This window comes from Protomyctophum parallelum (genome assembly GCF_964188405.1).
Source record: "Protomyctophum parallelum genome assembly, chromosome: 1".
NCBI classification, from domain to species: domain Eukaryota; kingdom Metazoa; phylum Chordata; class Actinopteri; order Myctophiformes; family Myctophidae; genus Protomyctophum; species Protomyctophum parallelum.
The window spans coordinates 88,460,649-88,532,737 of NC_139697.1; the positions used below are offsets into that span (position 1 = coordinate 88,460,649).

General features: G+C 41.5%; 2 protein-coding genes across 2 annotated transcripts in view; one reads left to right on the forward strand and one right to left on the reverse strand.

Annotated features, from left to right (window-relative positions):
* Positions 1-8,269, reverse strand: part of brwd3 (bromodomain and WD repeat domain containing 3) — a 21,975-nt gene extending 13,706 nt beyond the window's left edge. Inside the window, exons 1-13 of the mRNA XM_083778732.1 lie at positions 8,063-8,269; positions 7,835-7,893; positions 7,693-7,722; positions 7,453-7,512; positions 6,265-6,415; positions 5,985-6,083; positions 5,708-5,868; positions 5,390-5,611; positions 3,411-3,511; positions 3,217-3,287; positions 545-645; positions 412-452; positions 191-295 (exon numbers count right to left, since the gene is read on the reverse strand). Coding sequence (XP_083634858.1) covers positions 191-295; positions 412-452; positions 545-645; positions 3,217-3,287; positions 3,411-3,511; positions 5,390-5,611; positions 5,708-5,868; positions 5,985-6,083; positions 6,265-6,415; positions 7,453-7,512; positions 7,693-7,722; positions 7,835-7,893; positions 8,063-8,096 — 1,235 coding nt within the window. The 5' untranslated portion in view covers positions 8,097-8,269. The remainder of the gene's footprint in view (positions 1-190; positions 296-411; positions 453-544; positions 646-3,216; positions 3,288-3,410; positions 3,512-5,389; positions 5,612-5,707; positions 5,869-5,984; positions 6,084-6,264; positions 6,416-7,452; positions 7,513-7,692; positions 7,723-7,834; positions 7,894-8,062) is intronic.
* Positions 8,270-24,351: 16,082 nt separating this feature from the next.
* npas2 (neuronal PAS domain protein 2) lies at positions 24,352-54,369 on the forward strand. Its single transcript, XM_083773352.1, has 21 exons — positions 24,352-24,610; positions 32,726-32,912; positions 34,615-34,671; positions 34,888-35,042; positions 37,663-37,754; positions 37,912-38,001; positions 38,366-38,486; positions 39,675-39,788; positions 40,906-41,024; positions 41,137-41,219; positions 43,308-43,414; positions 43,866-44,013; positions 44,546-44,627; positions 44,818-44,944; positions 46,219-46,310; positions 47,038-47,241; positions 47,777-47,995; positions 49,147-49,337; positions 51,681-51,767; positions 52,553-52,763; positions 53,197-54,369. The coding sequence occupies exons 2-21, from the start codon at positions 32,857-32,859 to the stop codon at positions 53,395-53,397; spliced, it is 2,556 nt and encodes an 851-aa protein (XP_083629478.1). The 5' UTR covers positions 24,352-24,610; positions 32,726-32,856; the 3' UTR covers positions 53,398-54,369.
* The last annotated feature ends 17,720 nt before the right edge of the window (positions 54,370-72,089 follow it).

Here is a 72,089-nt window from a genome sequence, read left to right on the forward strand (position 1 = left end):
TGGACAAAAGTGGTTATGTTGCCTTTTCATGCACATAGCAGCATGAGCTCTATTTTTGAGGGACAGACAAACCTTGTTGGCTTGGCTGTAAAAAAACAACAACAACAACTGTGTAATGCAGGCAAAAATGGAAAGCCAAATATCTGACATGGTAGAATTACATAGCAATTATCTGAAACACTTAACTTACCCTGGCAGCTTGGTAGCAATGTCTAACGTGATGCTCTTCCATTCTTGTTGCTGGTATTGCCAGATCTTGGCGGTGCCATCACGACTGCCACTCACAAACTTTAGGCTAAGGACAAACAAACACACAAAAAGAAACATTCACACATATTTGTTAGAATTCAAGAACAACAAACAACATGAGGGTTGATACCTTCAGATATTCAGTACAGTACACACACTCACCTGTCGCTGTTATTGCAAAACTGGACAACGACAACTTTATCCTAGAAAAAGACATGACAAAAATGAGTACTATGAATTTTAAAACTAGCATACCATTCAGCTTGCGTTAACCGCTTTTAATAAATTTTCTCACCGTGTGCGCATCCATCTCAGAGAGCTTCATGGGAGCTTCACCACCAAGGTAGTACACCCTGATCACATGATCTGTGCCACCAGTAGCTAGGAACATCCCTCCTGTGAACATTGACCATAAAAGTCATTACACAGCAGTCTACACCTGATCATGGCTTTAGGCAACTTTCCCTAAGATCAGTATCATGCAGGGGCGTCACTACCGTGACGCAGACAACGCGATTGCGTGGGGGCCCATGACGCCTGAGGGCACACCCAGGTCGGGAGAAAAAAAAGAAAGAGGTGGCAAATTTAAAAAATAAAAATAAACGAGGCGGCCGGGCCCCTTAACAATATATTGTTAACTGAGGTTGATTTTACGTCACAAACCATTGTAGAAAAATACAATCACGACTTAACCTGTGAATTCCCCATTCAACTTGTATCATTCCGTGAGTGCCTGAGAGACAGCATTAGTTAACGTGAAGACCATCCGAGAGCTCACAAAACTGCTTATTGTGGAGAACAGCAGCATTAGTGCTAGTTTTGGCGAAGTCTGCACTGTATTGCTGTTTTTCCTAACCACAGTGGCATCAGCCGAACGGTCATTCTCAAAATTAAAGCTGATCAAAAGTTATTTGAGGAGTAGGCTACAATGGGACAGGGTCGGCTCAGTGGACTTGCCACTCTGTCCATCGAGAATACCCGTGCACGCCAGCTGGATGTGAAGGACCTGATAGATGATTTTGCAGAGAGAAAATCCGGAAGGTTCACCTATAAGGTAAGCAGAGCGCAGAGGCAGAGCCTTTTTATTTAATTACATAATTGCTGTCTAATTTTCGTGGTGCGCCGTCACCATATTTTTATAGCTCAACTTCACCTCTTTTTTTACTCTCTTTTTTTCTCCTCTCAACCCGCTGTCCAAGGTGGCCTGCTGCCTGTGGGTGGTCTTCAAACGAAGCTTTTCATATGGAGATATGGAGATTTCATATGGACATGGTTGTGTTGGAAATGGAATGTTGCTGCATTTTACATGGAGGACTTGAGCATAATTAATTGACTTGTGCATGGGCGCATACAGCGCGCTGCTGCGCAACTAACTATCAATTCTGCCCATCAGCTCATTTATTGTGGTCAAAACAGCTTTGAGAAACAAAATGAATAGTTTAAAATAAAATGCCAGTGTTTTACAGTACTTGATTATTGCCGCTTTTTAGTTTTCCGTGCTGTGCAACATGGCCTTATAGATTGACAGCGCATTGTTTTGGCTGTTTTCTTAGTTTCTTTTCATAATTGGCTAAACAGAAAAGAGACCGAATTTGATATATAATGCCACTTGCCACAGCTTGAATCTATTCATTTTAGAGTAGTGTTTGGTCTGATACAAAACCGTTGTTTTAAACATGGTTAATTTGTTTCTATATAGCGGCTTGGTGTGGGGGGGGGGCACTCTTGACCATCCTGCGTCAGGGCCTGTTGCTGCGTAGTGACGCCACTGGTATCATGAACATACATCATAGAGTTATGAAAGGATAGATGGCGGACTGCCCCGCCCCCTGCTGTTCATTTCAATGGAAGTTGCTCAGTGGCGTTTTGAAGCACCCGGAAGAACAGTCTACTTCCGCATTTGGACACCAAAGGTTGGTGTCCAAGCCTTCACCACTACGTCTACGTCTCGCAGCTTCAACATTGGCAAGCCTTTCTGGGGGCTTGACATACATAGCACAACTTCCTCTGCCATGTCTAGTTGTCTACTTTTTCCAATTTCTTACAAGGATTCAAAGGTCTACAATGTGCGGGTAAAGCAGGACTTTGGATTATTACAATTATTATAAAAGTCCTTTGTGTTAGAAAGCCATGGCAAGATCCAATCATTGCTAAATTCAACTGTGTGTTATTACCAAGGGTGTCAAACTCATTCTAAGACACGAGCCATGTAAAATAGACTAAGGACATTTTTAGGGCACAAGATCCCTCCTGGGCAAAATGTGGCAGCAGGATGGACCTGTTGTGCAAGTGTGAAAGCTCACGTGTGCGTGCAGCAGCTGCTTTCGTATTTTTAAGGGGGGGAGGGGGGAAGTGTCATAGTATCTTGTTTACAACTGAAACGTACTTCCTGTGCACTAACTTCCTCTTCAAAATAAGAGCCACACATTAGTCAACACTAGTTTTATTTCTAAGTCTACTTACAGGACATTAACATCACATTTGAGTTCCTTTTGAATGCCTGTCAGATTTCTCTACATAACTGTCTCAGCTGTTGGTGCGCAAATGCACCTAGCATGTCTTTGATCTAACGCGCAGAAGACATTTTGACGACGTATGCGCACTGGCGCACCGGTTGTGTGCCCCCCTGATTATTAATAACATCTAAACACAACATGAACATAGTACTCTTATTATGCATAACATATCGCATTCAAGGTTAAGTTAAGATTTCGAGTGCCAACCCTAGCGAGCGAAGGTTCGAACCCTGAATGTTCGGGGACAGTGCACACACGCCCGCACACGCCCGCACGCCCGCCCGCCCGTACACGCACACGCACACACGCACACACACACACACACACACACACACACACACACACACTTAAGCTAATGAATGGATTCCACCAGTTTGACACTGCAGCTTAAATCATACATCTGGAATGAAATAAAATATATGCATATAAATTCAAGTGCTTGACCACCTACCACTACTGAAGGATGACGTGGACACCTGTACACCTGGACGTGAACGCTCCACAAACTTGAATGGTTGATCGCTGAGGAGAAACGGAACATTGTGGAAACACGGACTTGCTTTGAAAGATCTTCAGCTGAACCACAGGTAAAAACAGCAATAACTGTACTCTAGAACAGTGGTCAATGGTCACAAGAGTTCTTACTTAAATTTCATGCTGATCGAATGCCACTGCCAGAAGCACACCATGCCATCTGCACCAGTGGAGGCAAGGTACCGTGTCGTCCCCTTAACCGCTGGGCAGAACTATGGGCAGAGAACCAGTAACTGAGGGTCAGTGCAAAGATTTACATTGGCTTCATTAGCAAACATACCTTATTTTAAGGTATTTATATATATATATATATATATATATATATACGCCACGGCTCTATCCTGATTTTTGTGCCTTGCCATTAGTACCTGGAGCAAGGTACTAGTACGTTTTAGGTACATTTTTGTGACGTCGCACCCAAAGTTCCATGCGAGCCAAGCGTGGCTAAGCTGATACCAAGACGTGAAACTCTGCCGATTGGTCAGAGAATCTTCACTAGCCATGAACAGACATAACAGTATTGGAGGAGGAGTCCATAGACGGACTCCTCCTCCTCCAATACTGTTATGTTATTGTTTTATATTTGCATGTTGGATCTTCTGTCTGTGAGGATGTGTAATTGCTGGTGCGTTAGAAATCGATGAGATCAAACTGCATTGTTTGTGTTATAAAAGGAGGTTCTGAGGCTGGGTGTAGAAATGTTAATGAGTGGACACTTCTCTTTTTGTATCTACATGCACTTGTAAATATAGCATCTAGCAGTAGGGGTGAATCATGCCGCTGGAACATTTTCTTGCATTTATTTCATTCTAAGGGCTGTATTTTGCGTGTCTTACGTAACAGGTCTTATTACTTAATTTAAGACCTGGAGGCGTGGTCAATGCTCTTTGGCCACTCAGAATAGCCAAATGGCATTGATCACGCCTCCAGGTCTTAAGTTAAGTAATAAGACCAGGTACTTAACCCATTCTGACCTGAGATCAGATTCTAAAAATTTCTTCTACATCCTGACAGTTTTCATTCTGACCTGAGATCAGATTCTAAAAATGTCTTCTATTTTAGTCGCTCTTCGATTTTTCAAAAATAGCAGACCTACAAGCTCGTATGAGCTTGTAGATCTGCTATTTTTAAATAGCTAAAGCATAACGTAATGCTAACACCAAAATGGGTTGCCGCCTAAAATGGGTTAAGACACGCAAAATACAGCCCTAAGTCTCTTTTGTGTTGCACTGTGTTAACTTAGAATTATACTATTTCTTAATTATTAAAACATGTTTAAACTAGCTGTAAATTAGAGCAACATCGTGGCCTATTTCTTGCCTTCTTGTTAGCAGAAATAAGCTGCCTAGGTTAAAACGGAGATCATGTCCAGGTAGCATAAGTATTAACTGAGCATTGTTTAGACATGGGTACTAGAAGGGGGGCAGTACAGTCCGAGTACAGTGGGAAAACAAAGAAAACCAAGTAGAGCCGAAGCAAGCCAGGACTACTTATGGAAAAAGGGCCAAAATATCCCCCCCCCCCCCCCCCCCCCCCCAATGTCACACACACACACCAGAGTTGATCTCAAACTGATCTCAAGCCTCTCCCTGGCCAGGGGAAAGGAACTGGTTGGAATAACGTGTTCCTTCCACAAGCTACGTCCAACCAGGGAAACTCCCCCCTGTCAGGTGTAAACTGTAAAGAAGCAACTTGGACACTCAGGCATGAAGGAAGCATGAGTTCAAGTCCGTTGCTCTCCCCTTGTTCCCCATATATGGGGACTAGGTTGGTGGAGGGTGTGTAGAGCCAAGGATCACATTAGATGATTGACACAGGGGTGAAAATGGGTTACAAAATCGTGGGATAAAAAAGATATACATTTTTTTTTAAATGATGATAAAAAAAATGATAAAAAAGCTATCACATGTAGCTATTTTTATTCCACTTTTGGATTGAGGAATTTAAGACCTAGACAAAATATTTGTGATCCCAGATGCCCAGTGCAAAAAAGTTCTGTCCACAATGTGTCATATGTTGGGAAATGGGAACCCTTCATAGACCTCACAGAATGAGCATAACCTTAAAACATAGCACGAATACAATCTGACCTGTATAGAAGTGATGGAGGCAGCATGGCTCTGCAGGACAGTGATGGGAGCACAGGTTCGCAAGCACCACAGTCTGATGACCTTGTCACAGCTGGCCGAGGCAATGAGAGTGTTCTCATGGTTCACAGCCATGTCAGAGATCTCAGCAGCATGGCCACGCAGTGTGGACAGGAGACGGCCATCGTCTGTAGCCCAGATTTTCACCAGGCAGTCATCAGATCCCTGATTAAAAAGAAACAGCAGCCATGACAAAGTTAAAACAATAAAAAAGAAACTTGATTATAATTTGATCAGATGACAAAGAAATCTTGTACCCACTGTAAATATTCGCCGGCCAGTACGGTCAAATGCTACACAGTAGACCGAAGAAAGGTGACCCAGGATACGTTTGTGTATCTTCATACATTGGTAGGTGGAAGACGGCAGGATGTGGTCGAATCTGGCCATGCCTGTGGCCTGGCGAGCACCCATGGTGGACACTAGATAAATAAAATATTAAAAAAAACAGCAATTGATAAGAGGCCAGAGATTGTTTTACTGGCTTAAGTACTTTCCATCATGGCATTAACTGTAAATTAAAACACGCTTCACATACCGACACTGGGAGGGTTTCCATGGCTGACTGGTGGTTCTGGCGGTCGCCCTCGGTGGAGTGCAGCAATAGCTGAGCCGGTACATACTTTATGGCTACAACCTACAGTACAATAGGTGGCAGATCAATAGACATACAGTTGGCTACTTTGGAGACAAACTAATTTAGAATTGCTTTCCAACCAAGCACTATTGTTTTTCTAAAAAGAAGAATAAACTGTGCCGTTAAGTTTATTGTGCGTTTAAGTTCAATACAGAAAGAACAGGACTTCAAAATCACACACTTTTGGTGGTACGAAGCAAGGATTGTTTTCCCAAACCCAGGAGGGTCTGGACGCCAGGGACGCTAGGTGGGATCTCCTTCTCTATAAGCGGACCAATCTGCTGACAGATACGCAGCAGGTAGTCGGCAGGAATGTGCTGGTTCACAATCACCTAGAAAGATCAGAGAAACGGCTATCATATCTGAAAACGCCTGCATACCAGATAAATTAGTTTAAGACAACATAATCAATGATGCACAATAACATCCAGTAAGTCGAAATCTGCATAATAAGGCTAAGCCTGCCCCTGAAACAACTCTTCTAATGAGGCCAACGCCTGAAAATGGACAATACCAGTGTAATATAAAATAAAAACCCTGAAGAAGGCCGTGCTGGCCGCTACGCTTTTTTTATTTACATGAACTAGCCACTAAAATAAATTCTTTCAAAATAAATCACCAGAAGATGATTTCCCTAGTTGCAAGTTTCCAGTCGCCCACCAAAGAGCACCTTTGACACACTTTTTTTTACTTCCGAGCAGCCAGACCTTTTCCTTTTAAATATAATAGTATTCTACTTATTTTACTACCAATAAGTAAATAAGTTTACACATGTAAATTTGGGCACAAACGGCCATATGGGCGAAGATTTCAAAAGAATCTTAAAACACTGTTTTGTCATTTTGTGGATATTTTTGTGTTCCATAATAGCCATATTTCTAATTTGCATAATTGCATTTGCTGAAATATTAAACAAAGAGCATGGTAATAGCTTATATACAAGCATTCTCTTTCACAAACATGCACGCGCCATGGCACGCTCACGCACACATACTAATCGGGGCTCAGGGCCAATCAAAGGCCTCCCCTTCCAATTCTTCCGCTTTCTACAACGGTAACTGCGATTTGATTGGCTCTAACGTGAAGACTGACAGCCTCTGTGTCCTTCTGCAGCAGCCTACTTTTAGCATTAGCCTTTAGACCCTCCCCTGAGAACGCCACACAATAGATAAGCCTGGATAAAATTATTATCTATAGGCCTACACTTTTAGAAAAGCTTAAATGACAGATAAACACAATTACACGGCTGCACTACTACATCAGTCTAAATAGTGAGTAATGTTGATTAAAAAAAATAAAAAATAAAATAAAAGCCCAAGCCTCATTTTTTATAAATATGATCAACTTAATTCTGCAAATGTACACTCACCCAGTCTTCGAAGTTCCTTTTGTATATCTTCCCGTCCCAACTCCATCGTTTAGGAATCAACTAAAATTAGAAACGCGCTGTTAAAAAAAAAACTGGATACAATGTTGCAACGGTGCTCAGCAGCTCCTCTGCTGAGCGCATTGCTAATAATCCAAACAGTACAATGTGACCAAAAAGCAGCTGGGCAGGAGTACGGAAACACACATGAGAATAAAAACAGAAAGGGCAGCTTTAACTTACCTCGTACTCTTCCAGTTCTTCCACTAGAATCTATGAAACAGTCGGTGGTAGCGTTAGTCATTAGCACTATAAAGCTACACGTTCAAGACAAGGTTTACGATTAATCTATGCGAGTTGTAATTTTTTCTATTCATAGATTTACCTGTGCTGATTTTTTGCACGGTCCAGACTGCAGAAATCTGGCAATGAGGTAATACAACTCTGAAATGGGAAAGAGGGTGCATTTAGGCACTAAGGTTATTTGTCAGCCATGCTAGCTAGCATTCGGGTGCAATGGTTAAGCTGGCTAACTGATATATATATATATATATAATATATATATTACAACACACCATATTTTGAATTAGAGAAGTTGGGGCCCGATACTCACCAGCTTCGATTTGCGAACACTGTTCGTTTGCCATCACTTGATAAGAAAGACGACATTAGATTAACTGGTGTTTTAGCTCGCTAGCCAGCATTAGCTATGGCTGGTTTAGCAAACAAGCTAGTGAATGGCCTCCTCCTTTCTCAAGTTCTCCCTGTGACCACCTGGTGCTTTGTGCTAGCGCCCTCCAGCGAAACAATGCCATTCTCGAAGCAATCATGGAATGCTAGTAGTGTGGGTGAATAATAATACGAATGCATACATTTTATTTGTATTTATGTTTTTATTTTTATTTTTCTATGCTACATGCAGGGTCCAATTATAACTTCTGCTACTTATTAGGAATATAGGATTGTGTATGTTTGTCCTTGCTTGAGCTTTTAGGTTTGTAGTACAAAAGCAAGCTCAAGTCTGGACTCTGGAGACTGGAGTGGACAATGCATGGCTTGGTTCGACCTGGGACATGAGCTGAGGCTTAAATGACATTCATCAGATCTGCATTCTGCTCAGTAGTTGGAAGGGTGCACCCCCCCACCCCATTTTCCCTCACTGTATATTGTATCTTTTCCCTTTTTTGCTTCCCATATGATGAATTCCTGTTCTGTTCTTTAGCTACATAGAAATGTCTATTTGTATGTCTCTAAATGTTTGTATGTCTTTAAATGTTTTGATGAATTGAACAATGTGGACCCTGTTGTAAACAAGTGTAATGCTTAATTGGGTCGTCCACTCACAGTTGACAGTCTTTGTATTGAGTTTGTGCTTAAAATGTACTGTAAATTCTACAAACTGTTAATAAATATTTCAATCAATCAATCAATCAATGTCGAAAAGAACAGCTCAGCTCGGCGAATGTCTTTAGGGAAGTGTTTTTGAAATAGTAAACACAAATCACAAAATCATAAATGACTGGTTTAATGTCATTCTTTAAAATTATTATTTTTAATGCAATTTGTATGTAGCATAATTATGTATATGCATCTCTGCTTTTGACATACGTCAAAGAATATACATTGCAGGGCTGAGTGAGACTTAAAATTTGGCCTATTGTGTGTGTGCGTGTGTGTGTGTGTGTGTTTGATTTATTTATTAACAGTGCAGAATTACAGTACATTTCAAGTACAACTCAATACAAAAACTGTTGAGTGGACGGCACCACACTAAATGTTTTGATGAATTGAACATGGTGGACCCTGTTGTAAACAAGTGTAATGCTTAATTGGGTCGTCCACTCACAGTTAACAGTCTTTGTATTGAGTTTGTGCTTGAAATGTACTGTAATTCTGCAAACTGTTAATAAATATTTCAATCAATCAAAAACCATAAACTAAGCATTACACTTGTTTACAATAGGGCCCACCATTTTCAGTGTGTGTGTGTGTGTGTGTGTGTGTGTGTGTGTGTGTGTGTGTGTGTGTGTGTGTGTGTGTGTGTGTGTGTGTGTGTGTGTGTGTGTGTAACGCTGGCCTACTTGAAGTGCCTAAAGGTATGTGCACAAAAAAGTACGGTGAGGCAGCTTTTTGCTTCTATGGCCCAACAGCCTGGAATAAACTTCCATTCGAGCTCAGACACGCACCCTCTGTAGACATTTTTAAATCTCAACTCAAGACTCACCTCTTCACCCTTGCTTTTAGTTGAGTTTTATTTATTTTATGTGTTTTTATTTATTTTATGTTCTTATATTCGGTTTTGTTCTCTGCTATTGTTCTATCATTTTAACTACTTGTGTTTTATTGTATTTTATTTTTGTGTCCTGCCCTGTGAAGCACTTTGAGCTGCATTTTAAGTTTATTATTATATTATGTATATATGTATGTGTATGTGTGTATATATATATATATACACACACACACACACACACACACACACAAATTTGTATTTAGATAGATGTATATATATATAAATTTGTAGTATTTAGATAGATGTATATATATAAATTTGTAGTATTTAGATAGATGTATATATATAAATTTGTATTTAGATAGATGTATATATATATACATTTGTAGTATTTAGATAGATGTATATATATACATTTGTATTTAGATAGATGTAGCATAATAGTAGAGAGAGATATTCATATATAGTTTATTCTGGGAATCGTCAGATGGACACAGACAAAAGTCATACAGTATATGTATGTATTCTTGCTGATCGCACTGACGGGAAATGCTGCCACTTGACAACTTTATTTCCATTTTCACTTCGAAATATGTCTATACTTTCCAAGTTTCCTTAGTTAAAAAGCAATTGCATTCAGCATAAACATAGGCGTATTTTTGACCACTAGATGGCACACTATGCACTATTGACTAAATATAGATTAATTTGACCAATGAGGATTGTTAATGAACAGACAACTTGAGACAGTTAATTAACTGGGCACTGTTGAACGTGTCCTTACATTTTTCACATTTATCAACACTGAAGTGAAATACAACTGTTACAATAGATTTAAATCAATCTTTATTTAGGCTAATTATCTGAAAAGACGAGGTTGAGCCACGGTTTCAGTTGTACCGAGATGAGATTGGAGAAAACACACATTTTCTTTTTACAATTTTCATAATACTGTGAATGAAAGTCGCCAAAAGTGATTGGCCGGAATGACATTTGTGATAATTTGACCTGGCCTGAGCACGGAATGTGATGTATGGTGATAAGAACTGTGAATGAAAGGATCATATATTACACCTCACTTTTATATTTACACTGATTGCATATTTGTTCAGACTTGCTTTTTTATTTTTGATCCCCTCCTATGCCCAGCTTTTGGTGACTGTGTAAACACAAACATTGAAGCCAAAAGTGAGGACAGAAAAGTGAAGTCGCCAAAAGTGATTGGCCGGAATGACATTTGTGATAATTTGACCTGGCCTGAGCACGGAATGTGGAGAAACAAAAGTTCCTGGTTTCTTAAATGTTTTGAATGCCCATTTCTGTTTAATATCATACTACAATATGTTCAGAAGCTTATGTGATTGTGAGTTATCTAAATTTAAATAGTTTAACGATGGATGGTGGATGCTGTATGCAGGGCAGTGTACTGCTTATATCATGTCTTAGAAAATCAATGCTTGAAATTCAATTCCATAGAATGACATCTCATCTGGGTCTTATTTGGTTTGAAATGCTTGAAATTCAATTCCATAGAATGACATCTCATCTGGGTCTTATTTGGTTTCCTTTCTTAACTGATGGGTCAAAGTACTGGAAAAAAAAACATGATACTGTCTATATTTCAGTCCCAGTTTCCAGCAATGGAAATCCTGAGAGCATGTCTGAGTCTTGACAGACTGAATGTAAAGCCAGCAGTCGTCAAACTGTTGTTTCATGGAAGGAGACATTTGGGTAAAAAAAGAAATGCAAATGTTCTCTGATTCATTCTTATTCCACTAAAAACGTGCAAAGAAAATGACAATAACATCCAGCCCAGCCCAATGTTCAACATCCACTTCTACCCTAAAGGCACTACTACTACAACATGATAAAGTAAAAGAATATGTTAAAATATCAACAATAACACATTGATGACTGGAGTATCTGGAACTCGGTGTACTACTTATTATTGAAGATGCGTTTACTGTGATTACAGTGTGTGGAAATAGAAGAGGCAACATGTGGCATTGTGGTAAACTGATAGGCCATCATGTCTGAAACAGACTCAGCAGGGCACTGCTGACAACCATGTGGTTGCATTTGGGTTGCATAACTGTCCTAATAGAGTGACAGATTCGCGTTTACATGAAGTTGGAAAATTATATTTTCATTATATATTAACTTTTATCCCCTAAAAGTGATTTTAAATCTAGATATATCTGAAGCAATTTTAAAGGTCAAACCGTGTGTGCGTGCGTGCGACTGTATGTCTGCGTGTGTGTATTTCTCCCCCTCTTATGAGTCAGCTTTATGGATGAGTCATGGAAAGGTGAATGGAATTGGCCACGTAATACAATTTATTTCCCATATTTCATTGTCCCATGAATCCGTCCCAAATAATGCTCAGTGCTGTAGAAGCACTATCACTATAGTGAGATGAGTATTAATAAGGAAGTGCATGCATTGATTGATGCAACCTTCGTGGCCTAGCTGGCACATTAGCTGTTAGTTGTTTTCTGAGTTATGGTTCACCCCTCTGTCACACACGCACGCGCACACACACACACACACACACACACACACACACACACTCTCTCTCTCTCTCTCGCACTCTCTCACTCACTCACTCACTCACTCTCCCCTCAATGGACATAAAAATGAAATGAAATTGTCTTGATGGGGATGTTTGTTTCTATGTACATTAACAATACAATTACTTTTATTTTGTCTAGAAACAAGTATAGACTGTGTGTATGATTTGACCTTTTGTCTAACTTGACATTTATTAAAATGCCAAACCAATGGGTCAGATCAGCCTATATCTCTTGCTCAATGGCTTGTGTAACTGGCCCGAGCCAAAACAAGTACAGTCGAACAATTCTATAATGCCAATCCTCTTGTTTTCCAGCAGCTGCAAATCCAGCAAGCTATAAAGGAGTATCCACTGAGCTATACAGAGAGCAGGCCCACTGACAGTGACAGGCCCCCTACATCAAGCATGATCAGTGTTATGCCACCTCCGCTGACTGCTGTAGTGAGTGCTGCAGGGGTTTCGAGCAACCACCCACCATGAAGCATTGATGGATGCATATTATGCCATCTAGACTAGAGGAGGTGCTAAGCTACCCGAGTACAATGGAAAGGGAACTCCATATGTCCACCATGTCCAAGTTCAGATGGTGTTAATATTGTGCTATAGCATTAGCGGTACAAGCACAGCTATTGATTGAGCTCTCCTCTCCGCTTTCTGCCAGGACGAGGAGAGAAGTATACAGCTTAGGGGCTGATGAAATTTGTTTACTGCTCAATGCAGTTATCCTGCTTTCTCATCTACTGTCCATGCAGGAGGAGTTGGCCCTGCAAGGCTTTATGCTATATAATCTGATCCTTCAGGTGCATATTCGCCTCTTCAATGTCCTACAAGAAGCAGAACCGGCCGTGCTTTCTTTCAACTGCTCATGCCCACGCATGCAGAGCCCCCAAGACCTTCTTCATTGCTGCAAAACTACAGAAGGGCAGAACAGTGAGAGAATGGCCGTCCCATCTCTCCTCCCTTCCCATTGAACATCAACTCAGTTGGCTATAGGCTAAACCGAGGGGCTATATCTAGACTGTGAGCTGAATGACACAAAGTGACAAGACCATCACCACCGCACCAACACCATCAACATCAAGGACTGGCCAGCTCCCGGAACCTAGGAAAGATGAAAGTTTCCTGGGCCTGGCGTGAAAACGCTTCAGGGATAAAATTTCAATTGTGCCATTGGGCCATCTTCATGGAAAAGTCAATGGCCTGTCCCAACGAAACTGGGAGCAGGTTGAGGTGCCATTATTGTCAATACCTGGAGGAACGAAGCATAGCAGCACAGACTGTAAGATGGGAAACATAATAACTACAGCTCCCGAATCCATAGACTCACACAGCTGCTGTGAGAGCAGGACAGAGTGATGTGGTCCTCAACTGGGTCTGGAATTGGGTCAAAGCCAGCCAAGGCCCCACCACGGTATTGCCTTTGGATGGAAAAAGTATGGTGTGCCTGGGCTGGTTCTTCTGCGGTGCATCCAGCTTAAATTCCCATTAACAATGAAGCAATAGACAATTAGAGCGAATAGACATGTTAAAAAATTGATATCTTGTTGCGACCACAGGTCGCGTTTACAATGGAATCGTGTCAGTCGGTCAGTTACTATCCCTGATGTCATCAACAATATTAGGCCCATGGACTTTTTAAAGAAAAGTGGAAATCGTCATTATCAGTTGTATTCAAATATAGTAAGATGCATCAAGAGAGATGCTAACAAGAAGATCCTACAGGATCACTTACTTTACAAAGATAAAGATGTGATTGTAGAAGGGATTGAGGATATCAAAGAGGAAGAGACAAATCCATATATGTACGATGATAAGAGCGAGAGCGCCCCTCACTTGTGAGCGCCCCTCACTTCACATGGGTGTGAAGTGAATTTTGTTATTATTAAATGGCTTTGGTAGGCTGTAAGAACCTTTTACTGCAATAAAGTGCATGTCTTCCTGTGATTTGTTTTTATTTATTTTTACTGTTTATACTGGATACTTGTCTATATTGCCTATAAGTTAATTTGTTTATTTGTTATAGGATCCCCATAAGCTGTGCCCTATAAAGCACAAAACAATATAATTTTCCATGATGTGCTTATTGTGCTATTATTACTGTAAACTAAAATGTCAACACGACTGACATTCTGAGTCTGACAATGCAAATTTACAGGTCCAGTGGGCGGGGCGCTCCCTCTTAGCACAATCAGGGGTCCTGTCATAACACTACCCAAGTTACGACACAACATGGTCGTCTACCGCTTTCAACTGAGTTTAAACTATAATTGTGCTTTGAAGTGCGAGTGAGGTGTGCGGCTTGGACAATGGTCATTGGTCATCATCTCAAAAACCACATATCGGCTGCTATACCTAGTTTGGAGTTCAACTCTGGAGGTTAAAGGGTGTTATTCCATGGAAATATTGTCTACCTACTGAAGGAATTTAATTCGTGCTTTCAATAAGGTAAGTGTGTAGCTTTGCAGTGTTTAATGTTGCAACAGGTGCGTCGCTCAAAAACGGGCATATTCGTATTTCGTAGCATACTGTACCATAGCAGAAATTATGAATAATGGTGATAAATAACTTGTGAAATGTTTGATATGCCTACATTAAAAGTGAAAGGCCATAGCCGGTGTACTGGCGTATAATAACCTAGATTAGCATGCATGTTCATTTGAAGGTGGAATGTCACTTTAGCAGTTAGATCGACAAGTGGCGTGGATCTGTGTCACAGGCACATGCAGCACTGAGCGCTGTCACTGCTGGTCAATCAATGCATGTGGGCATGATAGGGGCCGGGCATCACATAGATAGATGTCATGTCATGTCATATTTTTCAAGTGTTTTAGGCTATAGTCGATGGTAGTCATGCAGTGATTAATCAGTAATGCCAGAATGAGTGTGTAGTGTGTGTGTGTGTGTGTGTGTGTGTGTGTGTGTGTGTGTGTGTGTGTGTGTGTGTGTGTGTGTGTGTGTGTGTGTGTGTGTGTGTGTGTGTGTGTGTGTGTGTGTGTGTACATGTGTGTGTGTGTGTGTGTGTGTGTGTGTGTGTGTGTGTGTGTGTGTGTAGTTATATATAGTAGGCCTGGCTATTATACGTTAGTATTGTGTCAATAAGGCGCACAAGGCAGTGAGGGGCACTGGATGAGAAAGCTGTTTTTAGCTTGGGAAGTGTTTTGCACGAATCATTCTAGTATAGCCCTTTTCTATATTCTTTATTCATGTTCCATTCATGCTTATCCACAAACATCATTCATTTATGAGGTCCACTCCACAGCTAATGCTTGTCTATAGGCAAACTGTATAGACAATTAAGTGTGACAAGATTTACATCCCATTACTTGGTGAACTGGAGTGTTTATGTGCGTGTTATAACATATATTTGTGTCTGTGTCTCCCTTATGGCCCGTGTTGCCTGTCATTCACTCTTTTGGTCTATTTGTTCCCACTGTCAGGAGTAGAATGTGGAACCAGTAATCAGTGTTGGTTAAGGTTATGCCCAATGGGTAGGCCTATATAGGCAAATAGGCTTTAGGCTTTGTTTTTTAACCATGCACCCTCCAGTTTATTACTGACTGGTGTCCGTTCTCTCTTTTACGATTTAAAGCGTTTTTGCCATTTCTTTTGCTTAAAATATGCTGGGTTAGGTAACTGATGACACATAGCCTGTAGTCTCTGTCTTACAGAGCATGCTGTAAGGAAAGTAGGTTACTAGGCCATGTCCTGCAAGCTTAAACTGAACGCTAGTCTGAATATTGCCAGAGCTGCTTAGTGTGACTGTGCATGCACAAATGGTGTAGTCCTGTGCAGCTGTGAAGGGGCCTTTTCTGTCCTCTGTCCCTTTAAGAAAATAGAGCAGTGCTCCGCATTGAATGAACGTTGTATGTTCAACTTGTGTTGATTCATCCCTATCACATAAAAAATGAGTGAAATTATTTAAGTGGTAGTTGAACTCTGAGGGTGTAAAAACCAATCAATTTACACCCAGAGTCACTCCAGATTTTGCTGTCGGACCTGTCCATCCCAAGATGATGTATAAGATAACTTATTCTATGCATCCTAATTATAATTACTTTGGACATGAATGGACAGACCATATATAGCTGGGATCTCCTTAGAAATTGTGATAAATCTTTGGCTGGTGAATGTGGTGATAATTAAAGATTTTTTGATACGTTGTTACAATACTTTATGTTATAAATTAGAATTGTCAATAATGTTATACCTAATCCTATATTCCTCTGTCGATTGACCTGTAAAGAAATCAGTTTAATTAATTTAAGCTAGTTCGTTTTTTATTGTTTTATTATTATTATTATTATTATTATTATTATTATTATTATTTCTTTTTTATCTCTCACACATAACAACAATAATGATTCATTGAGAGAGAGAGAGATTGTTGTTGAAAATCAGTTATTTTTGGCAAGCGACTATAGTCATATACCAACAAATTATTAAAGACACTGTATGACCTTATAGTGTCCAACTAACAATAACACTTACTTAGTGTACATGTATTTCTCTCGTGAGCGTTTAGCTTATATTTCTGTAATTGACCCTAGCAGCGCTACAGAACCTGTTGCTTTTGGTAAGGAGATCCATCAACACCTATATGTTACCAAAGTGTTTGTTTCCGGCCTGGCATAATAACTTCTCTGATGCTTCCATGCCTGTAATTGTTGGGAGGAAATCGTAGGAGTAGCTTTTTGTAAGGTCTCTTGCATGATGGCCAAATGTGCAGCGGGACATGATCAAATCGAATCGTACAACACATTGTTCAAACTTTGCAGCTTTAATAGCTCACAGATCTGTTCTATACTGTAGCACTGTATACTTTTGCCCCCGTGCTGCACATTCCTTGTACTTGATGATGACTTCTTTGCCCAGTGGAACTATGTTGCACATGACTCTTGGGAGTATGTCTGGTATTCATGTCACCCTCTTTAACCTTCTAACTGTGACAGACAAAATGTTCAGCTCTGGTTATATAATATAACTGCCTCTACAGACGTCAATGGCCTCGCTGCACTGATGTCGCCGATCTCGCAGTGAACAGCACTGCTCCTTTGTAGTCACCAGCAGCGTCGGTCATGGATGTACTGGGGAATGATTAAGATGTTTAATTGCCTTTGTGAACGTTCCTTCTTCTAGTTCTAACTGGGATATACTTCATGTTGAGTGCGTTAACGTGTCACTTCGATTTTTCATTCACGGCATCAAAAGGAAAGGACAATTCTTGAGAAGTATTGTGTATTTGTATGACCACAGTCTTGTGAGTGGTTTTCAGTGCTATACTCATTCTGTTCAAGTGTCAGGTGAAAATAATTAATAACATGTCTTCTCTCTATTTTGATATTTCTATTTCTTTCCAAGTCCTATCTCTATACATACATCTGATCTATAATCCTCACGGTTCAGCCTTTATCTGTGTATCCCAAGACAAAAGGTCACTGTCAAGGATTGGGTGTGGCTACTGGCTAACTCAGACTCAGAGGAGGAACATTTGGTTTCACAATCTGTGTGAACCCAGCCCCTGTATGAATGACCTACATGTTCTTTTGTTCAGGGTGTTGGCTGCACATCTATTACTTTGTTTATACTTAACTGTACATTGTGTGTACATTGTGTGTCACATCTGAAATAAAAAGGACAATTCATCCCCAAAAGAATTCCCCATAGAGTATTATAGACCAATGTTAACATAAGAGAAAGACCCCAATCTGTGATCCGTGGGAACAGGTAACTGCACCGATTTCATGCCAGCCTCTTCTATACTAAACCGTTAAAATCATTATAAGCTTGTATCCTGATTAGGAGCATATAATAATATCATAATAATATAACTCACTTGAATACTGAGGCATGTGCACCACCGTTTCCATTTTGTGTGTGTGTGTGTGTGTGTGTGTGTGTGTGTGTGTGTGTGTGTGTGTGTGTGTGTGTGTGTGTGTGTGTGTGTGTGTGTGTGTGTGTGTGTGTGTGTGTGTGTGTGTGAGTGTGACATTTGACGATTCATCATAGACTACTACAGTCTTTGCTAATATTTTAAGGTTATGGGAGATATTCATTTATGTTCAGAAACCTCAGACAATGAATCCCATGCACATTAGGGCTCAATTTAACTTTTAAATTGAGTGAATTGTTTCTGTAAACTCAAGTCAAGTGCAGTATAGCTATACTATGGGTTGTAGTGTGCTGATACTTATGGGCATTTGAATAGTTGATACAGATGATACGATGCTTTCCAGCACCAAATGTCTCTTCAGGGCATTGTAACAGTAAACAGGATCTTTCTCTAGCCAAGAATTCAATTAACGGTGTAACCCATTCTCTGAGCTTATGTGTAAAGAGAGAGAGAGAGAGAGAGAGAGAGAGAGCTGTCTTGCCCTTTCCACTCATGCCCTAGAATTGTGACCCATATTTGCTCACACACTGCCTTAGGTAATTATAATGTAGGCAGCAAGGATTGCATATTTTTGTAGGTAGCAGCAGGCAGAGACCTGTAATGATTTAATAATGTGAAATAATATATATGTGGCTATATTTATATATATATGATAAGCATGATTGAGTCTACATTAGAAAGTAGATCGAATTCCTTGAGATAGGTTTGTTTCAAACGGAGTAGGGCATTATTGAAAAAAATCACACCTGTGTGAAGTGAGTGTTGCAACTCTGTGTGGGGGTTCCCGGGGGGGGGGTTCCCACAGGGGGGGGGGTTCCCACAGGAACGCACCCAGGGTGCCGGCCTGGTTCCGGCGAGCCGCCCCACGTCCGAAACGGTATAGAGAAATTACAGAGTTACCATGTGGGGGTCCCCAGGGGTGGGTGGGGGGGGGGGTTCCAGACCCCCAGGAACGCGCCCATGGGGCCCGGCCGGTTCCGGCGTGCCGCCCTGCGTCCGAAACGGTTGAGAAATGACAGAGTTACCGTGTGGTGGTCCCTCTACTACTGTACCCTCTACTGTACTGTACTGTACTGTCACTGTACTGTACTGGCACACCCGAAATCATCATATATACAGTTAATACGTGCGTGTGTGTTTGTATGTGTGTTGCGCACAGGTGGTGAAAAACAACCATGCTGTTTTCGTGCTCATACCCACCCAGACACCCACCCAGCCAGCTACCCACACACATAGCTCCGTAAGGGAGTGGTTGCACCACTCAAAAATCTCACTGGTGTGAAGTGAGCGGTGCTTTTATCACATATATCATCACATTACGTGCTCAGCCAATCAGCTGAGCACATTCCGTGCTCACACGGACAGACAGACAAACACATACACACAAATAGTTGCGAGACCGGTACAGTACTTTTGAATGAAAGTGTCCATTAAAATAGCAACTCAAGTTTGTGGTTGAATTGAAACAATTTAAAATTCAAACAAAAATATGAAACTACAAAGTAAAACGAACTAACAAAGTATGTACATACTAGTTGGAACAGGTTTGAGCTCATCATACACTAGTACAAAAAAGCATAAATGTTTTTTAAAAGCTTTACCGCCACTTTGTAGAAATAACGTATGTTTTTATAGTGTACAAATGGAGAATAAATGTTAAAATGCATTGTTAGAAGACTGTCCAGAGGGGGCGCCCGCTGGCCAGGCGGTCCAGGCACATTCCACAAAAACAAAAAAAAGTAGACTGTCCAGTGGGGGGTGCAATGTTGTTTTGCTGAGTGCATTGGGTTCATTGGTTGCTGCCTGGGGCAGAGGGCTTGTGTTGAGTTGTTTTTTTCTTTTTTGCCAGATCCATCATTTGTGGGAAAAGGACAGGTATACCATGTTGATTTGATCTCCATTGGCCAATATTTCTGTTGTTCTTCAAATGTTTTGTTGCTGTTGTTGCTTTTGTTGTTTTGTTCCAGTTCCCATGAGATTGCAATTTATCTCCTAAAGAGGGAGCCTTGGCAAAGATAGCAACAAATGACAGTGTTGCAACAAACATTAAAAGCAGCAATAGTAAACATACAATAGAAACTCACAGAATCTACAGTGCCTAAAAGAGAAATAAAGAAAACTGAATCTAGCCAAGGAAGCAATTACAAATTCCAATTGGATTTGCCACCAAATAAATCCTTTATTACATTTGTGAAAGACCTAATCGGTATCAAGCTCATAGCTGCAGATCTGCCTGCAGGAAGTTCCAGACTGCAGAGGCAGGCTGCAAAGATCTGTTTGCCGAGTTCAGTATATGAACCAGACTTTACGAGGGTGTCATTTGAACACAAACAATACTTAGGCCCTACTTGGTTTTGGTGAGATGTTTTCTCAAAGGGAAACAGATCAAGGCCAATGAAGGTCACCCAACTCAGAGTCCGGCATATTAGGGTGCAATGGTGAGTGAGAGCTTTGCTGTCTGTGATCAACCTCAGAACACTGTTGCACGCTGCACACACTATGCCGTATCTAGTCAGTGCCAACTGCAAGTATTTGCCAGAGCCATGCATGTATAGGCTACAGCAGATCATCAAAGCACAGCGAGGAACATAGCCTCAACCAGTTTATAACCATTATTAATCCTGGGTAGGTTACAGCAATGCCCTGCCTCATACCCACATTCACCCCTGGCAGCTGCCCAGTACAACCACGAATGGAGCAGTTGGGGCTTAACTGCTTTGCTCAGGGCATTTAACAGTGGATATTGAAGGAGGGATGAGTATTGCACAATCACATCAACACCCAGGTTGTTCTTGCCGGGCCACACACAAACTTTGAAATCAAGTCAAAGCCTTACAATACTTTGTTGCACAGTCTTGCACCCTGAAAATAGCCAATCTACAAGCTCAGATTGTGTTGCGCAACCTGCTCGGCAAGGTGAGCTTGTAGATCACATATTGCTGCATGACACCGGTGGGGGTAACTAAGTATAAATTATGCTTTACATCATCTTTATAATTACAATTACAGTTCTTGACTCAGTGCCCCAAAAAAAAAAATCATTAGCACATCATGATCTCTTCTTTAAGCCAGCTTACAAAATACAGTACGTTTTAGAAATGCACACAGGACAGTTCGAGCTAAGTTTTGAGATAAGTGTATGTTTGATGCTCCCTTGCTTTGAGTTGTCTTGATGGACATTGACCTGCTTGGATTATAGAATGAAGATAACTAGATGCATCTAGTTATGCATCTCCAGCACACAATGTTACCATGGTAACCCAGAGAGAACAGCAGTACCTCAGTCTAATTAATGACAGTCAGTGCTTCAGAGGAGGACCACAGTGACATCACCAACACCAGCATCAAGAGGCGAGATGGCTTAATGCCTCAATGATATAGATATGCTGTAATATCTTGTTTTTCACTGACCCAGCACCTGGCTAGAAGATATGTATTGAATGTAGGAGACCATTTATTATGTATTGAGGGCTGTTCATAAACAGTAAATGTCATCCCATTATCTAATAGACTGACCTACATAAAAGACGGGAACTAATCTCTATGTAGGCGGATGGTGAATAATGCAGTAAAATGTGGGAGATCTTTGATGAAGCTTCACACTTGTTGGCTGCTGCCTGAGCAATACTTATTTCCGGAGTAATCCAGCATTGTCATCCTGGTATTGTTCAGTTTCTTACACAATACAACCCTGAGTGTTCTGAAAGTGTACAAATGCAAGATTCTGCTTCGTCCGCCATAGGTGGTCTGTTGTTGTCGTATAATGTATGATTGGATGTTCTTTTTCTCCCCTTAATCAAAACTATCTGTATATATCTGAGTCTGTATAATTTATACTGTATGGGGCACAAATGGAGGCATGCCCATATATGGCCATATACTGATGACAATCATGACAGCAGCGATATCCTATATATGGATAAAAAAAGGACAATTTCTTTCTTGGCCTCATGAACAAGAAATTAGGTGCTATTCGGTTCAGTGTTTTGCGAGATTACCCATGGACAGACACGGACGGACGGATAGACGGGCGGACGGACGGACAGACAGACATATCACAATAAAGTAGTTTAGCTGACTGTAATGTATGTACCGTATATAATTTATGTTTGATTGTATGTCTTCTATGGACACCCACACACCCCATGGTCAGATTGGGCTGAATTGCTGAAACTTTCCATAGCTTTAAGCCTTAATTAAGGTCATCTTAATGGTCTTTTGGGAACCATTGTATACTTAAAATTTACACTGGAAGTAAATGGTGAGTCAAATATGGAGCCCAAATACAGTGGCACTGCACCATCATCCTTCACGCTTTGGCCTATAGAGGCACATGCATAAAGTGAATGGCAAATCGAGTGGCAAAATGAGCGACAAAGTGAGTTTAATGATGTTTATCGTCGATTAATGCAATCAAATACGCTTTCTGTTTGGATGTATGGGCTGTCTCAGTAGGCGTTCCTGCATAACTTCCGGGTTTGATGGTGATGTCACGCATATCCTCTATATATAACTCTTAAACGTGGCTTGTATAATTTAACTTTTTTGGGCCGCATGCCCATTTCTGCCAAACTAGATTTTCTGCCATTCAGCATTTCCCCCCCCCCCCACGTCGGTTCCTGACAGCTGCAATCCACAACTTACACAGCCCTATAGGCCAGTGGTTCCCCAAGTGGGGTCCGGGGACCCCCAGGGGTCCCTGAGGGAGTTCCAGGGGGTCCCCAGCTAAATGATAGTTTGGAACCAAATGGACCATTACATTATAGGTCTGTTAACTCTAAGAGTGTACGAATGGAACCGTTCCATTTGTACACTCTCAGAGTTAAATTAACAGTGATTGTACAATATAAATTGGGGTCCCATGAGGTAGCATCAAATGGGGGTCCGTAGCCTAATGCATATCAAACTGAGGGTCCTTGAAATTAAAATGGTTGAGAATCACAGAGCCGTAGAAATCTTCTCTTATGGTGGTCCCTGACGTTATCTCTTCAAATGGGGGTCCGCGGGCTAATTAGTGTCAGTTTGGAAATTACTGCTAGTATAGGCCACCTATAGCCGGGCGGAGATATGCACACCACAGAGCACCCCTTCCTAGTTCAATAGCCTGCCCAGAGTGCAATGCAGATGTCCTGCCAAAGTGTCGATCATTTTCATTATGTCCACCTGTTGTGTTTGTTTTCACGTGTGTGTGTGTGTGTGTGTGTGTGTGTGTGTGTGTGTGTGTGTGTGTGTGTGTGTGTGTGTGTGTGTGTGTGTGTGTGTGTGTGTGTGTGTGTGTGTGTGTGTGTGTGTGTGCGTGCGTGCGTGTGATTGTACTGTACTTTGTTGATAGATGAGTTGTAAAAGGGGAAGTCTTTAATCATCATTCATTCATATTGGGAAATGAGTCTTCCCAAGGTTTATTTATTGTTGAATGATTTGAATGATTGCTATATTGTAAGGTTCAGCGTTGTTTTCTGTCTGCCTGCGTAAAACCATGGACATTTGACAAAACATTTGGAGATAGTGAATTATGATAGGCATATTAAATGAGTTTTATTGGCTATATATAGTTGTGGCAAAGTTATGCAAACCCACACCCATAAATGTAGTAGTAATTAAAGTAGGCTACCTACAACTATATACAACACATTTTGTTTGCTGACTGTCACTGACTCACTGCCCTATAGATCGATTGGTCAAATTGTTTCTTTTATCTCGCCTACATCCACACTTGGCCTCTTCTTACCATGTGGAGCTCCGGGTAAAGATTAACGTTGAACTTGAGAGAGGAGCGCACTTAACTCAGACTGTGTCTGTGATCCAATCGCAAACACGAAACACTTATTTTTTTCTACTTCTTTTTTGTAGGCTACAATGAATCAATTAAGCGCCTCGGTATAAATAACAGCCGTGTCAGACTCAGAAGTGATTGCACGTGTGTTACAATGTAAAAATCTGTTTCCCCCGTCAGTATAGTGTCCATTTAAGTCTGAGTGAGAGTGTAACGGAAATGGTCCATTTGGTTACATTTGTATTACTCCCCGACGGACCCCGAGGTACCACAGCATTCTACTGTGCTGGGCTGCTGAGTTTCAGCAGTGTGATTATGATGATGTCGTTAGCTGAGTATTGAGCTACCAGCTGACCTACTTTCTCCCAGTGCTGTTTACAAGCGGCTGCCAGCGGACTGGAGGATGTTGAAGTGCAGGGTTTGGAAAAAGACGGACGGCGCTCAGAAACCAGGAAGGATTGCGAATGGAATTCGGGCATATGCTGATTAATCATAAGGGTATAGACTTCTTTGACTGCTGCTTTTGCGATTAACCACATTAAATAAGGTTATGCAATTGAACGTTTTCTGACGTCTAGCTGTGTGGTGATGATCGTGCGTAGTTGCACAAGAACAGCTATGCCGTAGTTACTATGAGTAAGGTTTACCAAAGTGAACTATATGGATCTCTATTTCCTCTGAAGACTCGTTTTCAAGGTAGCTATATGTGATATTTAATTTTAGATTGTTTTATTTCATTGCAATATGTTTTTATTCCACTATAAGAGGCTGTCACACACGTTGTCATGATGTTCCCTGGCACCGGTTTTGAATTTTTATAACATCAAAGTTCATGTGCAGTCTTTTTTTCCTCAAATGACACTGGAGGGTGGTCTATCTCTATCTCATGATTAGCCTACAACACACATACACAGTTAATAATTTTCTAGAGGAACACTGAGTATGTATGCAGTAGACTGTTGGTTCAACTACTATATTTGAGACTGCTTCACAGCAGAGCCATTTAAATATTCTCTCTCTGATTTAATTATACATTATGCAAGTGTATATTGTAGAATTACAAAATATAGGTTGTAATAATCCAATTTCATTTATTGACTTCCTCAGGTCATTATTAGTTATTCAAATGTAAAATAAATGCATCTTTAAATTATCATTAGGCTGCACAGAAGGCTTTTTCATGGCTATTCCATTACCATATGGTTTCAAATACATCTTGGGTGACTTGTGTTGTTTTGAACTCTGTGGACAGATTCTGTAGGACTGAGGTTGCTTGAGTTTAACCAGTGTCACTGCATGTGGACGTTGTGTGCTATATGCATGTTGAAGGTAAAGGTCATTGAGTGCATTTGAGTGCATTGGTGGTGGGCCCTGCACCCACCCCTCCCCTACATTATTGTTTTCCTTTAGGAGGTCTAAGGAATGGAAGTGTTGTGACGTTTCCTTATCACTTGAGGCTAACCCTGCCTCTCAATGTACAACACAAGAAGTCAAAACATTGAAGTGAACAGACTATCCATTTTCAAATAGGAAGAGCTGCATGCTCACAGAACTACTCAACAAAACTAGAGCCGACATGGGTTTAGAATGCATTTTGAAGAAATGGAGCGGTTGTTTTTTTATCATATGGGAGTGGGATACAGTGTGAGGATATACACTGTGAGTGAGGTTGAAAGCTGGCTTATAGGCCAGGTGTTACTCACGTCTATTAGTGATTGGTGTCAAACAGACTTCCAAAACTATTCCATGATATAATAATATATATCATCATAGTTAAAGGAGAATAAGCCCTTTCAGACCATGGTGTTTGAAATGGTGACATATACTGTTGTTGCTGCCATCACAAAATGGTGGCTTGAGTTTATATACATTTGGTATACAGCATCTCAAATGAGAAGTTAGAACAAGCCGATGTATTACATGTATATGACTTGTATAGAGCTTATATTTCAATGTTTGACCATGAAAAGGCTATCATCTGGGAAAACTGTGAGTTGGCAGTGGAGATCTTTCTGCTCAATACATTTGTTTCTCCGTGTACATTTCACTTGCACACGTTTTTTAATGTCGATGCTTGAAGACATTTCAGTAGACACAAAATTTACCCAGGTCCAGGATTGTTTGTTTCGAGACTTGAGCTGTCACTACAGCACGAGATACAAGTAGAGGTTTTTCAGGCACGGCGTCTGTAGTTATAGTTTGCAAAGCAGACGAGAACAGTCGCTATACTCTGACAATAGTCTCAGATTAGCTAGTAGTTTGTCAAAAAGATCTGAACACTTTGTCGATTACTCTGGTAATATACCAACCAGAGTGATTGATCAGCCCGATCTCAACCCCAAACACTGTGAAATAACACTGGGATTGGCATTTCTGGGTTCATAGTAGTGTAACACTGCACCATATTCCAAAATGATGATCAGGAAGGAGTAGGGTAGATTGCAGCAACAGTATAGTGTTTGCCCTCAGAACTGAAACAAAACGTATGCCGTTGCTAGCAAGCATAAGGTTTCAATTCTTCTATTAAACTCTACTGTATTACCCTGTAACGGCTTATTTCCTGAGGGTTTATGTACACCATGAGAAACCCGGAGCAGGAGTGTATGCATCTCCCTCTCTTTTTACAGTAGACTTACAGTACATTCCGGGTTTGGTCATAAACGTGAACTTGTGTAGTGTATTTACTCCTCTGTCATGAGTTCAGGTGACCAATTTAAGACTTGAACCCCTCAGGGCATCTGTAACCAAAGCCTTGTGCTTTGTAGTGGTAAACTTAGCAAGGTGTGGTTTAACCTCGATGCATTCAGTGAATGTGGGTTTGTTTGTGAGGCTGAATATCACAGCGTCGTTCGGAATAAGGCTGTAAAGTGTTAATTCAGCAGGTGCCCCGCATCAGCATCCCAATCCTAACTCAGAAACAAAGATAATTATAACATTTTGAGGAAAGGTTTGCTTCTGCACATGCAGAGTAGGGACACGCCCACTTTGGTTCCCACTTCAGGGCAAGAAGTATTTTTTTTTATTCCAGTGATCTGAACCAATTAATTTGGTTCAAAATTAGTCTGGAAGAAAGAACGGAACCAGTTCAACCCCAGTGGAAAGAAAAGGGGCTACTCAATCCCCAATATTTGATCATTCTCAATATTCTCTGTAAAATAGGAAAAACAAACTTGATAAAGGGAAACATTTTGTTGCCAACACACCCGCTTCCATGCATGGACACGCACGCACGCACGCACGCACGCACGCACGCACGCACGCACACACACACACACACACACACACACACACACACACACACACACACACTGGTGTCAGGGTTTCATCATTTAATCATTGCAACATTTGCATTTGTTTTGCTGAATCTAGCATGCAGAACATACTGTAAAGGTAGCTTCATAAATATCTTGGATGCTTTCTAGGATGAGGATATTATACAAATCAAAGCTGTCACATGTACATTTACGTAATACAACTTGAGGAATTCCTGATGTTATTTCAGCTGATGTTCATTAGTGACTGATTGTAGACATAAGCAGTCTTCTAGTGTCTACTCTAATCTAGTGAATTATCCAACTGTGTTAGGCATTTATAAACATAGCTGTATAGGGCTAGGAAACCAAATCTACTCTTTGAGAGAAAACTTCAAATGAGTTAACAGTATACTCATATTTATCACAAATTCATTCTTAAATTATAGCTGGCATTCCCTGAATAATTTGGTCTATGTACTACCAGTAAGACGCCTAAGGCGAGGTCGCGCTGAAACAACGGAGCTTCTTAATACGGCACAGTTGAGAAGCAGGAGTTAAACTATTAATATGGTGTCAGTGAGGTCAGATGTAGAGTTGCTGGCCGGCTCCATATATGCAGATCTAGTATGTCAAACCATGTATGGCTATCCAGGGTTTGATGAGATCAGTGTCGTGATCTTCATATATGGAGATCCAGGTGATGATAGTAAGCTCCACATATGGAGATTCATGTGTTGTACCAACTTGGTTAATTTGTGTGACTCGCGTCGCGGCAACCACACTGGTTATCATGAGACTGTCACAATATGGCTATATATTGACATTCCTGCATGGACTTAAAGGACAACTTTAGTTTTTTTCAACCAAGGTTCATGTTTTAGGTTGTTATTAGAGAAACTAAAAGGTGAATTTTCTTTCATTTTCTGCTTTCTTTCGTTTTAGGTTTTTTTTAGGTTTTAGCTGTTTTTGACAGGGGGGCGGGGGCATTCGAGCATTGGGCTAAATATGTATTTTTTTACAGAATTGTATGGTGATTTATTATTTTATTATTTCTATAGTCCTACTAGACCCCAAGAAATTACATTTGGCCACAAAAGATCACAGGATCTATTGAATGTGACAAACTGACATATTGAGCCTATACACACAGTATAAGCCTTCCCCCAGTAGGCTACCTTCATATTCAGTAGATCCTGTGATCTTCTGTGGCCAGATGTAATTTCCTGGGGTTTATTAGGACTATAGTAAATAATAAAAAAATAAATCACCATAACATTTTGTAAAAAAATACATATTTAGCCCCATGCTCGAATGCCCCCGCCCCCCTGTCAAAAAGAGCTAAAATCCCTAAAACGTAAGAAAGCAGCAAATGAAAAAAAAAAATTAACACTCATCTTTTACTTTCTCTAATAACAACCTAAAACATGAACCTTGGTTGAAAAAAACTAAAAGGGATCTATATGGGCATTCCCAGCCGATGCCCTAATTATTAGGGCATCGCCTGGGAATGCCCATTGGCGGCGGCGGCGGCGGTGGCTCAGGGGTAGAGTGCCTGGATGGTAACCATAAGGTTGCCAGTTCGAACCCGGGCTCCCCCAGAGTTACTGTCGAAGTGTCCTTGAGCAAGACACTGAACCCCAAATTGCTCCCGATGTGCTAGTTGGTGCCTTGCATGGTTTCCGCTGCCATCGGTGTATGAATGGGTGAATGTAATGCACAATCTCTGTAAAGCGCCTTGGATAAAGGCGCTATATAAATGCACCATTTACCATTTACCATTTACCATATAGATCCCTGAGAATTGTATTAGGGCCTAATACAATTCCTGTTATTCCCATATATGGAGATACATGATGTCATCAATATTAAGCCATATTTCATATAAATTCTCCTTTCATTGTCAATGGCTTAATGTGAGACGTGACGGGACGAAAAGCTGTATATAGGAGTAGCTAGCGCCCCTCGAAAAAAGACCAAAAGAAAAAGGGGAAAAAAGGTCACAGGTCATATTCCCATATGTGGCAACACAAACATTAAATGCCATTGACAATGAAAGGAACATTTATGTCATATGTGGACGAGCAAATCGGCTAACCAATCACATAAAATCAGTTGTAATCTTACATGGTCATATGAAAAGATGAGTTTTTTTAATGAATAATAATAATAATAATAATAAACTGTGTTCACATACCGGTATATGGATTGTTTTTTTTCACGTTTTCGGGCCAGGTAGGGCGTAAAATGGTGCTAATTAGTAAGGCCAGGCGGGGCCTCGGGCCACCCCACTTAGGGCCCAGGTAGGGCTGGGCCCCCATTGAGAACTCTGTTTTTTGCCTGCACTGGTGCGTGACCATACAACACAACAGCACGTTGGACCCATTGTCAGAATACCCGTCCGTCCGTCCGTCCGTATGTCTGCGTCCCTTTTATGCCCAGATGGGTACAGTCTGTCTGTCTGTCTGTCTGTCTGTCTGTCCCTTTTATTGGCATAATGGACATATAACTTCCGTGTCAGGCATGCCCAAATATGGAGTCTATGATGCCATTATCATGATGTCATATTTAGTACACCAGGGTACTCCATATATGGGGATTGCAAGTTTATCAATATTGTTTCTTTTGTACTCATACTCGTCTGTTTGTGTCAGTTTTGGGTCGTCCAGGCAAGAAGTCGGTCGGTCAGACGGTTCTTGAGAGGAGGGTCTGGTTAACTTAAGAGACATGACAGGGGTCTGTCTGTCTGCTTAAGTCAGAGACATGACAGGGGACTGTCTGCTTAAGTCAGAGACATGACAGGGGTCTGTCTGTCTGCTTAAGTCAGAGACATGACAGGGGACTGTCTGCTTAAGTCAGAGACATTACAGGGGTCTGTCTGTCTGCTTAAATCAGAGACATGACAGGGGTCTGTCTGCTTAAGTCAGAGACATTACAGGGGTCTGTCTGCTTAAGTCAGAGACATGACAGGGGTCTGTCTGCTTAAGTCAGAGACATGACAGGGGTCTGTCTGTCTGCTTAAGTCAGAGACATGACAGGGGTCTGTCTGTCTGCTTAAGTCAGAGACATGACAGGGGTCTGTCTGTCTGCTTAAGTCAGAGACATGACAGGGGACTGTCTGCTTAAGTCAGAGACATTACAGGGGTCTGTCTGTCTGCTTAAGTCAGAGACATTACAGGGGTCTGTCTGTCTGCTTAAGTCAGAGACATGACAGGGGTCTGTCTGTCTGCTTAAGTCAGAGACATGACAGGGGTCTGTCTGTCTGCTTAAGTCAGAGACATGACAGGGGACTGTCTGCTTAAGTCAGAGACATGACAGGGGTCTGTCTGTCTGCTTAAGTCAGAGACATGACAGGGGTCTGTCTGTCTGCTTAAGTCAGAGACATGACAGAGGTCTGTCTGTCTGCTTAAGTCAGAGACATGACAGGGGTCTGTCTGCTTAAGTCAGACATGACAGGGGTCTGTCTGTCTGCTTAAGTCAGAGACATGACAGGGGTCTGTCTGTCTGCTTAAGTCAGAGACATGACAGGGGTCTGTCTGCTTAAGTCAGAGACATGACAGGGGTCTGTCTGCTTAAGTCAGAGACATGACAGGGGTCTGTCTGTCTGCTTAAGTCAGAGACATGACAGGGGTCTGTCTGCTTAAGTCAGAGACATGACAGGGGTCTGTCTGTCTGCTTAAGTCAGAGACATGACAGAGGTCTGTCTGTCTGCTTAAGTCAGAGACATGACAGGGGTCTGTCTGCTTAAGTCAGACATGACAGGGGTCTGTCTGTCTGCTTAAGTCAGAGACATGACAGGGGTCTGTCTGCTTAAGTCAGAGACATGACAGGGGTCTGTCTGTCTGCTTAAGTCAGAGACATGACAGGGGTCTGTCTGTCTGCTTAAGTCAGAGACATGACAGGGGGACTGACTGTCTGTCTGCTTAACTCAGGTCTTCATCACTCACAGGACAAAGGTTTGTGCTGCACTGGACCACAAGCCAGCCCAAAATGTCACATTTCTAGCTTTCTGCATCGTATTCATTTTAACACGGACCAATTTCTGGATGCAATATGTTGTTAAATATGGATGTCAGCCTAGTTTGTATAATTATCTAAGTCTAATCTCTCCTAAAAAACACTCCTGGGCTATATATGCAAAGTGTGGGCTACATCATAACATTAAGCTGCAGGCATTTCATTTCCAATTTCTAACTGGATTGTTTTTTCTTTTTTTAGCATCTTGCAAATTTAACTTGTAGGACTTTAAGATTTTTCTTCTGGCATTTCAGTTATGAGTTAGGACGGTGGGAATCGTTTTCTTTATCCACAGTGAGCAGCTTACCTTACCTTGCCTCATTGCTGCTTGTGTTTTTCTTTCTCTATAGTATTCATTATCTTGTGCAAGAAGAAAACATGTGATTGTTTATTTGAATACTCTTCTTCTTCTTGTCATACTACTTTGGTTTGTATAGACCAGAAGAGTAGAGGATAAGCACTCTCAGAAATATGAATAATGGCCACCAGCTGCCAACGGAGGAGTAAATGATATAGAGCACAAGATATTTCCACACTCTCACAGCAGTTTTAATCAGGATCAAGAGGAAAAAAGTGGTGCATGTCATGTTTCCCTGCACTGTGTCAATGGAAACATAAACAGCTCTGGGATGATGATGGCTTATGAAATGCTTTCCACGTAATGGTTGAAAATGTACTAATAACACTGCAGTATTTACAGTATATGATTATAAGCATACGCATGCTCGTCATGGAGATGTACAGTATTGACTTGCAACTTAACTCTATGAAAGTTAAATAAAAACTGATTTTACTGTGCATCATCACTTAGAAATCCCTCTGAAAAAGGATACAGCAGATTAGCCTAAATATGTCTTCATATAATTAAGCTTTACTCCTTGAATTGTAGCCTACTTTCAGACATTGTTTTGATAATGTCTGGCTTTGAACAGCTTTCATTTGTTTACATAGTTGGCCTAGGGCAGGCTACAGACAGACGGTGAGTTTGATTTGCAACAGATATAGACTGTTATATTTCCCAGTGGTGTTTTCTGATGCTGCATGTTGTTAAACTTCCTTTATTCTGGAGGATGTGAAAGAGGTGGGCTCGTTTAGTGTCTTTGTTATGCTGCGTTATCAAAAGAGGTAGATTGCCTCAAGCATTTTTCTAGGTCAAGACGAGCGCCTCTCGTGCGGAGCATTTCTTTAGTATTGAAGTGTCGTATTATATATAAGATAGTTTATGCACTTTGTGTTGCTCTGTAATATAGCGTGATGTCAGGATCAATGCCTTGACATTAGCATCTTTTATCTTCTAATGTTTTCTAATGTTTTCACACTGATGGGACAGTTATCCTGTGTTGACAAAGAGGCCTTTGACGTTTAATATCATACCTGCAATACAACAGACCTCTTCTTTGAATCACTGTGACAGCACGTCAACATGTGTACAGAAGCATATAATTGTTCTTTCTCAGTTCCCTTGACTTGACTTTGACTTTGACTTTGTGTGATGCCTAAATCTGGAGATACAGTTTGGAATTAATTGTGCTTTTTTCCACAGGTCTTGGGGTTTGTTTGGAGTGGAGAGAAGCTGTTGATCGTCAGTAGTTGTATCCAAGGCGTTGAGGCACCATCAGCGCGGATGGGATTTACACGACTCCAGAAAGGGCCTGGCTGGGAAAGGGAGCGATAATGGACAACATTTCCGACTTTGGTGGCCCTTGTCCGTCCAGCCGGGGGGAATGGGAGTGAGTGCCCCCTTCATATCACTTCATACATTGACGTTTCCCTTTCTATCACATACTGTAGTTAGTTGCTAAGTTGTGTAAATAGTTACACAACATGTGAATGAAACGCAGTTCATATAACCAGTCTAAATGTTATACGCCGTCGCCTACACACATGATGACATTGTGATTAATCTTGAAATTTGATCAAATTAATATTTAATTCTTGTATTAATCCACTATCTGACATGAAGTAGCTACAGTGTATAAATATTATAGTAGCTGCAGTGTGGCCTAATATAATTATGTCCATAAGATGTGTCAGTTTTTAGATCTAATCTTGCCCTCCCATAATGTGGAAAGCCATAGAAGTGTCAAATCTTCTGTCATTTCACAGAGAAGAGTGTGTGGCATCTCAATGCCTATATTTAGGCCAGGTGCTGGATGTCAGGCATCAAGGCAAACATCAAGGAAGAGAAAGAACATCCGCACACTAGTTTGTAGAGCTCAGAGACTTTATTTAGAGGCAACAAATTGCAACGTTCCAACCTACTATATGTCTTCATCAGGCAATATCTGATATTTGCCTGATGAAGACCTAGTTTAGGTCGGAACGTTGCAATTCCTTGGAGCTCTACAAACTAGTGTGTGGATGTTCTTTCTCTTCCTTGATATCTTCTGTCATATCCATTAATTCACAGTGGTCATTCTATGCAGAACAGTGGTTTTCAACCAGTGGTCCAGGGACTACCAGTGGTCCTTGAATGGGTTCCAGCCAGGTGGTCCCCAGCTAAATGATGGAGAGTTCGTAAACCAAATGGACCCTTTTTAGATCTCTATAAACTCTATAAAACTCTTCAATTCCAAATTTGCTAGTTAGATGGCATTATTTACTGGATCTATTCTTTATGCACATTATCTGCGCCTATGTTGCAAGGTTCAAAGGTCTTAGTGTTTTGTGCTAGGCGCACAATGAATTAGACAAATCTTAGTGTCTATTCCCATTTGTCTTAAGAGCCAGTTGCACCTGCATCGCTATTTAAATAACAGAGAACCGAACCGTTTTCTGAGGAAATGGATGTGCTCGTGAAGTGTGCAACCATTTACCGGAGCAGAATAATGTGATATAATGATGTCAGGAGATGGGGAAAATGTTCTGCTTACCTAATATCAATTGGAACCGTCTATGCTGCTGCTGGAATTTTTTTGGAGCATGAAACTACAAGTAGAATCACATCTTTCTCCTGTAAATGTCTCCTCACTTTAATAGTCACTTATGTCCAAGAGTTATCTGTTATACTGTATATTTCGACTTAATAATCACATGTTTATCCTGCTTAGTTAGGTTCTTTATTGAGCCACCTATTTAATTAAGCGTGACAGGAATGCTGCGGCAAAGTGCTTGAGAAAAGGTTTCATCTTCTGTTTTAGACCACAAAAACGACAGTGCTTTCCAGCATGGCAAATTGTCTGGTGCCAATGGGCATTTGCCCGATGCAATATGTGCATAATCTGGCCTAGATCATCATTTTTCAACCTCAAAACTGAATCTCTCAGTAATGACATATGATCATCAATGATGAACATGAGTAATGTGTTGAATTCTGATGGATTTTGAATGCAATGAGTGCGTGGACATTGCAAACCCTAGTCAATTCATTACAACACAACATGTTTGCTCCTCCTTGACATTAACATTTTACTTCTAAATCTCTATCTACAGCACCGGCAGCTGTGTGGACGATTTATTGGATGACGATGAGAAAGACAGGGCAAAAAGGTACTGCGCTCTCTCTCTCTCTCTCTCTCTCTCTCTCTCTCGCTCTCTCTCTCTGTGTGTGCGTGCGTGCGTGCGTGCGTGCATGTGTGCGTGTGTGCGTGCATGTTTCTGTGTAAGATTGTACATTGTTATATAACAATATTATTTTAACAGGCTTTAACAGGAATATTGTTTATATTGTCACTGATTCTCTAATTATTTTGATGACTTGTTAAGGGCATCCCGTAACAAATCGGAGAAGAAAAGAAGAGACCAGTTCAATGTGCTCATCAAGGAGCTCTGCACCATGCTGCAAGGCCAAGGACATCCACGCAAGATGGACAAGTCCACCATACTGCAGAGAACGATTGATTTCTTGCAGAAACAGAAAGGTAGGTCTAATTTACGATGCCCTGTTTAGTCAGCCATTGTTTTGCAACTGTATCTGGTGATTACAAAGAAAGCAAACCACATGGGTATTTCTGTACATATTCCTACACTGTGCCGATCCCAGCTGCTGCTGTTGTGACGATGAGGTTCAATGAAGTTGGTGATGGCTAGTCCACACTCTTGCATTGCAGTGCTAAATGTTCGTGCTAAATCTAGCATGTTATACCTTACCACAAGAAGGAAAGAACATGCATCTTTCACTATTAACTATTACATGTATTTGTTTGTTTGTGCTATGTTCTAGCAATCTAGCTATCTATCTACCATGTGTCCAATTGCCTACACATAAACATTTTGCCTAAAAACCGGTGTAATTGTTCAGTATACATTGTATTTGTTCTCTGCCTCATGTTTTTCTCTGTAGTGCACTACTGTAGTGCACTACTGTAGTGCTGTGACGCATATTACATCACCGATCAGCGCGACTCGCACATGCACCCTTGCACACTTAAATAGCCTACAAAATGCTTGGAAACAATCATAGACATGCTAAATCAGCAATCCTTTAAGCGTACCGTACGATGCCAATTTTGGTAACCTGCTCTATATATAGTGAATGCCCCACGTGGCACAGTTAAACACACCTAGAGATACACTGAAATAGCCTACAAGCTTGGAAACAATCCTAGACATGCTAATCAGCAATCCTTTAAGCTTACGATGCCACTTTTGGTTACCTGCTCTATATATACTGTAAAGGAGTCAAGGACCCACGTGTGACAGCTAAACACACCTAGAGATACACTGAAATAGCCTACAAAATGCTTGGGAAACAGCATCTCACAGTATGAGTTTCTTGTGTGTTATTATGGGTTATCATTGAACATGAAGAAAGTCTGGCTATATGTATATACTGTAAGAAACAAAAATTAAATACCTGTAACAGCCAATATAATATTTTCTGTATATAGTGTTATACATTTAGCATTGCAGCATGTAAGGACCTATATGCAGGAGCCATTGAAGGGCAGAGACAGTACGTGTGTATGCACGTGCATGTGTGCGTGCGTGTGTGTTTGATTGATTGATTGAAATATTTATTAACAGTTTGTAGAATTTACAGTACATTTTAAGCACAAACTCAATACAAAGACTGTCAACTGTGAGTGGACGACCCAATTAAGCATTACACTTGTTTACAACAGGGTCCACATTGTTCAATTCATCAAAACATTTAAAGACATACAAACATTTAGAGACATACAAATAGACATTTCTATGTAGCTAAATTCATCATGTGTGCGCGACCGTGCATGTGTTTGTGTGAGGTTAACATATAGGGACAGAAAATCCTCACTGTCAAGGAAGTCAGCATGTGGGATGATATCAGCTTGTACACAGCTTGTACAGCATGGAAACATCATATAATGTATCTGACGGTGTGTCTTCACTTATTGGCCATTTACCGGTAAGTGACAGAGAAGCAGCACTGATATCGCAACTAAAAGATAATACCATAAAGAGCCAGCAGTACAAAACTTCCATTTATTATAATTGGTCATTTCTTCGGAGAGCGTGCATGAAACCAACACGTGTTCAAGAATTTCACCGGACCTCGCCTGCTCGCTTCTCCGCCCCTCAACTTCTCCGCGCGTCCCAATTTCCAAATAATCGCCCACCTCTCTTTGAAAATGAATTGCTTAAGTGCGTTAACCACTCCCATCTGAAACTGCCTTAACAGCGCAAGAAGCAGCAGACAAGGGTTGGACTGACTTTGTGAGGCACCCATTCCCAGTTCCCACGGAGCCCAAGGAAGACTTGGGTCATCAAAAATTCAAAATGTTTAAGTAATTTAGGTTCCACTGAATAACTCAAATTTCTGCCTATTACTAAACATTCTGGGACGACATGTCAAGTGAACAGTGTTGTGTTGTTTATAGCCTACAACTACAAACCTTTGATGTCACACACAAAACGCGAACATCGAGTTATGCTACACACACACAGAGAGAGAATAACATGTATTGGACTCAGGCAATTTATTGTGGGATATGAGGGAATAACTGACAACATTGTTTATACCGCTCTGTGTAGCTTTGTTTTGATCATCCTATTATAATTAAGGAGAATCCGTCACACTCTCCGGTCACACTCTCTGTTCTGCATTTATCTCCTCACTTCCTTGCGCATTTGATCTCAAAGTGCACACGGCATTGCCTATTAGCATTAGTAAACATCAATTTCTCAATGGTAACTTCATGTCTGATCATGATGTACCGTGCATGTTAAAATCATGTGCACTAGGTGCCCACTGGACCTGTATCCATCTGAGGGTACAGGGGCTTCAATACTTTCATGGAGGAAGGGACCAAACGCTTTTTTTCTAGTGTCTTACAATAGATAAGTTTTGTCCAGGTTTGACCTTTTCTTTTGAAAGTGGTTACCAATGGTTACAGGCAGCCATACTGGACAAAAAAAAAAAAAAACTACAAAAACGTTGTGTGCAAGGCCTTTATTATGCGATGTTAACTGGATAATACAGTGCCCAGGTAGCTGCAATATACTACCCAAGTTTCTGTCAATGTTGAACATTCAGGTCTATTATTTCTCATCTTTTTTCAGATATCACTGCACAGAATGAATCCTGTGACATACAACAGGACTGGAAGCCTTCATTCCTCAGTAATGAGGAATTCACCCAGTTAATGATGGAGGTAAAGTCAAAAACTATAGTGTGTCGAGAATAGATTGTACAGCACAAGCTGAAATAATAATAATTATTGATTTCAGTGCAATCAATAAGACTTTTTTTTACAGAAAGGAATACATGTAGTCAATAAAAGTTATAATGCTTTTCTATTCTTCCAACAGGCTCTGGATGGTTTCCTTGTTGCATTAACGACAGATGGAAACATCATATATGTATCTGACAGTGTGTCTTCACTTATTGGCCATTTACCGGTAAGTGACAGAGAAGCAGCACTGATATGTGGGGGGGGGGGGGGGAGGATTTATGTGAATAATTGCTTTGAAATTACTATGTTGTAAAGAAAAATCAATAAACGTATGTTTAAAAGATAATACCATAAAGAGCCAGCTGTACAAAACTTCCATTTATTATAATTGGTCAATTGTGTTGTTACACTAGCTACACTTACACTAGCTGTGTAATGGGTTTCTTTCACCTATAATGGAGACCTTTTCTCACGAATATAACACCACTGGATTACCTTTTATGATGCTTTGCTACAGACCAAGTGGGTGCAAAATCTAGAATAACTCAAATGCCACAAATGATAATCATAAATCTACCCTTTTGTATCAGTCAGATATGGTGGATCAAAACATCTTGAACTTCCTCCCTGAGCGGGAACACGGGGAGGTGTACAAGCTGCTGTCGTCCCACATGCTGATGAATGACCCCATTGCTGCTGACTTCCTTGACAGTGAGGATCTTCTGTCCCTATATGTTTACCTCGCACAAACACATGCACGCACGCACACATGCACGTGCGCGCGCAAGCATACGCACGCATACACGCGTGCTGTCTGCCCTTCAGTGGCTCCTGCTATAACACACTATATACAGCAAATATTATATTTGCTGCTAAAGGTGTTTTATTTTTGTTTCTTGGGAGACATTCTTCATGTTCAATGATAATGCCTAATCTACAACCCATTAATAACACACGAGAAACTCATTCTGTGAGATGCTGTTTCCCAAGCATTTTGTAGGCTATTTCAGTGTATCTCTAGGTGTGTTTAGCTGTTGCACGTGGGTCCTTTATTTACAGTATACGTATAGAGCCGGTTACCAAAATTGGCATCGTAAGCTTAAAGGATTGCTGATTAGCATGTCTATGATTGTTTCCAAGCAGTTTGTAGGCTATTTCGGTGTATCTCTAGGTGTGTTTAACTGTGACACGTGAGATCTTTACAGTGTATATATAGAGCAGGTAACCAAAATTGGCATCGTAAGCTTATAGGATTGCTGATTAGCATGTCTAAGATTAGCCTTTTAGCTAATAATAGTAGCTAGCCCCAGTTTCTTATTTAAGACCTTTAATCACTGTTATGTTAACAAAGTAATCTAGAGCAATGCGGTATCTCGGTCTCAAGACACTGACCTTAATCCTGTGCTGCAGTCGTGCTGTTCTGAGAAAACGTGACGGGGAAACAGCTGCTTTCTCAGACTGTGTTTAGAACTCAAAATACAAAACAAGTTGTTATGGAGCCATGTCTGGAATAATCATCAACTGCAACTGGCTACATTTCATTATAAGCATATGTCTCACACAATTTCTGCATCGATCTGTCTGGAATTTCTTTTGAGTGAAAATGAATGTCTGACCCTGACTCATTGTGCTCATCGTATTTCTCAACATTCTCAGATTCTTGGCTATTCTCAGAACAGTTATAATGCTATGAACTGAACTTTCAGACATTACTTGCACTGAAATCAAGAGACCCTCATACAGTACAAAACTATTTTGAAAAGAGCATATCTTGTTATTTGTAGATATATACTGAAAGTAAACTTGGCAAACTTTAGCTTTTTCCTAATCTGTACATTTCTCGGAATAAAGCCCACTATCTCGTGACTTGCCAACTGACTGCTATCTGCTCTTTTTCAGGTGATTCACATGTTGAGTTTTGCTGTCATCTAGCCAGAAGTAACATTGACCCAAAGGAACCACCAATATATGAGTATGTGAAGTTTGTCGGAGATTTCAAGTTTCATAACAATGGTAAATATACACATTTTCTTCCTCAGTGTTTGATAGATGTAAAATAATTAAGTTTAAAATAATCTAAGCGTGCCGCTTAGATGGCCAAGGCACGAAATTATGTTTGGGGAGCCAGTGTGGTCATCGAAGGTCATCACTACACGCAAGCATGTAGTGTGTGGTGTGCGGCTTAGTTGGCAAGGGCAGGGGCTGCCAATAGAGGTGCTGGCGTGATCACATAAGGTCATCACCACACACAAGAACGTAGTGTGCAGCTTAGATGGCCAGGGGCACAAATGACATTTGGGGGTGCCGGCGTGATCATCTTCTAAGGTCATCACCACACACAAGTGTGTAGTGTGTGGCTTAGAATAGATGGCCAAGAGCACGGGACATGGATGGGCAGTGTGATTAAATTGGCTTAGTCAAGGCACGAGCCTGTGGAGATCTGTAGAAAACCAGTCTGGAACCTGTAGAGAAGATAGTGGTAGAAGAGAAGGGAGGGTTACTGGAAACTATGCATGCCGTCATTTTTAAACTTGCGTTTTAAATACCCCAGTGATTGGTGTGGGAGAAGTGGTCAGCTTGATTGAAGGTTGGTGAGTGGTTGGCACGGTTGGCACAGGGTGGAGTTGGTTGTCTTCTGATTAGTTGAACCTCCCGGAACTCAGTTGTTCCAACTCCATGTGTGGTACGAAGGGACGCTCTGTGATCTCGTGTGTCTGCTATTTTTGCGTTTTCTGGAAAAACCTTGAGGTTGACGAAATGACGAAAATGTTACTCAGGTAGCCTATTTAGCTAAAATCGAAGATGCTTACACAAGATGCTTTTCCGCTTTTAACCCATTCTGACCTGAGATCAGATTCAAAAAAATGTCTTCTACATCCTGACAGTTTTCTGAAAAAGCTATGTTTCTATGTCAGTTGTTCTTCGATTTTTCAAAAATAGCAGACCTACAAGCTCGTAGTGCGCCACTCGGTGGCGCGCTATGAGCACATTTTGGGGGTTCCCGCCCAAAATGGGTTAATGGGTTGATAACAAGCAGACATAACATGCAACGTGATGTAATTTGAAGCAATGTAGCAGACTTCATTTGCAACTTTTTTTTGAGAGTGACTTTGATGTCTGTTTTTCACAGTGCCTACATCCTCATGTAATGGGTATGAGCTGACGTTACCCAGAACCCTGCAGTCATCGCTGGAGGAACAGGTCTGCCTTGTCGCTACTGTACGCTTAGTTACTCCGCAGTTTTTAAAGGTACAAGATACAATTGGCTTCCACTTCAACCTGATCAGAAACGACTTCTGCTAATTATTAGTAATTAGCTTTGGAGTGATCCCTCCATATTAATGGGAATTTATTTGACCAGGATTCATGTACTGTGGAGGATCCCTGTGATGAATTCACCTCCAGACACAGCCTTGAATGGAAGTTCCTATTTTTAGATCACAGGTAAGTGAACGAATCTGTCTTTTTTATGAACTTTTTTTAACCATCAAGATTTTTGAGAGCACCAGTAGCATGTTCCATGCTCCCCACTAGAGCCCTTTATGACCTGAGTTTGCAGGGTCCATATCCTGGAAACACTATTGCTGACATGAGTCGAGTGAAAAGGCTTTAATGCTTACCAGGGAGTAACATATAGTGATTTAGCTTCAGCACTTAAAGCCACCTATGTCAGGAGGCTGGCTGAGTGAAGGAGTGAGACCGGCTGTGACATGAGAACGCTATTAAGCTATTGTGCAAGTAAATGATTGGGAGGAAATGGCATGTCTTATCCTTTGCTGCTGAGCTATAATTGGTCTCTCCCAGCTCCTTGTGATATGTGCTGTGTTATGTCACATAGTGAAGGTAGCCATAGTCTTGAGACTCGAGTGCCATTCTGAATTTGACTTGGTGAGGCCATGGCTAATTGGAATTACCGATGAAGGAAATAAATCAAGAGAGCACCCCCATTTAGACTGCAGTCATATCCAGTCAAATCTGATTTATTTCTCAAATCTGAACTTTTGGCCCGACCATTCACACTGCATTTGCAAGTGATCAGATCGGATCTGTCACAGAGCCGTTAGTATCCTGGAGATGAGCTGAGGGAAGCCAGGTGTGCAGGATCCAGGTTAGTGAGAGACAGGACAGGAACACACGCAGTCACGCACGCACACGCACACACACACACGCACACAACTAGCCCCTGTAAAATCTGAATCCCCCCCCCCCCTTTTCCCCTCACTGTATATGTATCTTTTCCCTTTTTGCTTCCATTATGATGAATTCCTGTTCTGTTCTTTAACTACATAGAAGTGTCTATTTGTATGTCTCTAAATGTTTTGATGAATTGAACAAGGTGGACCCTGTAATGTAAAGTGTAATGCTTAATTGGGTCGTCCACTCACAGTTAACAGTCTTTGTATTGAGTTTGTGCTTGAAATGTACTGTAATTCTGCAAACTGTTAATAAATATTTCAATCAATCAAAACACACACACGCGATGTGTGTTCTATTAGAGAATGTTGGCTTTACGCTGTCACTGTTACGCTGAAACCTCTTCATCTCATGTTATAACTAGAAAAAGTGCCCTTCCGGGCACAGGTCTCCACCAGGTTATCCACAGATCCGTGCAGTTAGAGGTAAAAACACTTTTCGGCCAGTTATAGCGCCACCTTGAGGCTGAGTTGAAATTGTTCATGTGGCATTTCGTCCTCGGCCTAGTGGGAATGTGGGTGCACAATTTCACGGAAATCACGCGATGTGTTCATGATTTGCAGCATTTTGTTTGAAACTGAGCACTCCTGTGAACTTTGGAAGCCAATCTTAACCAATCAGGATGGAGTCTGATAAATCTGAAAGACCCGTTTCGTTGAATGGCTCTAGAGAGACTGTGTACCAATTTGCGTGATGTTTGGACAAAATCTGTAGGTGTACTGTGCAAAAACTTGTTTTGCACAAAGCGGCCTCCTGGTGGCGCTATAACAGGCCGTTCTGGAAAGTTTGGGGCAGAGGTTCATCGTTGGCATCCAGGGAGTGTGTGTGCAAAATTTGGCATCGACCGGGTTAACGGTGGCCGAGATTAGCTGGTCACGGACACACGGACGGACACACGGACGGACACACGGACGGACACACAAACGGACGGACGGAGTGCAAAACATACTCTCCCCACATGCCTTCGGCCTGGTGGAGACAATTAAATAATTTAATCCAAGATATATGTCTTTCATAAAGATGTACTGTATGTATACAGTATCATGACTATGTATATGTGTATTTTCTAGAGTTCTCAACGGGCCTGAAAATTAAGGCCCGGCCCTAACTGGTCCGGCCCGTGGCCCGGCCCGACCCGACCAATTAGCATACATTTTAGGCCCGACCCGGCCCTAAAACGTTGGGTAGGGTCGGGTTTGGGCAGAATTTGAGAACTCTAGTATTTTCAAATTGTAAAATGTCTCTTATGGCATTTATTTTCCAGTTAAATCAAAATGTATCTTTACTGTATGTACATAATACGTTTTTTGTGCTAAAACTTTTCCTTTCCTTTTCCAGAGCTTCACCAATCATAGGCTACTTGCCCTTTGAGGTTCTTGGAACTTCTGGCTATGATTACTATCATGTGGATGACTTGGAGCTTATTGCACAGTGCCATAAGCAATGTAAGCAACCCTCTCCTCTACACTGCTACTGTATATATCCTGTCTTTTATAGTGGAGCCTAGCTCCCTCACTGCCAGAGGATCCAGGCAGCCATCTCACAAAAAAATAGGTCATCTCACTATAGTCACATTTGTCTTTCCACTTCACCAGTGCGTGGAAAGATTCTGGACCTGTAACATAGTGCAGAGCTTGCTTTCATAACCCCAGTGTTTGCTATTGAAAAATAGCAGATCTACAAGCTCATAGCGCGCCACCGAGTGGCGCACTACGAGCTTGTAGGTCTGCTATTTTTGAAAAGAATCGTGAAAATGTGGCGCAAATCCTGACAGAAAACTGTCAGGATTCAGAAGACATTTTATGAATTTCGGCGTCAGGCCTAAATGGGTTAATGGGTTGTTTGTGGCACGTGAGCATGTTACATAATTAACTCCTGTGCGCTCTCTCTCCCCAGTAATGCAGTTTGGGAAGGGCAAATCTTGCTACTATCGCTTTCTCACCAAGGGTCAACAGTGGATTTGGCTGCAGACCCACTACTACATCACATACCACCAGTGGAACTCCAAGCCGGAGTTCATCGTCTGTACTCACACAGTAGTCAGGTAATTAACCTGTAATTAACCAACCAATTAACCAATTAATCATTATAGACAAAATGTTTTTTGTTAAAAGGTTAAAACACTCTATTCTGATGGTAGTTAAGAGTTTTTGTTTGATCAGTAGCAGGGGGTCTCTGACTCTCTGTGTCCCTCCAGCTCTGTAATAAACAGAAAATGAATGTGGGCGGCCCAATCTTCAGGCAATCATGAGAAAGTACCCATTTATCAGCTTAAATGTTATAGTGTTTGTTTGCTCATTTTCTTTCAGTCATCGCTTCCAAATTCACTTGTTTATCCTGTGTCCTTTGTGAGTTCTCTCACAAAATTAAAATTGGTATCCCGACCTGAAAATGCATTTTCTGTTTAATCAAGAGCTAAATAAAAAAAACAATAACTAAACACAAATCTCACTTGAATTGGATTGCAATTTAATTGGATTGCTCCCGGGCTGCAGCCCACCCTAGCCCAATGGTAAATCCGGGTCTGAACAAGCTGTATCTGCAGTTTTGCCACAACCTCTCTTTCTGCTTTACAGTTACGCAGAAGTACAAGCGGAGCGAAGGAGGGCGTTTGGCCTGGAGGAGATGTCACCCCCTGAGATAGCCTCCTCCTTAAAGGTAGGCTACATAATGTGTGTTCTAGTGCGGGCCACTAATATACTGCACAGTAAAATCCTCACCTCCCAGGGTGTATCATGTAACCTATGGGTCCATTTGGGTAACTTTCTAGACTCTTGAAAGTGAAATGAACACCAAGGGTTGTACTGCAGACAAACATTTTTGTACTGACTGTTCTTTTGTGCCCCAGGCTCAAGAACTGTACCTGGACATCTGCTCCACACTGGAGCCTCCACGGGACAGAAACAGTGGCGCGCGCTCTGCATCCTCCCACAGTTCCCGGAAATCCTCCCACACCGCTCTGTCAGACTCTGCATGTAAGCCATCGTCTGCCCCATTATCGCTATCGTCATTAATATCAGGTGGCTTTAAAGCAGGGGTGCCCAGAAGGTAGATTGTGACCTACCAGTAGATCACAAAGGCTTTGCAGGTAGATCACATGACATGGCCCTAATATATATAATATATATAATTAAAAAAAAGAAAAAAAGGCATCTGCCACTTGAATTAAGGTAGTCTCTCAAGACAGACTAGAGGAACAGGGGGTCGCTGTTTTCCCGAATATTTGACGATGGGATTCTCAGATTGGAATTAAGGTGACTTCATTGATTAACATCAAATAGGGCCTGTCAACTCAAACCCACAATGCAATACTTTGTTTTCAAGAGTGTTGTGCACAAACGTCAGTAGCATGTAGCAAGTTAGACAAAACTATACAGTACCAATTCCATTTCCACCCTCAATTTCCCATTCCAAGTGCGTTTGTCTTATGTAACATCAGCAATGATGTAATATGTTTAGGGTGGGTAGACCTTGTTACGCTGGTCATTTTGAAAGTAGCTCTCAAGTCAAAATGTGTTGGCACCCCTGCTTTAAAGAGACGTTTATTTGGTTTGGGAGTCTTTAGGTCATCCCCTGTTTGACAAGTTCTGTAAGTTAGGGCTCAAAAGCAAAGTATTTTTCACCCATTGTGCGATGGTTTCGCATGCCGTAAAAAGCAGATTGATAAGCTCACCACTTATCTTGGACCCGATGAATGTGAGGGATGCCGTTCTTTTGAACCCAACAAAAGCTATGAAGCCGTAATTGTGTTGAACTGTACTGGTTAGAGATTTGATTGCTGCCTAACACAGAACGTGTAAACCAGTGGTTCCCAAACTTTTTCATGTCAAGGACCCCCAAATTGACACTAATTAGCCTGTGGACCCCCATTTGAAGAGATATGCCAGGGACCCGCATAAGAGATTATTTTTTACGGCTCTAGCAGTGATTCTCAACCTGTTTCATTTCAAGTGCCCCCAGTTTGACATGCATTAGTCTACGGATTTAATGGCATTTCTCTATCTCTGGGACCCCCAATTTATATTTAAAAATGTTAATTTAACTCTGAGAGTTTGGTTCCATTTGTGTACACTCTCAGAGTTACAGACCCATTTGGTTCCAAACTATCATTTAGCCGGGGACCCCCTGGAACTCCCTCAAGGACCTCATTCATTGCATGTACTGTATACCTCTTCACTTCCACCAATACACAGTCTAATGTGCGCATGGTTAATTGTATTGGAAATAATAATAGCGATCTCTCTTGCAGCAGCTAACTCCTACACAGAAGAATGCACACCCTCCATTGGGACAGACAAGACTTCTACCAGACTTCAGCCAAGCATTTCAAAGCTCAGTCCAGTGAGTCCTCAGTCCACCCATCATGTATTGGGGCTCGTCAGTCTCTCAATGGCCAGGCCACCCATTATTTCAGTCAGGGACGTAGCTGAGCATTTGGTTGCTCTACTCGGATATGTCTTTGCTGCCCCCCCCCCCCCCCCCCCTTCCCGTCCCGACGAGAGTGCTTCCTTTTCTCATGCAAATTGGCTAACTTTTGCTGTTTGTGAGGACGCACATGCGGGTGCTCGTTGTTACGCGGCGGAGTCGCGGAGAAAATTGTTATTATGAGGGTCGGCTTGGCACTTTTTGGCACATTTTGTTGCCCCCCCCCAGCCTGGATGTGGAATTGCATCGTTTACCCGTTTTTTTCCCCTCCATTTTAAGACACACAAAAGCTCATTTATCCTGGCATTTATCTGGTAACAGATCACAAATAAATCTATTATTTTGGGGGGAAATAATATTCTTAATATTGGAAACGTTTCTGAGAGGCCTAATCTGTTGTCCTCTCACTCTCAGGTTAACAAATGTTGTGCTACTTGAAGCTTAAAATCTAATTCCCTGCCACTTTTGTAACTTATCCAAAGACACCTTTAGCTGAAGTGCGCCAGAACCTTTATTGGTCAATGTTTACACTCTCACAGTTCAGTTAAACTTAACACTGAGGAATGTGCTGTGACCCTGGTAAGGTACATTTACAGTACGTCCGTCTTATCCTATGCTGATTGTGGGTTTTATGTGCTCCCAGCAGCAGGAACAGCAGCAGCAACAACAACAACAACAAGAAGAACCGCAACAGTCCATGTTTGACCTTCAACAGCCTCAACTCGATGTGATGAGTCAGTTGAAGGAGCAGCTGGAGGAGAGGACGCGGATGCTACAAAATGACATACAGACACAGCAGCAGGAGCTGCATGATATCAAGGAGAAGCTACAGCTTGCTAATCTCCAGGTAACACTCCTGAAGATATGACTGCAATTAAGTCCACCCGTCTGGAGCCTGAAGATGGCCTTCCTAAATGGGGAGATAGAAAAAGAATGTTGAACTTTAAAGGTGTACAAATATTATATTTATATTTCCTAATAATAATAATAATATTCCTAATATTTCCTAAGAAGTATATCGATAAAAAAACAACCACAGTATAAGTATTTAATCAAAAATAATTGTGTGGGCTTAAAGGGTACATGTGTGCCTTATGTATCATTCACTTGATATCCAATGTACTGGCAAATATTATAAAATATTATAAAATAATAATAATACGATTTTGGTGGTGGGCTGAATTGGGTCAGTTCGGCCTATACTACATATGTACAACTACGCAGTTAGTACCTACACGTACAATATGGCTTCAAAGTATCAACAACATTACATTGCACCAGATTATAGATACAAAGCGAATCATTAATCATTATTTTTAGTCCCATCTTGTAGATGTTTCAGTTTAACCTCCGCTCTCTGTCTCTCTTTGGGTGAACATTAGATGCTGTTACAGCAGCCTATTCACAATGACTTCAGCCAAGCCCAACAACCCCAACGGCCCCAACAGCCCCAGCAGCAGGGTCCAGGAAGGCCCACTCAGCAGAGCCAGTCTGGAGTAATCAGGCAGGTCTCTGGCCACCCAAAACAGCAGGCCTGTGGTGGCCACAGTTCATCCCCCCATGCTCTGGTCAGAGAGCAGCACAGCTCACCCGCTCCTCAGGTACCACCGCACTGCATGGCGGAGAGTTCTTTTCAGGGGATCCCACTCATTTTTTTTTTTTTTTTTTTTTTTTTTTTTTACGATATTTTTTTGCGGCTTACGCCTTTTATTGATTTTTGAAGGGACAGACAGTAGGCTGACAGGAAACGGGAGAGAGATGGGGGGATGACATGCAGTAAAGGCCGTGTCGGGTCCGGGAGTCGAACCCGCGGCACACTGCGACTGGATTACCAGTCCGGTGCCCAGACCGTTACGCTACGGCCTGGGCCCCACTCATTTGTTTTTAAGTGACCTTTCTGGTTACATTAAAAGGTCAAAGTAAAATGATTCAAAAGACAGTGCTTTCAGCCCAAATATGTTCAGTCGTATATCATTTTTCTTTCGTTTCAGTAGTTGTTAGCAACGCCTTTTGTACCTCTGTTTAAAGGTAAAGCTTATTTTTTAGTTTTGTTGTGATAATCCTCTCTACTATAGAGTGTACTGACCATATAAGGAGTTCCTCCCTGTCCCCAGTTAACCCCTGGGGGTCAAAAAACCTTAGGTTTCGTTTTTGGCTCTCTATCCTGATTGGATGAAAGGCTTTGTCTCCTAGCCAAAAACGAAACCTAAGGTTTTTTGAGTGAATTCACTGAATATACCTTTAAATACTGCCATTTAATGGTATTTATTAAATTGGATAAATTAGCTTACCTTTCCGGTACATTGCTGGTGCCTACGTTAGGTGCTAATGCCTTAGAATAATACATACATTTAAACCTGTTTAGAGAAGTTGTAAAAAAAAAATATATATATGTGGAATGGCTATAACTTTTGTCAGGTCACATGACCAGATAGGAACCGTGCCAAGAAAGATGTATTTCTAGTTTTCATTTATGGACATGATACAAAGTCACCCCGATATGACAGATAATGCTAACCCATTTTGAGCGGGAACCCCTTTTGGTGTTAGCATTATGTTATGCTTTAGCTATTGAAAAATAGCAGATCTACAAGCTCAGAGTGGCACGCTACGAGCTTGTAGGTCTGCTATTTTTGACTGACATAGAAACAGAGCTTTTTCAGAAAACTGTCAGGATGTAGAAGACATTTTTAGAATCTGATCTCAGGTCAGAATGACCCGGGTCTGCTTATGTTCTTGTCTTTTCCTGCAGCAGCTCCAGCAGAGGCTGGTCCGCAGTGGGCAGATCCAGTCGGTCAGTCTGCCGCTGCAGACTCACACCAGTCTGACCGTGCCCGCCTTCTACAGCAACCCCATGATGTTCTCTCAGACCAACGGCAGGCCTCTGCAGGACGCAAACCAAAGACACATAGAGAACGACTTCAACCCGGACGGACAACTACGGTGAGAGTCCAGAGGAAGCATCGGTTTCTTAATTTGCTGGAAAAGTCATTTAAATTAAATGGCAGTGCTTATCAAACCGTTTTAATAATAATTAAGGACCCTCGTAACTCCCCCCCCAAAAGGTTTTATTTCGATTGCAGGATGGATAAAGCATAACATAAGCCGGGTGTTTAACTGGAAATAAACAGCAACTTGTGATGCAAAATAAACCAAAAATAGCTCAAAACAAACTGAAAAACAAATAAATGCGCTATTGAAAAACTGTGTGGCTTCCCTGTGGCGTTTCCCTCTGCTGTGTGCCTGTGACACGTATACCCACAAATAGGCTGTTCCCGAGATTGGCTGAACCCATGTCATTCAGTCAATAATCTCATAATCTCACAATATCACAGCACCTTCACGATATTGTGGTATTTCTTTTTTTCTAGTATTAGTTTGTAATTTGCACACAAAGATATAGGTTTACAATAAAAAATATATTACAGCCGTGTTCTGTTTCAACTGCAGAAAGATACTGTTACAGTAGTGTATAGTCTTCTTTTCGCCACATCATCATCATCATCTGCTTCCATCTCACCCTGTCCTCTGCCTCCTCTTCTCAGACACCAACTAAATTCATGTCCTCTTTCACTACGTCCATAAATCTTCTGGTCTTCCTCTAGGCCTCCTGCCTGGCAATTCCAACCTCAACATCCTTCTACCAATATTATCTCTATCCCTCCTCTGTACGTGTCCAAACCATCTCAGTCTATAGCCTCTCTGGCTTTATCTCCAAAACATCTGACATAATTATCTGACAAAAATGTTTTCTGTAATGTGAGCCTGTTAAGTGAGAGCATGTTGATGTTGAACAGAAGAGGCTCCAGAATGGAACTCTGCTTTTGATTTTTGTCAGCTCAGATGAGTAATTACCATAGGCACAAAGTATTCCCTGTCCTGTTAAGTATGATTCAAACCAATTTAGTACTGTGCCAGAAGGTCCCTCCCAATTTTCCAATCGGTCTGTGGTTGACTGTGTCCAGGGCCGGATTTAGAGTAGTAGGGGGCGGGGCCCCCGGGCTAGACAAAACTTCAGGGCCCCCCTCGGCCGCGCTGTGTTCAATTTGGCCGAAAGAAAATCAGATCAGGGATATTTTGGTTTAATTTTGGGGTACCCATCCCCCCAAAAGAGAGAGAGAGAGAGAGACAGTTACAGAGACAGTAGCCTGACCTAAGCAGAGACATTTCTGGTCTAGAGGGGCGGGTCGCGCCTCAGAAATGCGCGCACCCTGATTGGATCTCATCGATCTGTCCGTCACCCCCGGCCCCTCCTCTCCCCCCTAGTGCAGCGCTACGTCACATCATTTAGAGTGACGCCCACCCGGAAGGGTTGACTCCCACTTTTAGACTGGTTCAGCCCACGGCTTTTTCCAGGCTTTCATCTTTCGCGCAGACGAAATGAAAGCCTGGGTATCGAGGCTACAGAGACAGACAGACAGACAGACAGACAGACAGACAGACAGACAGACAGACAGACAGACAGACAGACATCCGGTCGAGACAACACACACACACACACACTATTATGTCAACATAACATCCGGTCGTGGTGTTTTGGCCCTTCAAAATAAGGGTTGAACGGTGGAAAATCCTGGAAATATAATAACAATTCTTTAATTAATCGGGTTAAATAAATAAACAGCAATGATTTTCGTTCAGGCATTAAGACGTTACATGACGTCCACAAGATGGTCACTGATTTTCCAGTGATCAGGAGGTGCACGCACATCCAAGAAAATTGAACGGGTGCTCGAACAAAAGTGATGAACTGGAAATGGAAGTCTGCACACTGTTTTGAAAGCTCCCAAAATAAAGTATTACCAAATAGCGGTAAAAACAACAAAACAACAAGATTTTCCAGTCTGGCTAATAGCACAATTCTGTTTGACGTAAATGGAGCACAACTTTAATTAGTGTATCATGGTAACTAGATTACCGGTAGATATTATTTTATTTCAAGATAATGCATGTTGACAAGATCTGAGATACCATTGTGTGCAGAATGTGCACCCATAGTTTAATTGTACTCTCTTTAAAAAAATAAAAAATAAACACAGAGGAACTCATGTCCTCAGCCAATGGCATAAGCATGCGTCTCCCATGATTTATCATCAGTGAGCTTAAAAAAATTATAATGATAATGATGTAACTTGCAGATTTTCAGTGTAATTTCCCCATGGAGTTAAAGGGAAATAATGGCATGAATAGTAAACTAACAACCCAGTGATATAATAGATTGCATGTCAAGATTTTATGGCATCAAGTAAGGCTTCTAGCTCTTAAAAAAAGGTTTCTCTCCTGCAGCATGCTTCTCAATCAGCCGACGCTGATTTCCAATAGCAGTGTAAGCTCCCAGCCTTCTCAATGCAACACAGGCATCCAACAACCAAAGTGAGTGTGATGGCCGGGCTAGATGTATCCTCCACACAAATTCATTTTGAACCACCATTTACCTCAGATCCAATATTTGCATTAATTGCTGTGTAACATGGATTTTTTTTTTTTTTTCACTTTAACATACAGTTAGTTGTGTGTAACTTCTGATACCAGTGGTTTTCAAACAGCTTATGCCCACAGCACAACAATGGGCTAGTCACAATCTCAAGGCACACCTGTATTCATAGCGAAAATAGCAGATCGAAAAGCTTGTAGATTGGATATTTAAAAAACAAATCTGTGCAAAGAGAAGAAAATAGAATAGAATTTGTAATGTCTAAAATAGAGACACCAGGATGACAGTGAGGAAAACATTTATTGTAGGATACAGTACAGAATTTGCCTCTACTGGTGAAAGAGACCCTGATATAGACCCATAAGTACTGATATAGTGAATACAAAAACTATTCATGACTTTTTGTTTAGTTGAAATTAGTCGCAAAAGAATAATGTGTGGTATTTTCTCACAAAATACCAAAGCACACGTGGACTCACGACACACCAGTGTGCCTTAATTGGCACGCCGTTTGGGAACCACTGTGACATATGTATACTGAATGCACATCTGGAGGCTCTAAATTAGCCCATTTTGGGCGGGAACCCCTTGCTATTGAAAAACCGTGAAAATATTTATTTCAGAAAAGGGATTTAGAAGATTCTTTTAAATTTTGAGGTCAGGCCTAAATGAGTTAGGAAATGGCGTGTACCTGACATGTTGGTTGTGCCCTCCCTCTGCACAGGTATACGCTGGAGCAGCAGATGATGGCGCCTTCGTTCTCCATGCAGCAGGTCAACTGCAACGCCGTCCTCGTCCCGTCTCCCGTCTTCACGTCCCCCATCATGATCCCACACAACAGCTTCATCACACACCAGGCCCAGCCGGGCTACCACACACAGGCCCAAGCCTCGCAGCAATCGCTACATATGCAGCAGCCCCATCAGTTCTTTCAGGTAAAAATTAAACAACAACGATAAAATAAGACAAGGAGAGAACTAGAATCACACAAACATAGTGTGTGTGTGTGTGTGTGTGTGTGTGTGTGTGTGTGTGTGTGTGTGTGTGTGTGATTAAGGGGGTCCCGGGACTATAAAATATCTATTTGGGACATAAATTGATCTCAGCCGGGACGGTTTCGGGACTAGAGGGGTTTTTGCACTAAAAATGTACATATCGTGCAGACCTACGAGCAGCATAAGACTAGCAGCGTTGCATAAATGTTGCACTTCAGCCACAAACTATTACTGCAAACTATTACGTTCTGTAGCTGGACATCCATGTCCAGCTACAGAACAAAGACAGTAGGCCAACTGAGGATGGTCTTTTTATGCAACTGTCACAGTATATCTCATATGTCACTCATATACTCTGCTTTTAATGCCATAGATGCAGACTCAAGGACTCCTACACAGTGGATCTACTCAAGCATTCTTGCATGCGACTGCAGTTCCACAACAAAGTACTGTGGAGTATATCCAGCAGCAGCCACAAGCACAGCAACAGCCACAACAGCAACAACGGCAACACCACCATTCCCAAAATCAGACTGGCAGCCTTTCAGACTTCAGAAATATGCTCACTCGGTAGCCCTTTGAACTCAATGAGCTCCGAGATATCATTCGAAATGGTTGCCGTTTGGGTGAAATAGCGCCACAGCATTGAAAGAGACAAGTCTTGGCGTCAAGCTCTGTTCTGCGCGGGAAGCCAGAGCTTATTTCTACTGCAAGATTGCTTGTAGTGACCTTACATTTGAAAAACAAGTCACCTTTCACATGAAGCTGTTTCTACACCAATTCCAAAAGATCCACAAGCTGAGGTTAGTTTGAAATCGTGTAATGGAAGTGCTGGGCCTTCAATCACAATTGATTATCAATCAATGACATGGCTGGAACAAGAGGATTATCAGAATGCGTAAGAAAACACTTCTTTCACATGTTTTCATGCTGAGGATTTTGTTCCCTCAATTGTCTCTAGCTGTATGTTTATTCCATCCTCTGTTGTCCTGAAGTACCTCCATTAAGATAAATGGCGATTACATTCCCAAAATAAAGGGTGGTTTAATTTGTATAGCCTTCTGTGGCAAACATCAACGCATCGTCCCAGACTTTAGGTCCCCTTACTAAAATCAAAATAAGGTTCATTTGTAAAGCAAGGGAATGTTGTACCTTTTTGCCCCATTTACACTGGCAGCCAAAACGTAAAAACGGACCTGAGATACAAATATAGTTGGGCCCGTTCCTTCAATCTACACCAAGGGCTCTACTTTCGTCTATGCTAAACCCCTTATCCCTAAACTACTTTGCCTTTTTTTTTACTAATTTGAAAAACATTTTTGAATAGTTATAAAATAGACAATCTACAAGCTATAGTAGATTACAATTTACAATTTACAATTTAGGCATTTAGCAGACGCTCTTAATCCAGAGCGACTTACATTTAGGCAAGAACAAAAGCATGGGAATACAATACAGATTGTATATCTAGTAGAAAATCTAGTAGAAAATCTAGTAGAAATCTAGTAGAAATCTAGTAGAAAATAGAGCCCCAAATCTCTTAGCCAAAAATAGCCGATCTAACCCTCGCAGTCCCACCCCCCGACGAGCGGCCTGGAAGAGAACTTCCCATGCATAGACGTTTCAGAAAGTATTTATTTAAAGACCTTTAAAGCCTCGGACAAAGCCAACTCGGCTGCTAACAAATCACGACTACAACTTTTGGGGAAAAAGAAAAGAATACACCTTTTTTGTTGTTTTTGAGAGTCTGCGATGCTATATAGGCATGCTAGGGTGGCTAAACAGCCGTTTGTATCTGTAATTAAACACATTTCAGAAGGATTTTATTGAAATGTGCTACACTGGGAAGCTTGGGCAACATTATACCTTCACCTATTAAACACAAAAATCTTGATTTTTAAAGCCTAAAGCCACATTTATACTTTGTCATACAATGGTGTTGCTGCTGTCAATAATTGATTTGGAACTGAATCAGTTAGTTTCGATAAGCGACACAGTGAAGTATGAATTAGGTTTAAATCTGGGATTGAAGGGGTGCCATGATTGTATCATGACAGAAAGGCACTAGAATGAAGCTTGTGTAGCCTACTGTTGTTGAGCGGTGAAGCAGAACCTTGAAGTGAGACATGGCTTACAAGTGGTAAAAATGTGCCTTTAACAACCATGGTAATAATTCGTTACATGGTGTGGTTTGCTGGTTTTGTCTGATTATGGCTTTAAAAATCCAGCTCAGGTCCTTTGAAATGGTTATATTTTCAAGTCATCGTTTATTATTTTCCACATACATTTTGAAAAATAAAATACAATTTAGATTTGTATTGGATATATTTGTCACTTTTGGCAACTTTTCCATTTTCAGTCGGCAATTCTTTTAAGACAGACAGCATTTTTGTTATAATGGTTTCTTTAATGTTTCTCTGTTTCATCAAACACTTTAGAAAACGGTTTAATGTGGTTTATTTATTAATATATTTTAAAATATGGGTTGTTGAAAAATAATTATATGGACAAATTAGTTTTATATGTTATATTTATGCATCGAGGCATTAAAGATAAACACTGTAGTCTTAATGCCTTAAAACCTTTTAAAACTTTGTTCATGGTAGAATGCTTTGAACAGGAGAAAAACATGCACAAATGGTTGCCTTTTCCTGGGGAGATGTGTGTAATGGAATGATGTTCTCATGGTGCCCTGCAAATTGTTTTCTTTCTTATTTATTTTCTATTTTTATAGACAACCCATTCTGTGGTTTTCCCCACTCTGAGGTCATGCAATTATGCTGATCAAAATCTAACTATAGAGTTGCAGCAAGCTGTGGGATCAGCCCATGGTTACATATTGAAAATCTTGTTTCATACAAAAAGTTAAGTACTCTCATGGCAAATATCAACAATCAACTTAACTGCAGAGCACATAATTTATTATAACAAAAAAAGAAACTCAACCCCAAAGCAGGAAACGCAGAAAGAGCTGAGGTTGGCAAATCGTACTTCTCAAACAATCCAACTCAGAAAATGGTACATTGTGTCTTGCCATGAACTTGACATTAAAGGAACACTCCACTGTCAAATTTGTTATGTCTTTGCATGTTATAAATACATGGACAAAGGTTTAGCCTGAAATGAAAAAGTGGAGTATTCCTTTAACAATCAAAAGTACCAGTTTATAGCTCAACATACCCTACAATAATCAACACTGTGTCACTATTTGTTTTACACAGTGTCAAGTAAATGTAATGCTGCCACGATGAAGTCATAATTGAAAGAAGAAAACATTGTAATCAAATATAAATTATGTCATACCACTACATTTCCTCAGGTTGTTTATAAAAGGAAAAAGCAGACTAATGGCTTATTCTTTTCATTATGTTCTGGATACATTTTAGGCTGTCTGTACTCTTTGCCAAGATCCTTTTAAGCAAGAGACCTCTGCTATGGCTATGGAATTATTTAGCTATGTGCAACCATTTAGCAGACAGCATAACCAGACTCCTAACTTCACAACAGTCATTTCCGAGTTGATTATAATGTTTTGCAGGCTGAATTATATATTTATTTGCTACTTGCGCTATTGTCTCCTGAATGTATTTATTTGTGTGTGTGTGTGTGTGTGTGTGTGTGTGTGTGTGTGTGTGTGTGTGTGTGTGTGTGTGTGTGTGTGTGTGTGTGTGTGTATATATGATATATATTTGATATATATTTGATATATATATATATCAAATATGTTTTTTTTTTTTAGTTGTTTTTTCTTTATAGATTACCGGCATGTGTTTTTCAGAAAAGTGATAGTTTCTTTTCCTGGCTGCATTTAAAGGGTCTGGTAATTAAATAGTTATTAAATAGTAGTAGTAATATCAATCAGAATCAGATGTATTTGTTACATCACAGGCTTAAAGGTATCAATCAGTTTTTTCCCCCCTCTCCATCATTTCATTGTTTGCATTGTTTGCTAGGAACAAAAGAAAAATGCTTTCCCTCAAAGCGAGGGAAAGCTATGAGAAAAATCTATAAAAGATATTTACATACACATAGCATAATAAGCAGCAGGAATGTACATGATGTTAGACATGAGGTGCAAAAGGTAGCAGCACAACAGTAGGTCCACATAATAAGAAATTGCTGAGAAAATCCTTTAACAAAATGTTGTGAAGTTTGGAGTGGAGTTTGACAGTCTTTTTGGTAGTTGCATGGTAGGGGTTAATGCATGGGCTGTATTTTGCGTGTCTTAAGTACCAGGTCTTATTCCCTAACTTGAGTAAACTAAAGACCTGGAGGCGTGATCAATGCCATTTGGCTATTCTGAGTGGCCAAAGAGCATTGATCACGCCTCCAGGTCTTTAGTTTACTCAAGTTAGGGAATAAGACCTGGTACTTAAGACACGCAAAATACAGCCCGTGTCTTGTCACCTGACTTCAGGAATTACACACTAGATTATAATACACTTTATAAATATCACAACAATCAAACAAACCACTTACAGCAGTATTTATGTGATTGCATATGCCAGAATCATGTATAATACAATGAATAATATGAACTCTAGCTTGTTCACTTGTTCCATGGTTTCCATAGTTGTGCAGGTCTCTTTTTTTCTCTCTATTTTTTTATTTTACAGAAGGTTTCACTGTGGAACATCTAATTATACTACCATTTCGAAATAGGATTCTTACTGGTCGATTTATGATGGTTCTTAATGTCTCAGCTACCTCAGCTTTAGACATTCATTTGCAAGTTGCACCAAGTTTGTCTCATGGCCCTGCCATGTACAGTAGACTAGTGCCATTCATATTGGCTAAAGAAAAGACACATGTAAAAAATACTTTAAGCATGTACGTTGAGTGCCGTTTTACACTTTACTATGTGCAATGTCAGTTTTAAAAAGACGAATGTTAATTTATACTTTTTAAATTATGTTTTCGAAGAGATGGACTCTGTATAGAGTTTATAAAAAGCCAATGTAAATTATATGGAAGAAAAATGTATTTTTTTATGAAAGTATCTTTAACATTGCTTCAACCATTAATATCAGCAGTATCTTCTGGGGTACTAATTGTATCCACTAAGGTCTATTAGGATATTGTTCAAATGGGTCTGCCTGGCCAAGAATGTTACGGGTGATCATGGTATGGAATTAGTAAAGAGGGGGCATCTGTAGTTTCCAGGCCCCATTTAATGCATTTTACAATAATATGAGATGTACATTATTTTATTTTTATAACACTGATGTGTTCATTTGATATTTGTGTAAAATGTGACCCTTCAGATTAACTGAATACTACAGAGACAAACGAAAACCAGTGTCAACCTTTTGACAAATGTATTGATGAATTATGGGGTGCTTCATGGATCTAATCTTCATGGATCCTGCGGTGAGGAATTTTGATCTCAGAAGGCTTGTCTCCTCCTGCAAGACAGTGTCCACATAATAATGATCACTGAATGGACAGTATACAGTACCAGACATACAAGTACGAAGCCTGCTGTTCGTGAACCTTCAGAGGGGACAGTCTGTTCACTGGCCACTCGTGTGGTGATCTGTCGCCATTTTGGAGCTTCGAAGTCAGTCAGTGCTCACAACCGTTTCATCAGCTGGAAACAGCTTATTTTACCTATAGTCATTTATTTGGAACTTTACATTTTTTATCACGAGGCAAATGCACAGTGGGAGGAAGTGGCTTCATATGGGATTGTTTCGAAACTGAAGGACAAATGTAGCAATGTTCTATAGCTGGTATACTTATTCAGGTGTCCCTTCAAAGAAGACTCGTGAACTTTAAGAGCACTATCACCAATAGTTATTTAGGTACAGTACATCGTTGCCAAGGTGCAGTAAAGCTGTTCTGGGAATTTGTGCAGGGTCTGTGTCATATATTATTGCAATGACATATCTGTCATGTTTCCTTGATTTCCGCAGTTCCTTTCCTCTTTAAAAGGGAATTTCCTCCTAAAATGTCCCAATATGTTTTCCCCTTTGTGTTGAGAGTTGAGATAATTAGCCCCGGCGAAAGTAAGATGTTAATAACCCATGGCATCATTAAATGCATAACTGTTGAAAGAACATGGTATAGAACGCATATTCCCATTTATTTGATATTAACAGATGCTAAAAGATAAATCTAAAATAGTAACGTTTTTTTTTTCTTCAAATCTTGATGAATTCTACTTGTAAAACATTTTAATAGTTTTCCCTTCATTGAAAAACCTGCAAAGCCCATAGCTGTATGCAAATACCCTATTAAATGATGAACAGCTGGCGAATCACTGTTAACAGCTTGTGTACTGATCATGGGTTAAGCCCTGAATTGGGAATGACTGAGCTTTAGATGACTCACCCCTTCCTCACTCAGTGATGTGACAGAGCAGTGGCGTGCACAAGGGGGTGCCCTTTTGGCAATGTGCTCTTTAAAAAAAATAATCTAAAGCTATATTTCTATGTCAGTGGTTCTTCGATTAAAAGAAAATAGCAGACCTACAAGCTCGTAGCGCGCCACTCGGTGGCACGCTATGAGCTTGTAGATCTGCTATTTTTCAATAGCTAAAGCATACCATAATGCTAACACCAAAATGGGTTACCGCCCCAAAATGGGTTTAGGCAACCAGCCGGTTCCATGCGCTGCACAAGGTGCCCTTTTTTCATTTGAGCACCTGCCCCTCTAAATGTCTGTGCACGCCACTGTGACAGAGCCATCAGAGAGACACTGATTAGATTTTTTGTCTGTGGTTATCTCGCTCTCCCAAGCAGTACACTGTAAAATCCTGTTAATTTCACTCAGAGTGTATAAAATGCTTCCATTTGTGCACTTTGAGTTAAATTAACACTCAGGACTTTATTGTGTAGTTGTCGCATGTTTTTTTTTTTATCTCAATTTGAAAGTTTTCATGTGTTTTGAAGGCATGTGATTTTAATCACATTTTAATCACTACTTTTATCTTGGAAAAAAGGCTGAGTAGTCATGTAATGTTTTGTATACAATTTCCCCAGGTTATGAACAAAACAGACAACAACCATTTCTGCAGTTGCAATGCAGGGAAAAAAAACCTTGAATATATTGTAAAATAGAATGTACAAACATTTAGAATATATAGTTGTATATTTTATATGTCAAATAGATTACGCATATGTTACATGATTAAAGTTAAAGTAATTTTGTAAGATTATGAAGTGTCTTATTAGGGGAAGTGATACTTTCTTCTGAGTTCAAGTTGATGTTGCACAGTCACTTGTATGGCTGGTCTTTTTTCTGTGCACAGTACCATCAAAATAAGCTTTAAAATTGTTTCAAAAGAAATTAATAAATATGTTTACATACTGACACCTTGTAGATTGTTATATTGAATAGTCAACCTCGATATTATGAAATATTTCCAAATAAAAATGTTCAAACATTTGCCATGAGAGAATTGCTTATCAAGTCAATATATTTTTTTCTCAGCTGTCACAAAAATTTTATAAACATGCTCTCTGATCCAACTTTTTGGGACGAACAAATAATTAGAAAGAAGGAAAAACAACAACAAAAGTGTTGTACCCTTCCCTTCCTGGTGCCCTCGTCGTTTGGAAAGGCGGCGGGACTGTGATGCTCTTTCGATGGACCATACATCGACAAACAGAGATCTACATTGATACAGAGGTCAACATAGGGGAATAAAACACACACATTTATGCATTTGATAGCTAATAGGTATTACATTTGATATGTAAATCCGACTGGACCCCTCCAGGCTGGCAGCTGTTATGTTACCTTCACTGACCTTGCTTATTATTGATCAGACCTATCAGGAGACCTGTGCATTCTATTCAAAGATGGTACTTATGTGCAGGTGCACATTGGAATTGAGAATGTGGAAAACGACAGCTGTAAATTATTGTTAGGCTAACTTTTTTTTTTATAGTCAATACCAGAAAAGTCTCTGGCTGTGGCATGAAGATGTTCTCAGAGGGTTTGATATGTTTCTCCAACAGTGGCCGTGGTGGTCCTGTGTGACAGCTCGCAGGTCACCGCCAGGTTCTGTCAAGGCCGTCTTGATCCTCAGCAGAGTGGGGCCGTTCTAGGTGTGCCTCGTTCTCCAGACTCGCTGCATTGGAGGCACAGCACATCTTTCCCCCAACGGAGTAGATACTATGATGGCAGGCTCAGAGGTGTAGTAGTAGCTATGGCATGGGGGAGTCTGCCAAGGATCCCTGTGAAAATGTGACACAGTTGTTTGTAATGCAGCTGGTATTCTATATCTGTAGACAAACATAATGTGAATGTGACTTGGCTAATTCAGTCTAGCGTTAGCCTTAAACATCTTTTTTTATTATTGCACAAGGCTGCATATTGAGGCATGCGAATAATGGGGGCTCTTATGCAATCCATGACATGTCTTTTCTTGATTTTCTTTTTCATAGGCTACCGTTAACCATATGCACAAAAGCCACAGTAAAATGAAAGCCCATGAAAATTAGATGAGTGTGGCAGAGATGGTAGGGTATAGGGATTTGGTGTGTGTGTGTGTGTGTGTGTGTGTGTGTGTGTGTGTGTGTGTGTGTGCGTGTGTGCGTGCATGTGTGCGTGCATGTGTGCGTGCGTGCGTGCGTGCGTGGCCCATTCGGACAATGAGGCCTAATTTATATTTATTACTCTAAACCAGACATAAGGAAAACAGTGACATTTTTTACACTTAACAATATTTCACCTTGAACAGATCAAGTCTCTCTTCAGCCGAGTCTAATGTACTGCAGTGTGTAAAATTGTAATGCATAATTAAATTGTGCTCTAACTAAGACTTCTAAATAAGAATGTCTTCATCACTCTTTTGGTGAACCGGAATAAAAATAAAAACGTGAATGACTCAAAATAACTAAGGATATTTTCCTTTCATATGATACGACTATAAGTACCTCCAAAATAACACATTTCAGTAAATGTATATTATGTGTTGATTTGTTATCTAACCTGAGCCATCTGCCATCGGCTGAATGAATATCTGTGTGTGTGTGTGTGTGTGTGTGTGTGTGTGTGTGTGTGTGTGTGTGTGTGTGGGGGGAACCAACAATAGACTCTTCTGCTCTTCTGAATCACGTTTTGGTCCACTGGAGGAAACTATTCTCCCTTGTCAGTCACGTAAGGCTGACCTTTGTGAAATTCTGTTATATATATAATACAGTATTATATGGTGTATTATCACACAGCACTGACACATATACCTCCTATGACATCTTGTCTGGTTATAATCTTTTTCTTGTAAAAGCATTACAGCTTTATTATTACAACACAAATGTGACCAAACAGATTTTACCAACTTGTCCCCAAAGGCATAATGTAGTTCACTTGCAGCTTCCATTTAAGAGATGACAGCAATTACCCTTGTTTCCTTTAGTCTTCACTCTCAAAATGTTACGTCTGACCTATAAGAAGCACACAATTGTTGCTTGAGACACATGCAGGCAGACACATATGTGCACACGCAAGCACACGCTCACGCACACACGCACACACACACACACACACACACACACACACACACACACACACACACACACACACACACACACACACACTAACTTAATATTCCTTTTCATGCAGAGGATAAAGACAACTCCATTTTGTCATGTTTTCCAGTGGCAAATAGCAGGGGTGCACTTTTCCTTGTTCATTGTTCTCACGTGGACTGGTATATCTAATGTGTGTTTGTGAACGTGTTGAATGGCCAGTAACCTTTGGATCTGAAAGTGAGGATATACTGTAGGTACAAAGGAAGCTTACCACACAAGGCCTTATAAATAAATAAATAAACTTTCTCTCTATACAAACTGATGGCCATCTCACTTTATCATAATAAAATACAATGATGATGGGTGTAATAATCATCGCCAGTTATAAATCGTAAAGCAGTGTGGTAGACTGCTTCAAGAGGCCTCAGCCTGGTGAACGAAGCACAAACAGACATTATTCCAGATTGAACTAGAAAAAGTGCCCTTCTGGGCACAGGTCTCCACCAGGATAGGAATGTAGGACATTGCAGCTTGCCTTCATCTGGTGGTTGGATAAAAGGGCAACAAAAGTAAACTAGGGAGTTGGCATACAAAGTTATCCACAGATCCGTGCAGTTAGAGGTAAAAACACTTTTCGGCCAGTTATAGCGCCACCTTGAGGCTGAGTTGAAATTGTTCATGTGGCATTTCTTCCTCGGCCTAGTGGGAATGTGCGTGCAGAATTTCACGGAAATCACGCGATGTGTTCATGATTTGCAGCATTTTGTTTGAAACTGAGCACTCCTGTGAACTTTGGAAGCCAATCTTAACCAATCAGGATGGAGTCTGAGAAATCTGAAAGACCCGTTTCGTTGAATGGCTCTAGAGAGACTGTGTACCAATTTGCGCGATGTTTGGACAAAATCTGTAGGTGTACTGTGCAAAAACTTGTTTTGCACAAAGCGGCCTCCTGGTGGCGCTATAACAGGCCGTTCTGGAAAGTTTGGGGCAGAGGTTCATCGTTGGCATCCAGGTGTGTGTGCAAAATTTGGCATCGACCGGGTTAACGGTGGCCGAGATTAGCTGCTCACCGACACACACACGGACGGACACACTGACGGACACACGGACGGACGGACGGAGTGCAAAACATACTCTCCCCCCATGCCTTCGGCCTGGTGGAGACAATAACAATAGGCCTATAGCCTACAATAGCACAGTGAGTCACAGACTGGGGGGTCCGGGGAACCCATGCAGTACCTACCTGTCAGTTGCTGCAGGTGTCCGGGGACCCCCCAGTAGGCCTACCTACCTGTCAGTTGCTGGTGTGCGGGGACCCCCGTTAGGCTACTGGCTGGGGGTCCCAGAGATAGAAATGCCACTAAATGGGGGTCCGCAGTCTAATGCATGTCAAACTAGCCCTAACAATAACCTCACAAAAACAAGCAGTCCGTGTTGTAGGAAAATTACCAACGGGGTTCGAACCGGCAAAATGAAGAGGCTAAGACTAAGTAAGATGACTAGTCCAGTACACCACCAAGGACACTGCCAAGTTAGAGATCGGGCTCTGTATTGTGTATTTAAGTTGTGACGTCAGCCACTTCCGGATTCTACTCCAGGAAGTTCCACGTCATATATTTTCTCTCGCGGGCGTGGCCTCACCCCGGAAGGAAGTGACGGCCGGCACCCTTAAATACGGAAGAGACGCGTGGAGCCGAGTTTGGTCAGTGTTTGTTTGGAAGTGCCACGTCACCATCGGAGCAGGTATGTTATTTACTACTTAACGCTGTTGTTGTTTTTGTGTTCAAACGTCTATCACCTATGAAATTACTTGTTATGATGTTTATATATGATGTTTCTACAAAATTGTAAAACAGTGTTTCAGTAGCTGAATGGTTACCGTCGACGGTTTATAAACACCGGGCGGGCCGGGGCGTATTGTTCAGCTAAACGGCCACTATGGGGCCCTAACGTTACATTAACGTCGACAGTACCCACTCGACTACCGGAACACGGCTTTGAAGAGTAGTATTCACATATATAAACACAACAAGTAACTTCAAAAGTGAACATGTTTGAGCCACGGACTACCATTTCACATTAATAGACTTTAATGGTGGTCAGTGGCTCAAATGCTGAATAAATAATCGACTAGAGGTGAATAGAGTATTGTTTGGTATGTAAAAGGACAAACATTGTGAAAATTGTCGGGAAGCAACAAACATTCTTTGAAATTGGAGGGAAACGATTTCGGGCACTCATGTTAACAAAGCTCAGTCACTAACCACTATGGCTATGCTACAATCAGCATTATATAATTGTAGCGCCGGCCGCAGCTAGAAGAATATGCAGGCTTTAGACTCTCTTTATAAGGATAGATGACAAGGAGTTTATCATTGGAACGCCACCGGTCGCTCCGTTTATTATAAATCCCCACAACAACTGATCACAGCCAACACTGGCGCATCACAACACTGCGTCATCAAAGCACGCCAGCCTTCAGGCAAAAGCAAACGATCCTCGAGCCTACATAATCAAAGGATCAAAAGTAGCAATCTTCTACATTCTCTAATTGTGTAGTTTTTTGGAAATTAAGCAGATGCTTAACAACAATTGAACTATTGAGAGTGTAAAGATCTACTATTGGGGTCCATTTGGTTACCTAAATTAAATTGCTCTGTATTGTGACAGTAATCATTCATTGCTATAGAGTGTGTTCAGTAACAGTGTTAAATAGCTCTATAGTGTGACAGTAATCATTGCTATAGTGTGTTCAGTAACAGTGTTAAATAGATATTGTGACAGTAATCATTGCTATATTGTGTTAAATAGCTCTATATTGTGACAGTAATCATTGCTATAGTGTTTGTTCAGTAACAGAGGTCTCCCGGTCTCTCCAGCTTTTTGTTAAACAGAAAAAGCATTTTCTGAAACTGCAATTTTATCCAATCAGGAACGCAGTCAGGATACAGATTAAACAAGTGGAATTGTAATGACTGTAACAGACAAAATTAGAACTGGAACATAAATAGCTACTTTCTCCTGATTGGCTGAAAATGTGTCACCTACCTGATTTTTTTTTTTAAATATTGTCACCTTATTAAACTAATTGCCTTCAAGGTTTTCAGGAAACACAAAAAACTGTGCCAAATGTAGAATAGGCCTATATTATATTTCTAAAATTATTTCAATTCCAAAAAATATGACTTGACATACAAATAAAGGTGTATGTCAATCATGTAACATGTAAGGATAAAATGACTTAGGCCAATATCTGAACATGCCATTTTAACTTAGGCAATTATAAACGTTATTTAGGCCAAATTACTTCTGCAGTAAGTGACTTAGGCAAAATATTTTATTCCAATTATTTTTAATAGACCATGGTTTAGGGTCAGCCTCAGAGTGTTTAAAATAATATCAGAGCACAAAGACATTTGACACTGAAGGGGAGTTAATGGGAGTGAATTTCGAGTGAATGGGACTGAAAGGGAGGTACTGTTACTATGGGAGTGATTGGGAGTTAATGGGACTGAATGGGAGGTACTGTTACTATGGGACTGATACTATGGGAGTGACAGTCCCATAGTAACAGTACCTCCCATTCACTCCCATTCAGTCCCATTCACTCTGAATGGGAGTGAGTGGGAGTGACAGTCCCATATAGTAACAGTACCTCCCATTCACTCCCTTTCACTCTGAATGGGAGTGACAGTCCCATCGTAACAGTACCTCTCATTCACTCCCATTCACTCCGATTCAGTCCCATTCACTCCCCATTCACTTTTATTCACTCCCATTCAGTCACATAGTAACAGTACACCCCATTCACTCCCAATTCAGTCTCATTCACTCCCATCGTATCGTCCCATATTAACAGTACCTCCCATTCAGTCCCATTCACTCCCATAGTATCAGTCCCATAGTAACAATACCTCCCATTCACTCCCATGCACTCCCATTCAGTCCCATTAACTCCCATAGTATCAGTCCCATAGTAACAGTACCTCCCATTCACTCCCATTCAGTCCCATTCACTCCCATTCTATCAGTCCCATGGTAACAGTACCTCCCAATCCCATTCACTCCCATTTTGAAAGGTGTGTTAAAATGGCCTAAGTCACATTTTATTATGACTTAGGCAAAATAATATGGCCTAAGTCTCCCTCTTGACATAGGCCATTGTTTGAATAGGGTGTAACGGAAGGCCTTTTACATTAGGGCTTGGGCGATTTTACCAGAGGTGGCCAGCATCACCAGGTGGTGATTTAGGCCAAAAGATTACTTAGGCCATTAGTTTAATAAGGTGACGATATGATATATATGATATGGTACTTTATTGTCAGTTCAGAAATTTATCTTGCAACACAGCAGCCATGTATGCAGAACACATATACACGCATTTGACATAACACAAACAACACAATTGACATACATAAAGACATGAAGACAAGAGCAATATCCACCGCTTAGATTACCCTGTGGCTACTACAACTCCTGATTAAACCCTTTTATATTTATTAAAGAGCTGGAGAGACAGGAATATTCCTGTTACTGAACACACACTATAGCAATTATTACTGTCACAATAACTTTGTACTTTTGCTACTGATGTTTGTGTGCAACATTTGAGCTGGTGTCAAGTCACCTTAATTCAAGTGATAGATTATATACAGGGGCATGCCATATGGTCTACCTGCACAGCCTTTGTGATCTACTGGTAGATCACAATGTACCTTTTGGGCACCCCTGCAATACAGGATTCCTGTCCAGAATTAAATATAGAGGGTTTAAGTGTAGGGTTTGTCATGTTGGTGTTCTCTATTACTTTTCGTCCTGGGCATGACGTTAAACTGTCCAGTGTAACTCCAAGTTACATGGGGTGGGTATTGTTTGAGAGTTTGTGATGCTCAGTTCTTTTTTTGCGTCTCGGTTCCTCAGGTGGAAGCTGCATAGTTGGGTTTTTGATGGGTTGGGTTTCAGGTGGTTGTATTGTAGTAGCTTGACATTTCTTGGAGGGCACTTTCAAGGACAGACTCAATCTTCTGGAACTCTGCTTGTTGGGTCGTAATGCAGAGGTTGTCGGCGTAGATGAAACGCTGGCATTAGGCATTGGGTAGTGGCTGGTCGTTTGTGTAGATATTGAAAAGGAGGGGGGCGAGCACGCTACCTTGTGGGAGGCCGTTCTTTTGGGCTTTCCATTTACTCCTCTGGTCATTTAACTGGACATAGAAGCGCCTGTTGTTGAGGAGGCTTTTCCTGACCATTGTGCGGTGTTGGACAGTGTCGTAGGCAGCAGAGAGATCTCTGAATGCTGCTCCAGTTATTTGTTTCCCCTCAAACCCATCCTCAATGTGTTGGGTGAGGTTGAGCTCTGTCCAGCACAGGAGCGGCTGGGACGGAAACCAGCTTGGTCTTTAGTCAGCTTGGTATCTATGAGTGGCAACGAGGCGTTGGAGTAGCAGCTTCTCATATAGCCTTGTAGGTGATGCAGAGGGAAATGGGTCGGTAGCTCTTTGTGGATAATGGGTCTTTGCCAGGTTTAAGGATTGCAACCACTTTGGCCTTTTCCCAGACAGAAGGGATGGTTTTCTGTGCTATGCATGTGTTCAGCATCCCCACAAGCCAGGTCTTTGCGTTGGGTCCCAGGTTCTGTAACATTTCTGCCAGTAGGTCATCAATCCCTGCTGCTTTTCCGGGTTTCAACTTTCCCATTGCAGTTTCAAGTTCTTCTAGGTCGAAGGGTTTGGTTTGAGCGCTGGCTGATTGTGGTTGGTCTGATACCACTGTGCGATGGTATTCTCCTGTGGGTCGGTGGCGGTCTTGGTCACAACTGGTGGCCAACAGTTGTAACCAACACCGCCACCGACTCACATAGATTACCATCGCACAGTGGTATCAGACCAACCACAATCAGCCAGCCCTCAAACCAAACCCTTCGACTTAGAAGAACGTGAAACTGCAATGGGAAAGTTGAAACCCGGAAAAGCAGCAGGGATTGATGGCCTACTGGCAGAAATGATACAGCACCTGGGACCTAACGCAAGGACCTGGCTTGTGGGGATGCTGAACACATGCATAGCACAGAAAACCATCCCTTCTGTTTGGAAAAAGGCCGAAGTGGTTGCAATCCCTAAACCTGGCAAAGACCCATTATCAATGAAGAGCTACCGACCCATTTCCCTCCTGCATCACCTACAAGCTCTATGAGAGGCACTATAATTTCTGAACAGACTATATTTACATCAATATGTCTGGGTCCCCACCTACTCACTCAGGGTTGACGTGTCACACCTGCAGTGATGGGAGGGGCACCAAAATGTGGTATTTTGATTGTTTAATGGGGCACTCCCTTAGTATAAAAGTGTATGTTTTGTGTACACATGACCTGATGAAGATCAAATAGATTGAAACGTTGTCAGTATTTCAATAAAGAACGTCTTTCTTATACCTGTGGTGTGCGGGCTCCATCCAATACCTACACCAGTTGTGATGCAACAGAGTTTGCTGTGACCGTTGTGAATTATGGGTGGTGTGGTTTTTGCCAAGACGGTGGATTGTGGCCCATGCCTTCCTGCTGTTATTTGTCATGTTGGTGTTCTCTATATCTTTTCGTCCTGGGCATGACGTTAAACTGTTCCGTTCGAGAGTACCAGCGACCCTCGAATGTAAACAGCCACGAAAGGAAATTATGTGTGTGTGAGGTGTTCTCTATGGGTTGGGTTTCAGGTGGTTGTATTGTAGTAGCTTGACATTTCTTGGAGGGCACTTTCAAGGACAGACTCAATCTTCTGGAAGTCTGCTTGTTGGGTCGTAATGCAGAGGTTGTCGGCGTAGATGAAACGCTGGCATTAGGCATTGGGTAGTGGCTGGTCGTTTGTGTAGATATTGAAAAGGAGGGGGGCGAGCACGCTACCTTGTGGGAGGCTGTTCTTTTGGGCTTTCCATTTACTCCTCTGGTCATTTAACTGGACATAGAAGCGCCTGTTGTTGAGGAGGCTTTTCCTGACCATTGTGCGGTGTTGGACAGTGTCGTAGGCAGCAGAGAGATCTCTGAATGCTGCTCCAGTTATTTGTTTCCCCTCAAACCCATCCTCAATGTGTTGGGTGAGGTTGAGCTCTGTCCAGCACAGGAGCGGCTGGGACGGAAACCAGCTTGGTCTTTAGTCAGCTTGGTATCTATGAGTGGCAACGAGGCGTTGGAGTAGCAGCTTCTCATATAGCCTTGTAGGTGATGCAGAGGGAAATGGGTCGGTAGCTCTTTGTGGATAATGGGTCTTTGCCAGGTTTAAGGATTGCAACCACTTTGGCCTTTTCCCAGACAGAATGGATGGTTTTCTGTGCTATGCATGTGTTCAGCATCCCCACAAGCCAGGTCTTTGCGTTGGGTCCCAGGTGCTGTAACATTTCTGCCAGTAGGTCATCAATCCCTGCTGCTTTTCCGGGTTTCAACTTTCCCATTGCAGTTTCAAGTTCTTCTAGGTCGAAGGGTTTGGTTTGAGGGCTGGCTGATTGTGGTTGGTCTGATACCACTGTGCGATGGTATTCTCCTGTGGGTCGGTGGCGGTCTTGGTCACAACTGGTGGCCAACAGTTGTAACCAACACCGCCACCGACTCACATAGATTACCATCGCACAGTGGTATCAGACCAACCACAATCAGCCAGCCCTCAAACCAAACCCTTCGACTTAGAAGAACGTGAAACTGCAATGGGAAAGTTGAAACCCGGAAAAGCAGCAGGGATTGATGGCATACTGGCAGAAATGATACAGCACCTGGGACCTAACGCAAGGACCTGGCTTGTGGGGATGCTGAACACATGCATAGCACAGAAAACCATCCCTTCTGTTTGGAAAAAGGCCGAAGTGGTTGCAATCCCTAAACCTGGCAAAGACCCATTATCCCCGAAGAGCTACCGACCCATTTCCCTCCTGCATAACCTACAAGCTCTATGAGAGGCACTAACATTTCTGAACAGACTATATTTACATCAATATGTCTGGGTCCCCACCTACTCACTCAGGGTTGACGTGTCACACCTGCAGTGATGGGAGGGGCACCAAAATGTGGTATTTTGATTGTTTAATGGGGGCACTCCCTTAGTATAAAAGTGTATGTTTTGTGTACACATGACCTGATGAAGATCAAATAGATCGAAACGTTGTCAGTATTTCAATAAAGAACGTCTTTCTTATACCTGTGGTCTGCGGGCTCCATCCAATACCTACACCAGTTGTGATGCAACAGAGTTTGCTGTGACTGTTGTGAATTATGGGTGGTGTGGTCTTTGCCAAGACGGTGGATTGTGGCCCATGCCTTCCTGCTGTTATTTGTCATGTTGGTGTTCTCTATATCTTTTCGTCCTGGGCATGACGTTAAACTGTTCCGTTCGAGAGTACCAGCGACCCTCGAATGTAAACAGCCACGAAAGGAAATTATGTGTGTGTGAGGTGTTCTCTATGGGTTGGGTTTCAGGTGGTTGTATTGTAGTAGCTTGACATTTCTTGGAGGGCACTTTCAAGGACAGACTCAATCTTCTGGAAGTCTGCTTGTTGGGTCATAATGCAGAGGTTGTCGGCGTAGATGAAACGCTGGCATTAGGCATTGGGTAGTGGCTGGTCGTTTGTGTAGATATTGAAAAGGAGGGGGGCGAGCACGCTACCTTGTGGGAGGCCGTTCTTTTGGGCTTTCCATTTACTCCTATGGTCATTTAACTGGACATAGAAGCGCCTGTTGTTGAGGAGGCTTTTCCTGACCATTGTGCGGTGTTGGACAGTGTCGTAGGCAGCAGAGAGATCTCTGAATGCTGCTCCAGTTATTTGTTTCCCCTCAAACCCATCCTCAATGTGTTGGGTGAGGTTGAGCTCTGTCCAGCACAGGAGCGGCCGGGACGGAAACCAGCTTGGTCTTTAGTCAGCTTGGTGTTTATGAGTGGCAGCGAGGCGCTGGAGTAGCAGCCTCTCATAGAGCTTGTAGGTGATGCAGAGGAGGGACATGGGTCGGTTTGGGGATAATGGGTCTTTTCTAGGTTTAGGGATTGCAACCACTTTGTCCTTTTTCCAGACAGAAGGGATGGTTTTCTGTGCTATGCATGTGTTCAGCATCCCCACAAGCCAGGTCTTTGCGTTAGGTCCCAGGTGCTGTATAATTTCTGCCAGTATGTCATCAATCCCTGCTGCTTTTCCGGGTTTCAACTTTTCCATTGCAGTTTCAAGTTCTTCTAGGTCGAAGGGTTTGGTTTGAGGGCTGGCTGATTGTGGTTGGTCTGATACCACTGTGCGATGGTATTCTCCTGTGGGTCGGTGGCGGTCTTGGTCACAACTGGTGGCCAACAGTTTTAGCAGGCATACTCTGCTGTAGAGAAAGACAGGGCCATGGCAGTTGCACGGATTGTTTGTGGGTCTGCACCCCACTTGGAGTTCACTAGTTTTCACAGGATGTTATTGTGGGTGTTGACCGTGGCTTTTGTGTTCTCCAGGTGTTTTTTGAAGAAGAGTGTCCTGTCCAGTGTAACTCCAAGATACATGGGGTGGGTATGGTTGGAGAGTTTGTGACCATCCCAAGTGACGCTCAGTTCTTTTTTCGCGTCTCGGTTCCTCAGGTGGAAGCTGCATAGTTGGGTTTGTGTGTGTCTTTCTTTTTCTGTCTTTCTTTCTTAGGACGGAGATAAAGGTAGACGCCGTTGGAAGGCTCAACACAAGCCGATGCCCCTAGAGATCCATCCCAAAGCTTCCCTCAGGGAGTTCAGCAAGCCAGCTAGCCAGCAAGCCTGCCCAGTCAGCGAACGCAGCCAGTCAGCTCCGCCAG

Bases quoted from the DNA above. Each gene is read 5' to 3' on its own strand.
- npas2 (XM_083773352.1), top strand. From the start codon at position 32,857: ATGGACAACATTTCCGACTTTGGTGGCCCTTGTCCGTCCAGCCGGGGG. The intron at 41,025-41,136 runs GTACAAGATACA...TTATTTGACCAG, and splicing joins TTACTCCGCAGTTTTTAAAG to GATTCATGTACTGTGGAGGA. The intron at 46,311-47,037 runs GTGAGTCCTCAG...ATGTGCTCCCAG, and splicing joins GCATTTCAAAGCTCAGTCCA to CAGCAGGAACAGCAGCAGCA.